Source organism: Miscanthus floridulus, chromosome 6 (genome assembly GCF_019320115.1).
Source record: "Miscanthus floridulus cultivar M001 chromosome 6, ASM1932011v1, whole genome shotgun sequence".
Lineage (NCBI taxonomy): Eukaryota > Viridiplantae > Streptophyta > Magnoliopsida > Poales > Poaceae > Miscanthus > Miscanthus floridulus.
Window position 1 is genome coordinate 13,631,515 of NC_089585.1, and position 72,089 is coordinate 13,703,603.

The following is a 72,089-nucleotide window of genomic DNA, read 5'->3' on the forward strand; positions in this document are numbered from 1 at the left end:
GTCTAAATGGGCAAAACTATTCAAAGGTTCTGTGTCTTCTTCATTGTCTTTGCCTAAATGGAATCGCTCAAGCATTTGAATGTCCTTCGGATTTAGCACTACATCTCCAGGGTCCTCGTCATCAACCATTTCATTGTCTACTTCCATGGTGGTCGTCACACCGGGTAAGACTATCTCAAAGCTCCCTTGTAGCTCATCTGCTTGATAGAACTCTCCATCATATGTGTTTGTGTTGAAGGTGTAATCTTCATCGTTTGGAACAGGTAGTTTACCGTGCGAAGATACCTGGTGCACAATAGACCAACCCTTAAGATGGTCTTTGTCTTGGCACGCGTATGGCGTATGATACACCTGCACGGCCTGTTGAGCCATAATATAGACATCTTTTCCTTTATAGACGGAATCATGCCTAATCTCGACTAGCCCAAGATGAGGGGTCCGTCTCGTTCGTGCAGGATCAAACCAGTGGCACTTGAATATGACAGGAGTAAGAGGTACCCGACCCTCATATTCAAGTTCATAGATCTCCTTAATTATTCTGTAGTATTCGACGTCATTAGTGCCCGGCGTAAAAACTTGGCTGTTGGTGGTTTTCCGACCGGGCCGAGTCTGCTCGTGTCTTGACGTGTGGAAGCGATATCTATTCACATCATAACCGGTATATGACTTCACCCTTAACTTGAAGCCGTTTGCAACCTATCTCAACTCATCACTCATGGACGCATTGGTTTGCGCCTGCAAGCTCAAGCATGATACATCGTTATACTATTGGAACGTACAAGCTAGTAAGGAATATCGACGAACGTACGACCTTTTGTTTGAACCAAGAAATAAAATCAGGCCTCCCAGCTCCCGCACCCTCTGAAAGAAGGGTATCATGTTCGTGCGAGGTAGGATCCCTTGATTGATGCCACTCTTGACGAACAAATTCCCTGTACCAAAGAGAATCAATGGGGTTCGATACAGAACAGTGACGTCGTATTAAAACAAGTTCGTTGAGAACTTACTTAATGAATGGCGCAACCTCGACAAGGTTGGTGAACACATATAGCGTGATTCTGCGCCACTCTTCTGGATCCAATCTCTTGGGGGTCGATCCACTTGCGCTGCCTAGTTGGCATTTGAAAAGGCTGAGGGTCGATTCAACTTCGCCAGCATTATAACGAGGGGGTGGATTATGCTTGCTAGGAAGGTTCGGCTTGTAGTAGGATGTCGTGAAGTTTGCAACCTCCTCCCGAATGCTTGCCTCTGCAATGGAAGCCTCAATTCTGGCTTTATTTATACATTTCTTGTGAAGAGTCTTTAGATATCGCTCGATTGGATAGCACCAACGGGCCTGCACGGGCCCCCCCAACCATGCCTCGGTTGGGAGGTGCACAATTAGATGCTGCATCGGTAAGAAGAAGCCGGGTGGAAAGATCTTCTCAAGCTCACAGACCAACTCAGGTGCCATAGTTTCCAATTCTATAATGATGGTCGAAGATAGCTCCTTGGCACAAAGCTGGCGAAAGAAGTAGCTCAACTTTGCCAGCACTAGCCAGACATGCTCAGGGACATAGCCTCAAACCATCGACGGAAGTATGCGCTCAATCCATATGTGGTAGTCATGACTCTTCATCCCGTTGACTCGCAGAGTCTCTAAGTTCACTCCCCTGCTCAGATTCGCTGCATACCCATCAGGGTACATTAAATTCTTGATCCATCGAAGTACTTCCCTCCTTTGATCGATTTTCAAGACATAGGGGGCCCTAGGCTTTCTCCACTGCTTTCCTGTTGCAGGAGGCCGCATCTCTAGGTTTGGCCTATCGCACAACGTCGCCAGGTCCACTCTAGCCTTATGGTTGTCCTTAGACTTGTCAGTGTCCATGAGCGTTGCCCAAAGTGCCTCGGCGATATTCTTTTCAGTGTGCATGACATCAATGTTATGGGGCAGTAGGAGGTCATCGAAATAGGGGAGCCTCGTCAAGCCGGACTTATGAGTCCACATATGTTGCTCACCATATCCCACGAAACCACCATCTTCATTGGGCATGAGAGCATCTATCTAAGCACGAACCTCCACCCTAGTCCTCAAGTGCGGTCTAGGGTCCATCGCTTTGACACCTTTCGTAAAGCTCTTGACGTCTTCTCTGAATGGATGGTCAAGAGGGAGGAATTGACGATGTTTGTCGAACAACGAATACTTGCCACCCTTCTTCAACCATATGAACCTCACAGCTTCCTTGCATATTGGGCATGGGAACTTCCCCTGAACACACCAGGCGCACATTAACCCGTACGCCAGGAAGTCGTGCAGGGAGTAGTGGTACCAGACGTGCATTTTGAAGCTAGTCTTCGTAGCTCGGTCGTATGTCCACACCCCTTTGACCCAAGCATCGATCAACTCATCTATCACAGGCTCTATGAAGACACCCATATTACTCCCCGGGTGTCTAGGGATTATCAATGACAGGAACACGGTATGTCGTTGAAAGGAGACACCGGGGGGGAGATTCAGGGGGATGACGAACACGGGCCAACATGTGTATGGTGCAGCCATCATGCCATATGGATTGAACCCATCTGTTGCCAGCGCGACACGTACATTACGAGCCTCCTCTGCTTTGAGAGGATGCCGAGAATTGAAGTACTTCCATGCATCAGCATCGGATGGATGTACCATCTTCTCAAGATTGTATCGTGTGCCGTTTTTGTGCCATGTCATCTGTTTCGCGGATTCCTCGGTCATGAATAGCCGTTGGAGCCTCGGCAGGAACGGAAGGTGTTGTAGGACTCTCATGGGGATCTTAAGCTGCCTCTTCTGGCCATCGCCTGAGTCTACCTCCACGTACTTGGAGGATTTACACTTTGGGCAGTACTTTGCATCCGCGTGTTCTTTCCTAAATAGGACGCACCCCTTCGGACACACATGTATCTTGTCATATGGCATCTTAAGTGCAAGAAGAAGCTTCTCTGACTCGTACAAGTTCTTCAGCATAATGTGTGTCTTCGGTAGCATATCGCTCCACATGGCCACCATATTGTCGAAGCCTTCTCGACTTAGGTTTAACTCGGCCTTCAACCCCATTACGCGACCAATGGCGTCCAGCTGAGAAATATTAGTATGATCATGAAGGGGTCTCTGTGCCGAGTCCAACATCAGGTAGAAGGCATCTGCGGTAGCCTCCATCTCCTCCTTGTCACGTCCTTTAGCGAACTGAGCTTGGTGCGTGTCATCCAGCATGTCTACTACCCCGGCATCATCATCGAAAGCCTCGAGTCGTGGTCTCACCACCTCCTCCCTGATACGATCGGCTTCACCATGGTGGATCCACCGGTGGTAGCCCGGAGTAAATCCAAACTTCACAATATGTTTACCCATGGTTAACCTATCTTTCCTTCTTCTGTTGTCACAACTGCTGCACGGACAAACCACTAGAGAATGGCCTCCGACACTCTCACCAAATGCATGCTGTAAGAATTCTTCGACCTTGACTATAAACAGCAAGTCGTAATCGTGCTCGTCTCTCCGGAGCGTGTACATCCACTCACGGTCCTCCATCCTTTAATAGACGTATCAGCACATATGAGTCACCATCAATTGCATCTACGCGGTGTCCCTACTCTCTAATAGGTGAGGATAGGTCCTAATCCCACCCGTGGATCCGTAGATGAGGTTAGTTTCCATGCTCCGCTCCTATCTGAGACGGAATTTCGGCAGCACCTCCCTGCTGTTCTCTCGATACACGTCCTGCAAGGGAGAGTGTGTATCCGGAGAACAACAGGGGGTGATGCCGAAACACCGTCTTGGACCGGAGCAGACCATGGAAACTAACCCATCTATGCATCCATGGGTTGTCCAAAAAACGTGGACAATCCGAAACAGAAATGCTCGCAGATATGCAAAGATCTGCATACCTCCAAAGATATCTCTTTTGGACGGGAGACGCCTAACTAGGCTACACCGATCTACGACGACAGACAAGCGGAAAAAGAGATGATTTATACCTAGGGTGTCGGTGAAGTCAGGCTAGCGAGGCAGTGGCGAGGCGACGCAGTGCAGGCAGACCTGCGACGCCGACAAAAATGATCGGGGACCTCCGGGTCACCTCCGACAGGTCCTGCTCTGCAAAAGAAGAAACACGACACTATAAGTTTAAAATTTCGGCAGCACCTCCCTTGCACGGGGAGGTTTCCAAAACCTGCAAAAAAACAACGGCACGAAGGCCGACAATCACAAACGGCACGAAGGCCGATAAGAACAGCGGCACGAAGGCCGACATCACAACGGCACGAAGGCCGACAAACGGAGAAAGGGTGGATATACCTTGCCCACGCTCGTAGGCAGTTCGGTGACGGTAGGGGCGTCGGCGGGACGGGCACACGGAGAAGACGGCCGAGGCACCTCCTCCTCCCCTCTACCTCGGCTTCCTCCCCCTCTCCCCTTCTCCTCCTCCTTCCTCTCCTCCTCCTTCTTCCTTTTTCTTCTCTTTTTTCCTTCTCATTTTCTTCCTTTTCCTTTTCTTTCTTTCTCTTCTTTTTTCTTCCTTCTTCTTCCTTCTTCTCCTTACTGCTGCTTCCTCCTCCTTCTTCCAAGCCGGTGGCAAGAGCAGGGGTGCACGGGGCCGGTGCGTGCAGGGGAGGACAGCCGCGCGTGCCGGCGGTGGCAGCACGCGCGGACGGCGGTGGCGGGCAGAGCTGATGGCGGCGGCGCTGCCAGGCTGGGGGGTACTCGGGGTGGGGGCGCGCGGTGGCGAGGGCTCGCCGGCGTGGGCGCGCCGGGGAGCCGCGCGGCTGGGCTGGGGGTGCTCGGGGGCGGGGGCGCGCTCTGGCGGGGGCTCGCCGGCGTGGGCGCGCCGGGGAGGCCGCGCGGCTGGGCGGCGCGGCGGTGGCTGGGGGGTCCTCGGGGGTGGGGGCGCGTGTGGCGAGATCTCGCCGGCGTGGGCGCGCCGGGGAGCCGCGCGGCGGGGCTAGGGGTGCTCGGGGGCGGGGTCTCGCCAGCGTGGGCGCGCCGGGGAGCCACGCGGCCGGGCTGGGGGGTGCTCGGGGGAGGGGGCACGCGGTAGCGGGGGCTCGCCGGTGGCGGCGGCGGAGCGGCGGGCGTCGGGGTGCCCGGGGGCGCGGTCTCGCCGGCGTGGGCGCGCTGGGGAGCCGCGCGGCCGGGCTGGGGGCTCCTCGGGGGTGGGGGCGCGCGGTGGCCGGGGCTCGCCGGCGTGGGCGCGCCGGCGCGGGCGGCGCTGGCCGGCAGGGGAGGCGCGGTGGGCGTCGGGACAGAGCAGGCGGCTAGGGTACTGGGGGTGGGGGGGTTTTGGGCCGGCAGTTTTATTTAAAAAAAATTGCCGAGTGTAAGCCCCTTGATCACTTGGCAAATTTTTTTTAATTTTTTAAAACTTATTTTGCCGAGTGCCAGTGTCAGGCACTCGACAAAAAAAAATTATTTTTGAAAATCAGCTTTGCCGAGTGCCTTCTGGGCCGGCACTCGGCAAAGCCCACTTTGCCGAGTGCCCCCCATGGCACTCGGCAATTTTTTTTTTGATTTTGGGCCCAAATTTTTTTCTGTGGCCTTGTGACAGTATTTAAAACTCTATTTTAAAATTTGGGGCAATTTTGACTTTTTTTGATATATTTCATTAGTTTATTTCGTTTCGTCTAATTGTTTGGGATATTTCAAATTTAAACTGCAGGTACATGGAATAATGGACTTTGGTCATCCAAAAATTGATACTCATGATATTTAGGGTATGTTTAGGCCGTATCCAGAAAGTCACATGAAATCTCGAGTATCTCGTTGACGTAATATGTCGAGGTACTTGCCAGAAATGTGATTTTAAATTATATAAAATGCAAACGAAGTCCGAAAATCATGAAACGAAGTCCGGAAATGTGATTTTAAATTATAACACGACGCCTCGACAAGTTTCATGATTTTCGGACTTCGTTTGCATTTTATATAATTTAAAATCACATTTCCGGCAAGTACCTCGACATGTTACGTCAACGAGATACTCGAGATTTCATGTGACTTTCTGGATACGGCCTAAACATACCCTAAATATCATGAGTATCAATTTTTGGATGACCAAAGTCCATTATTCTATGTACCTGCAGTTTAAATTTGAAATATCCCAAACAATTAGACGAAACGAAATAAACTAATAAAATATATCAAAAAAAGTCAAAATTGCCCCAAATTTTAAAATAGAGTTTTAAATACTGTCACAAGGCCACAGAAAAATTTTTTGGCCCAAAATAAAAAAAAAAATTTGCTGAGTGCCATGGGGGGCACTCGGCAAAGTGGGCTTTGCCGAGTGCCGGCCCAGAAGGCACTCGGCAAAGCTGATTTTCAAAAATAAATTTTTTTTTGCCGAGTGCCTGACGCTGGCACTCGGCAAAATAAGTTTTAAAAAATTAAAAAAAATTTTTGCCGAGTGCCCAAGGTTTACACTCGGCAAAATAAGTTTTTAAAAATAATAAAATTTTTTTTGCCGAGTGCCATCCGTTAGACACTCGGCAAAGTCTGACGGCAGATGCCCGCCGTCACGGGCCGGCCACCTTTTGCCGAGTGGGACTTTTGCCGAGTGCCGCGGCACTCGGCAAAGCCTAGATTTGCCGAGAGCCAGGCTTTGCCAAGTGCATGGCGCTCGGCAAAGCCACCTTTGCCGAGTGCTTTATTTTGCCGAGTGCGGCACTTGGCAAAATTTTTCTTTGCCGAATGTTCCGATAAAAAACACTTGGCAAAGTCTCAGGCACTCGGCAAAGTACAGTTTTCCAGTAGTGCGTCTAACAAACGCTACCTGTTTACACTGTCAATGGTTGACAGGCTCAAATCGTTGAACCAAACAACCTCCTAGGTCCAATAAATACCCGTGTGCGACCTAGCGTGGATGGCTGACGGCCAGTGGTTTGGGTCCGGCTGGATTGGAGCCATGCATGCACGATGAGCAAGGTGATGCGGATAACATGCATGACGTGTGATTTTCTTTTCCGTAATGAGATCGCACCGAAGAGTTCGAGATTGTTTGGTTCACAGCGTGGCCTAGGGGTGCTTGCCCAGGCAGGTCTATCCGACCACCAGGCGCTCAAAATCGACAGCGTGACGAGCTGCCTGGCCTAGGCACCTACGCCAAGGTCAGAACCAAACAGCCCCTTATTATACCTAGGGTCCACCAAATGTATTTCCAAATTTAAGCATGCATGCGCCACACACATGTGCCGACGCGCGGATACATGTCAAGGTGCGATTCCTTGCGAGTTGCGACCCAATTTTTATTTCCCACGTGCCTCGTCTGCATCGGCTCTGGCTCAGGTAGTCAGGTTAAGGTTAAGGCAACCAGTAGTCGGCTCTGGCTCAGGTAGTGGGCGGCGTGACCGACGAGTCGACGACTACTGGTTGCCTGGTTGGGGTGGTGGAAGAGGCCTCCAATATCCTGGGGGCTAGAAAGAGAGGCCCGGTGCAGACGGTTGGGCCAGCGGTTTGGTGGTTTGAGGGGGCCGGTTGGGCCAGCGGTTTGGGTGTGACGAGCGAGACGATGAGAGACACTGCTGACTAGGTTTGATTTTACCTGCTAACAAACAGGTTTGGATAACATAAACTTGCTGACTAGGTTTGATTTTACACTGCTGACTAGGTTTGGGCCATGTAATGATTCTAGATTCGATAACATAAACTTTCCGGACAAATTCGCTGATAGAGGTGACAATGAATTAGCATTCAAATCCACATAGATAAATTCTCTTAAAATCTAATGAAAAAAAAATCTAAGTATAAACCTATCCTAATACAAAGTAATTATTGTCTAGTCCAATCTAATCTAATTTCTCTTAAGTCTAAATCCATTCAATATGATACAATAATAACAAACAATTACAACTAGTTGTTAATTCTATTTTAAAAGTTGGACCCATAATTTAAAAGTTTGGATTCATACCTTCAAATTTTAGCGAAATTGATTTGTTTGAAATAAGTCAAATCATTGATTGCCCACTACTTTGTTTAGACCAGTGTGATTAGATAGATATATGTGGACTTCAGGTCGAAAGTTGGATCCTAGAATTAAAAACATCACGCTTAAACTTTAAAATTTTAGCAAAATTAACTAAAATTTATTGGAGATAACTCATTATAACTGCTAACTACTATGTGCAAATCAGTGTGACTAGATATATACGTGAGTCCCACATCATAAATTAAAAATATACACTTAAGGTTGGTCTACCTCTCAAGTAACCAACATCCAATGGACACTATTTTTAAGTTAATGCACTAGTACAGAAACGGTTTTTATGGACACTAGCTTCTTTTCAATAAAAACATATGCCTACAGAAATAGAACTATGGGCTCATGGCTATGAACCATTGGTGGGATACATCTCTACTGTCAGTTTTCTTAAGGCTACTGTCGTTACAAATCTTCTATTTACATTGGTGGCAGGCTTAAGAAAACCGACAATGTGAATCCGATTTACACTACCGAGGATTTGTATTAGCAGTAACCTTAAGAAAACCACCAGTAGTAGAGATGTATTTACACTAGCGGTTTTCTTAACCTGCTGCCACTACAAATGATTTGAAATCATTTTTTTTGTATTTCTCAAATGACCTTAGACGGAGAAATGACCTCAACTAAAGTTGTAATACTAGTAGAGATCTAAAACTTTCCGGTTCAAACTTTTTTCATAAAATTTGTTTAGGGTCTCATATATGCATTATAATATTCATTAGAGTGAATACAAAAGTTACGTATTAGCCACCTAATCATAAGTTAGGGAGCAACGCACAGGGTCTAAGGTTGTGAGCTCGATGCTCAGTGACTGCACATGCCTGTATTTGAAGCGAAAAATCGTGTGACTTGTGATAGACGGTTCTCAAGTGACACTAGTGAAACATCTCAATTTTTATTGTTCTTTCACACTAGCAGTTCATGAAACAGCTAGAAAAAATCTAAAAAGTGCCGGTTGTACATTCAAATGATTTCTCTACTATAGTGATGTCTAAACTAATGGATACTGGACTTCTTTTAAGTTAATGTCTAGTGGGTAATGAATTTTGTTGGGTTAAATGATTATGGACATTACACAAAACCACTAAAGTCCAATTGAAATTTGAAAATTTGGATTATCCAAATCCACCTCCACTCGCACAGATGCAAATCAACCCGTGCACATGACACTCCTCACGACCTCACCCCAATCTACTAAACACGCTTCTTCGTGTCTGTCCCATGCAACTATGCAAGTGTTAGATTGGATGGTTGCCTTCCAGTAGGCCATGGAACCAACGGAAGCTGCTTATACACGCCTTGCTCCTGGGAGCCAAGCAAGCACAGCTCCCTCAAATGCAAAACGTGATTTTTCTTTACAGAAAATGACTGTGTATGTCAGTGTCGGATCTAGGGTTTAGTTGTGGGATCAAGTGACCCCGCAACTTTTGTCAAAATAGATTTATATCCCTTATAAATTTTACAATTATATATATTGCTGATGTTAATTGATCTAAATTCATCAAGCTTTACTTCACAAGTTTTCAATCCTGAATCCGTCACTGGTGTACCTAGTAGTGTAACTGCCAAAGTCCAAAATCACCGGGACATAGTACCCATAGTATTGGTTCTTGTGTCCAAAATCACCTGATTTTTTTATGTTAGGATTGGACAAAAAAAACTCGTTGAGCTAGCTTGGTGTCTCCTTTAAAAAAATACTCTAATTAAACTCATTTTAAATACAAATAAGATAATTTTGTGTGACTTTTGACTTTGGTTCGGCTCGTTAAAGCTCGGTTCGAAGTTGTTTTTCAAACAATTCGTGAGATCACAATAAATAAAATTGTCAATCTTAAAAAAAAACTCAAAAAAGGTGTTATCCGCTCGTTATCCACCAGATTCAACACTCTGTCATCAAGTCATCGTCAAGATACTACAAGGTACATAGTAACAGAGAGATGATGCCAACAAAGCTGCGGATAGAGTCACCAAGCAGTCTATTCTAGACAAGACTACTCCAAGGCCAAACGTTCAATTAGGGAATCTTTTGCACAATTTCTTTATATAATGGAATAAATTTAATTAATTCAAGAAAAAAAAATCGCATCATTTTGAAAAAAACTTAAATATATCAAAGTACATAAGCATGCTAGTTATGCGAGAGTAAAAAAATAATAAGAGAAACTCTTAAAGGACTTAAAAAATATTATTCACTAGCGATGAAACTTTTCTACGATAATTTCACATTAATTGAAAGAGCTCTGGCTCTGCGGGAGGACGGGCACCAGGCACCAGCCAAAATGGCACGCGCGAGAGAGCAGGTATGTCCTGAGTTGGTCTAACGAGCTCACGAGTGCCTTGCTTGAGATCAAAGATGTGGAGATCGTTGTTGTCGTCAGCAAGGTAGACACACCCGCTCTTTAGGCCATGCTCCGCCGCAGAGCACGAGGCCGCGAAGCATCCGGGACCGGGACCAAGAAGAAACGCGGCGTCGCCAATGTCGGTCACCTTGCACCATTCCTTCTTCGAGAAATCCATCACGTAGGCGCCGACCTCTTCGATGCGCTCGATGCTGCTGCTGATGTAGAAGAGGCAGACGAGGAAGAGCTCTCTCGAGGATTCCAGCAGGTAGCTCTTCGTCGCTTTCAGCTGCGGCGCGTCCACGGCGAGAGTGGGCAGCGGAGCATCGAAGGTGACGAGCTCCAGACGCGGCTCCGGATCGTCGGCGAAGCTGAAGAGAGCGCCGATCACGTCTCTGGACTCGGAGTAGTAGAACGCCCCCTGCACGGCAGCCATGTCACTGATCACACCGCTCGGTGTGGGGCCTTTCTCGGTGGCGGGGACCTCGATGCCCATGTCGTAGGACTGCTTCACCCACCCGGCGCCGCCTCTGATTCGGCAGAACAGAAGCTCCGGGCGCGTGAGGTCGTAGACGAGCACGAGGGAGTCCGGAGGATCGACGTCGTCCGAGACCGAGTCTGGAGGAGAACTTGTGGTGTCAGAGATTAGGCACCGGCACTGGTACGGCAGCTCGCCGTTCATGGAGGGCAGCGCCGTCTTCTCCCCGGTCTGCGGGTTCCAGAGCCAGCAGGATCCTGAGGCGGTGTCCACCATGAGCATTAGGCCTTGCTGAGTCTCCAGACACGTGTAGTCGCACATCTCGGGAACTCGGATCGTGCGCATGGAGCCGTCGGCGACCGAGAGCACGGTCTGGGAAATCTCCGGCGGGTTGCCGTGCTCGTAGTCGTACACGAGCAGCGGGAAAGACGAGGCCGCCGCCGCTAGCGGGCCGACATCCTGGGTGAGCTTGGATTCCATCTCGCACGCACCGACGAGAAAACGAGAAACACCGCGCCGCGGATCTGCTCGGCTCGTAGGTTTTGCTGTCTGATTGCCGTTTGGAGTCTGTAACACCACGCCTCGCCCCTTCTCTCTTTTAAAGGATCAGATTAGGGAAGTTATCCGAGTCGGAGGGCAAATCTCAATCCATTTAATACGAGAGATTCTGTAACGGACCTGGACTCGAGTTCGCTCCTGATCCGTGCAGGTGCCCGAAACAGGGCGGATTACACGGTGATGATGAAGGCGGGGTCGGGGCGATCGGTCGACGGTGGCGGCGGCGATCTGCGATTCTTCCGGTCCGAACGGCCGGACGGAAGCCGTGCGCCGAACGGCTCCCGCGTGATCTTCCCGCGCGATGCGCTTGCACGGCAGCGAGGCCCACGCGCGGCCCACATGCATATGCACGAGCGAGCGTGCGCTGCCCGCTGTGACGGGATTTGAGGTAGGTACGTATGTTTTCTTCTTTTTTTTTTTCTTTCCTTTTTCTTTTTCTTTTCTTTTCTTTTCTTTCTTTTCCCTTTTTATTTTTCTTTTCATGATTCATTTTTATTTATATTCCTTTTTTGTTTTATGTAATTTTTTATTATTCTTTTCATTTTTCATTTTTATGTTTCTTTTATTTCTTTTCTTTGCTTTCATGTTCTTATTAATTTTTTATTTTCTTTCTTCAATTTATTTTTATTTTTGTTTTTCGTTTCATGTGATTTTTCTTTTCTTTTTTAATTATATATTTTTCTATTTATCTTATTTAATTATTTTTATGTTTAATTTTTTATTTTCTATATTCATGTAGTATAGATGATATGTTCATATAGTATAGATGTGATGTTCTAAGATGTTTTTTGTGATGTTCACGTGGTATATAATATCTGTTCTGTGATGTTTTTTTGTGTTCATGTAGTATACATGTGATGTTCTATGATATTTTTTGTGATGTTAACGTGTTATAAATGCGATGTTCTATGATGTTTTTTATATGTTCACGTGGTATAGATGTGATGTTCTATGATGCATTTTATGATGTTCGTGTAGTATACATGTGATATTTACGTAGTATATAATGATGTTCTATGATGTATTCTGCGATGTTCATGTAGTTTACATGTGTTGTTCTATTATGTTTTTTATGATGTTTTATGGTGTATTTAGTGATGTTCACTTAGTATACATGTGATATTCTATAATTATTTTTAGAATATTTTGAAAAGTACCCATTTGATATTCTTTTAAATTTTTCTCTATTACGCATTTTTTTCTTATGCTTTGCTCTAGATTTTATTATTTTTTATTTATGTTATGTATTTATTTTATTTTATTTTTATGTAATTATAATACCAATTTCATGAACCTAAATTGAGAATATTCTTGTTATAAAGACGAAACATTATTCTTTGACCCTAAAACATCGTCTCTGCTCAATAATAGAAAATATTCTATCTTCATAAGACAAATGTTCATTAAATTTTTTTATCTAAATATATTCATGTGAGATCTTGTTTCGAAGGATTTATTGTCAAAAACCTGATGGTGTAATCGAAATTTAATTTAGATATTTGGTTTAGCAGTTATGAATTTTTTTAGTTTATAAAGATGTACGACGTCAATGCACGCAAATCAAGTGGATATAAAAAAATCACCGGCACAGTATGCATGCAGTGGGCTTGTTCGTTCCGAACGCGAGCCATCTGGCATAATCCTGGTGGCCTGGTGGGCGGGAAGCAGCAAGGGCGGGAAAATATATTCTACGCGTGGTACCCTCCGGCCGCACGGACCGTAGCATGCCCCGCGGCGATGTAGAGTGCCGATGCGCTCATGGTATTCTCGACCGCGGTTCAATCCAGGCAGTTTTTAATTATAAAAAAATCCAAGCAGTTTTTATTTTTTCATAAAACAAATCGTGTCGTGCTCATATGATAAAACTGACCCAAGTATATCAATTGAAGCGCCATTTGAAGCAGCTCGGCCCACGGAGCGTGGAAACCAGACGGATTCCGGGCACAACGAGGCACCGCTGCCGACTGACCATGTGTAGAGTAAGTATCAAAAGGTGCTGGTCCTTTTGTTGCATGAAAAATGGAAACCTTAGACACGAATCTAATCACAGCTTAGCGCGCTCATCGTCTGATAACTCCCGGCCGCTACTAGATGCTGCATATATATTTGTACAGACGATGATCATAGGTTATTACTAGATAAAAGGATCATCTAACAATGTCTAAGAACTAAATTTATATCTATATATTTAATATTGAAGAATCATAATTTCATTTTGTTACCTCTCTTTAACACTTAGACAGTGGAGTTGGTGGTCGCTTGCCAAGGTGCCTTGGCGGCAACTATGGAGGTGGTGGAGAGAGGCGGCGGCATAAGGAGAACGATAGCTATGCAGCGACTAGTCTAGGTGCGAACTTTTCATTTTACAAGGGAGACTGGATCGCCGGTTTCAAGTCCTAATGTGGAGATGTGAGTGGGAGGTGCAGGAGGTGAAGCGAAGGGACGCAACCATTAATGACGCCTGAGTTCTCCATGTGAATGGGGAGGAGGCTGCTGAGTTAATAGTCGATGATGTGGTTTCATGAAATTGCTGGAAAATTTGCTAGTGGGGTTGTCCAAAGTGCTTAGTATTTCACTCGGTGATTAGCATAGGTGCTTTGCGAAGTGCTTAGGTTAGTTAGACCACCACTTATGCACTTGCTCTAGGTTTAGGCCTAGTGTTTAGTGAGATTTGCATACCTATTATCACTGGGTGTTTGCGCGCACCATTGTTGTACACGGAGGGCTTGTAGTCTTGCGAGACCACACCGACCGCGATTGTGGTGTGGCCGCCACCATGTATCGGAGGGAACAAGACCCGTGGCTTTTTGGCTAGAAGCTCGATAGTTAAGACGGCGGGGAGCGGCCCAGGAGAGGCCTTCTCAGAGACCCACTTGCGCGTGGCGAATGTTCGGGAGCTATTCATAGAGTTACCCAACTGGGAGCTTGGTCCTTGCGAGGGCTTCCTTGTGAAAATTAGAGGCCATAGTTTTAGAAGTAGTTTTTAAGTTATCAAATTCACCCCTCCTCTTAAGCGTCACGGTCCCTTCACAGCGCACCATGGACCTTTGCCTTGCAGCCATGGAAGGAGGGGGTGAAGAAAGTAGCTCTCCCGCCATGGAGTGAGGGGGCGAAGAAAGTAGCTCTCTCGCCATGGAGGGGGGGGGGCAAAGGAGGAAGAAAGAGAAAGTGGGAGAGAGCGAAGGGAAATAAAGAGATATAAGAAGACTATGAGATTATTTTGGTCTATACAAAACTCCATCTCCTTGCAGCTAGGCTCAAGCCATATCAGGCGTAGAATTAATATGGTGTATTTCAGGAAATAGTGATGACATTTCAAATTATATAAGATGCTTTGGGTTTTTTATACATCACTCTTACTATGTGGCAGAATCGCCTAATCTAATGCCTTCCAGGGGTGCTCGTCTTTCATTAGACACTAAGCACTCAGGGGAGAACACCAAATTACTCGGTTTCATCGGGCACACCCCAGGGGGAGAACTCGAAAATCCACATTTTCCATGAGGATCACAAATGAGAGAATAAAGTTTACATCATTCTTAACCATTTCTTACATCACTTTTAATACAACATCAGAGGGTAATATTTATTATTATAACAGCGGAATGTAATCATATTATCAGAGTTATAAACAGTTTAATTGAACAACGGAATATAAACATGTGATCAGAATTACAGCGGAAATAAATATCTAATCATGACATGATGAAGTATTGATATATAAACTATGACAACATATTATGAAATTTTTATTTATAAAAACATTTGGTGAGACTTATAAATAACAACTACGATCGCAGCGTAAAGGAATCCTCGCTGAGCCCACCAGGAGGTATCCACACATAAGGGTCAGCTCTAGCATCCACCTGTCACCTGCAACAGGGGAAATAAAACCCTAAGTACTCAATTGTACTCAGCAAGACTTACCCGATAGGAGGAAAGAAAATACTCCAAGGATATGCAAGGCTATCTGGCTTGTGGGTTTATTGCATCTGTAGAAAGCATTACTAAGCGTGCATCCTTATATTCGATTTTTATTAATAGCCGCATTGGTTCATTAACTAACCATTCTATGTAAGCATATGTGCTACTTTTAAGCAGGTGGTAAGCAATCAAATTTCCTTTTCCTTCCATCTTTTATCTTCCCGTTCTTACTACGGTGCTAGGCTCAAAACAAGTCATACCGGATCGTTTGGCGATTCGTGAATCAATGCCCCCAGCTGGGTACCCCGAAAACACACGCCCCGCTTATACCCAAGGCATAAGCAGGACCAACCCATCACCCTCTTGTCTTGGTTTCCTAGGTCCCTATCCAAACTAGGACTCCAAGCCCCCGCCCCTGAGTCCCGGACTCAGTACGGTGCAAGGACCTCCTCCACCAAAAAGAAACTCTAACAGTCGGTCCGGAAAGAGCTAGAACCCACGACAAGAGAGCAACAAGTCTTCCAAACGCCCATACCCAAGTATGTGCTCGGGATAATAAGTCCGTGACTTGCCTCAAGTCTTATGCAACGACCGGTCCTTAACCAACATAGACAGGGAAAGCAGTGTAACCAAGCCATGCCCCGCGTCCACGGCGACACAACCTCTTACACCCACCAATACCTAAACCATATTCCTGCCCGGTCACCATTTTTTCTTTCCACCATTTATATTTTCCAAGTGATAATCATACAGTAATATATTTCTTATTTCTCGTGAGTGACAGACAATCACTCGACTTCTACCGGAGTCCTATAGCATAGCATTCTACACGATCCTGTCATACTAGTAAGACTCATAGGATATATATATATATATATATATATATATATATATATATATATATATATATATATATATATATATATATATATATATATATATATATATATATATATGCAAGTGAGTTTCATTCAACTCCTTAAAACTTAATGCACAAATATAATTTAAACTGCAGAAAAGTAGGGGTTATGCACCGGGGCTTGCCTGGGTAAGATATATATTAAAAAGTTAGTATCTGCATCTTCAGATCATCCACCATTAGCTGAATAGAAATCCCATTGCATCATCTCCTGGAGAGAATACCATTACACCATCTTTGGATCCCCAATCATCCTTCAATTGATCCGTTGATCCATCATCATACCTATATGATATGCAATATGATGCAATATAAAGGCATAATTAATCGACTGCAACCGTGACTCATAAAAATACGATTTACGCCTCTTAAGTTAACGAGCTAGTTCTAATGCCTATCGTACTTAGGCTACATATCCATGTTGCTGAATAAAACATTATTTCCAAACAATTATTTTAGTTATATAAACTCAAGTTGTTTCTTCATTTTCTTCTATCAATTTAATCTCTATTCGAAATAGGCATCATTATCTATCTAGCAACTAATTATTTCGGAGCTACAAAACTACAGTGAGCAGCTAATAATGTTAGTAATTTACTGTAAAATTTTTAGAGTCAATACCATCACCGATTATCACGGAAATTCCTACAAGTTCTCATTTTAACAATATTAAGCATATTAAAATAATTAGAGAAATTCTAAAAACATATCGAACCTATGCGAACAAAATATACTATTAGATAGATCATGATTTTAGGAACTCAACAAAACTAGTTTGGCATTTTTATGATTTTTCTATATTTTATTATCAATTTCGAAGTATTCAGACGCTTGCTGAAATTAACAAAACACCGAAAAGAAGGAAATAGGTCCTTGGGCTCAAAGCGCCCCAGCCAGCCAGCACGGCCTGGACCAACGGCCAAGACGGCCCAGGCGGATGGGCGCGTGGCGGCCTAGACAGCATCAGGCCGGCCCAGCACGCGGCAACACCAGACCTACCCAGCGCGACGCAGCAAAGGGGCGCGGCGGCCCAGCAAGGCACCAGGCCGGCAGACCGGCCCAACGATGCGCCCGGCTAGCAGCCCACCAAGGCGCACGCGGCAGCGGCCCAAGGCCGGCTGTGACCCAAGCGGCCAAGCAGCGTGGCCCAACCGAAGCAGGCCGGCCCACGCAGGACGCACGGTACCTGGCCCAGGCGGGGAAGCCCAGCAGCGGCGACCCAAATTACACCGAGGCCCCTGCACTTTTATCTAATCCACCCCCGAGACATAAATACTATTCAAGTGAGTCACAGAAATTTCAATGAGAACCCTGGAAAGATTTTATCCTCACCATCTCACCCTTATCTCCTTCCTCAAAACAGAGCAATGGTAGAGGAAAACTAGCCGGCGGTGGAATCGACCCTTACGCTCGTCGACGGCGGTGGGGAAGCGGCTCCACGGCTTGCCCAGTGCCAGGCACACCTGCTGGAGGACGCGGCTCGGCTAGATCAGAAGTAAGGTGCCCGGCCACATGCACCGACGCTTAGGATTGGGCGGCACCACGGTGAGGGCACGCCAGTGACGGAGATGGCGCGCAGGGGCAGCGAGGGCGGACACAGCGCACCGGCGGGTGGGTGTGGCATGGCAGCTGGTGAGGGCAGCCCTTCGGCACTGAGCGGACCAAGGCAAAGGGCGCCTAAGAGGGGTGACGTCCAGTCGGGGTGGGTCATGGAGCTCACGTGCGCGGTGGCCGGCGATGGAAGCGTGGCCACGGCGGGCGCTGCGGCGGAGCGACATGGGTCCTAGGTGAGGCACGGCAGTCCTGAGCGACCGTGGGGACTCACGTGGGGGAGGGACGACACCGGCGCGGGCGAGAAGGGCTAGCAGGACAAGGGCGCGGGTGGCCGGATGCGGCACGACAGCCCGGCGGCGGTGGTGCGGCACATAGCTACTGCCACAGTGGGACCAAGGAGCGCGGGCCAGCGCAGACCAGGGCGGGCGTGGTGACCGCATGCGACCATGGCAGCAAAGGAAAAGGAGGGGGGCGCCGGTGCTCGGGCACGGCAGAAAGGCAGCGTTCCAGAGCAGGCCGGGCCACGGACGACGTGGACGGCGGCGGTGCTCGCGGTCGGGCCGGTGCCAGCAGCTCGCGTGCACGGGTGTGGTGCGGGAGAGGAAGCAACAGAGGCAGGCAGGAAAAGAGGAGCGGCCAGAGGCAAAGAAAAAGCAGAGCTTGGTGCGCTTGCGCTGTGGCCGGGCGATGGTGGCCGAAAGGCAGGCGAAAAAGGGAGGGAGAGTGGGATAGGTCTGTCATGGCTTGGCCTCATCACAGGCACGATGTGACTGCGGAAAGGACCGCACAGCACAGGCACCGATAGACAGCAGAGAGAGGCAAGGCAAGGACGAGCAGAGGATGTGATGGTGCTGCAGGGATAAAGCGATCGAACTGGCAGAGATAGAGAAAGACAGTGGCGTAGACAACCGACGCGTCGGGGTTTGGCCAACTTTCATTAACACAGGGACAACACAGACTGGCACAACGTGGTCGGTAGGGCAACCCGATTAACCTCCACCAATAATTATTTCACGCCAAAAGTTCATGCTTCGCACTAACCTATAGAGACAAAATATTTAAGCACTATATAATTACTTTGATCAATATAGTTCGCCACAAATGGCATTTTAAACCTAAGCTCCAATATTTTAAATTTTAAAATTCGAGAAAATCGTTGTGGTAACTCCTCTTAGGTCTAATCCTTGGTGCTAAACGAGCTCGTAACACCAGAGGTGTTACATACTACGCACTTAGATATACACTAAATCTAAAATATAGTAAAAGTAATGTATTTAGAAATGCCAAAACATCTATAAGTTGAAATGGATGGAGTAATATTTTATCCATTGAGTCATAAAACTCCAGGAAAAAACATATGCGGTTGTGGTCTCACTCCTCAGTGTTGCAAGACACAACTGTGTCCAGAAGGTTCAATACCGCACCACCCCAAATCCACATACAAGCGTGCCTACAAGGGTGCCTCCTATATATTGCCGCGGATAGGCGGACGTTGCCAAACGCCAAAGCACCTTGTAAGATGAACACCATCTATCCCAAGGCTTCCTCCTTCTACGCCTGGCCCGACCACCACAACCGCCACCACCGCGCGACGATGCCATGTATCGATCAACCCTTCCTACCCCCAAGTGGGTCAAGAAAGGGGTGTCGATGTACTGTGCCATTTGCAAGGACGGTGGGTACTACCGGTTAGAGGATATCATGCACGGCGACAATTCCATGTATCGACGAACCCTCGCTACCCCACGCGGGTCAAGAAACGGGTGTCAATGTACTGTGCCATTTGCAAGGACGGTGGGTACTACTGGTTAGAGGATATCATGCGCCACCCATGGTGGTGCTCGGGCCGGCCGCCTATGGCCACAGCCATAGGTGGAGCGGGGGAAGCGGAGGTGACGGAGACAGAGGTGAGGTGTGGAGCAGTGGAGCTGGATCAGCCGCGCTAGGTCGACGACCATGCGCCACTCCGAGCCACGAAGTGGGCCAGGTGCACCGTCAAGATGGAGTAGGCTCTGCGCAGCCTAGGAGAGCTTTCGACGGAGCAATAGAGAAGAATCATCCCTATTGCTATCCGTGAGCTGCACACCAGATCCGCATCCGGGACAACTACCTCACCTGCGATGACGTCGACCTCGTCCACATCGCCCTTAGCACCAGCTTTATGGTCGACTTTGGACTCATTACAGACGTGTTGGGCTGGCACACATGATTGGCGCCATCCGCTTCTCAGCTTCTTCCACACCTCCCTCTTTAGTATCTGAAAATTGTTTATTTTCTCATATTGTTTCGGGACTTGTATTCTGTTTAGCTTCTTAGAATAATTACCCTGATGATATTTAAAGGTAAGGTACATTTCCTAGGTAGTTTACAATCTATTATTGGTTTACAAAGTAACCTATACTTACATTTTATCATTTCTTTTTAGGTCCCGATATGGACATTGCAAAGGATGGGAAGGATCTTCTGCTAGTAAATGACGTAAGAGCATCTCCAAGAGCCTTTCTAAATCTCACTATCTAAATCATCATTTGGAGAGTAATTTGCATAAAAAATGCTTTCTACATCTTTTTACTCTACAACAGCTTTTTTGTATCTCATGCGCACTCTAGAGAACCATTCTCATCTTTTATTTTTGGCTAGCAAAAAATCCAGAATAGAAGAGGGCTATATTTGAATAACCATTTAGAGAAGTTGTTGGAGGATAGTTTTTCACCAAAATCTCTATTTCTAGCATTTAGGAAGGATATAAAGAGTCTCTTAAAGTTGCACTAAGGTGCTAAAAAACCATCTTGTCCTCCCTATAGGTGGTTATTTTCATATATTCCCTTTGTGGGGTTTGTAGTCACAAAATGAGCCCCTGTGATTTACAAATAGGCCTTAAATGCTCACAATTATGCCATTAATGAAAGGATCTAGCAAGGCCTAGAGGGGATCAATAGGCCTGTAAAAACTTAAACTCGATACAGCCAATTGTTGACGATGAAAATGTCATACTTTTACATACTCAAAACACCATCAACATTCTCGAAATAAAAGAAAGATAAGCATATCATGAGCATATTTTAGCAATTAACAAGTTCCACATGTCCATGAGTATTTTTATGCAGTTTCAAGCTGAATGGAGCAAGATGAGCATGTGGGCCCACCATAGAGGGATGGGCGACCACCCCTGTGGGCCCACAAGCCTCCTAAGCTTGCCATGATCCATGTGAAAGCACTCTCAAATCACTCTCCACCCTTGGATGAAGCTTGTGTTTCTCTCAATGGTGGAAGATTGCAACCCATGGATGGAATGGCCCACTTGTAAGGTGAACCGACCTTGAAGTGGACCCACAAGGCTATGACCTAAGAACCGCCACTATAAATATTTACACTAGCGATTTTCTTAAGGAAGCCACAACTGTAAATTAATTTGCAATGGTGGTTTTCTTAAGATAGAGATAGAGATGTACCGGAACAAGAGAAACATGTATCGGGAAAAATAGAAAGGTGCATTAGAAAGTGAGAAGGTGAAATATCCTTTTTGAAAATTTGAATCCTATAAGATTATCTATTTTAGGACGAAGGAAGTAATGAAATTGGTGTGTAACAACAAGTTAGGAACATCCACTAGCCTATATGGGAGATCAAACCCACGACCTACAGCCTCACATATAGATCCTCTAACCACTCCACCCATAAGTCACCTGTGTCCATATGAGATATTTTTCTCCTCGTATTATCTTCATCTAATTTTGAAATGAGTATTTGGCACCCTAAATGAATTCAAATGAAAAAGTTTTCAATTGAAAAGTTGTAGACACATCGAGATCTACAACTTTGATCTTGGCAATTTCTACATTCGAGGTCGTTTGAAAATTTTGAATTTCAAATGTTAGAACTTCAAATGTCATTTTCCTTGGATATATGATTTCAAATGAAAATGTTGTCAACTACAAAGTTGTATAACTCTTTGAGTTCTGTAACTTTAATTTTGGTCATTTCTGCATTGGAGGTCATTTGAAAAATTCAAATTAGCTATGCTCCTTCTATTTTTAGAGACGGCTCTAGATCTAGCTGTCTCTATAAATTGATTTTTAGAGGCGGCTTTAGATCTAGCCACCTCAACAAATCATTTTTAGAGTTGACTGGAAATAGAGCCGCCTCTAAAGATAGGACATTTGTAGAGGCACCTCATAGATTTTTTGTAGGGATGGCTGTAGATTTTGAGCGCCTCTATTAAAAAAAGAAGTTGCTAAAAATCAAGGGCAGAAGTCCAGCTGCTCTGTTCTAACACTCTGCGTGCCAGGCTGTGTCGGCTTAGACTGGCCTCCCCCAGGGACTGATGAGCGGGCCCGGGAGCCCTCGAGCCCCTAGAGGCCGAAGGGAAGCTTGTCTTCTTGTGTCATGCCTCGTGCGTGACCATGCTGAGGGAGCGGCTGGCAAGGCTGTACCCAAAGTGCTACGTTGAGGAGCCATTGAGCCTTGATGGCTCGGGGTGTGTCGCCTTATGCTCGGCCCTTGGCTAGCGTCGTAGGCCGGGCAGGAGCCGAGGGTCGAGCTCAGGTTTTCTGTCGATTGGGAGCCTGAGGCTCGGGCAAGCCCCCCAAGCCCTGAGCAGAGGCCTTGGCGTGCTCAGGCTTCGGCAAGTTCCTTAGTCTGAGGGTGCGCATGATCGCACCTGATGGCTATAGCCCTCGAGCCCCTGGGTGCTCCTAGGGGAATCGACCAGGGGGGTCTCTTTGGTCAGGAACCATGGATCCTGAGGCTTAACATACCCATATATTAGGATCTCGTCAGGAGCCCCCGAGCCCTTCGAGGCCTTGTTTGTTCATGATGGCGATGAAGGGTTGAATTCGATCTTCTGATGACCAAACTAGCCATGGCGGGGATGACTTCCGCTAACAAGAGTGCGACGCCCTTCGTGGGGCCCTTTCCCCAGTGCGATGGGGGTGCCCAGCTGTCGAGGCCGGACGGTAGTGGTGCCGACCCCTGTTTTGATCCTATGTCGCGTGGGTCTGTGGCCCGAGCGAGGGTTTGGGGAACTCGTCTGGGAGTTACCAACTTTAGGCCCGGGGCACCCTCCTTTTTGGTCGAAGCCTGCCATGGGTCGGGTGATCGAGAATGTTTGGGCCTTGGCTCAGGGCCACCTGATCACCCCGTGCACCACGCCCTTTTGGGGGCTTTGGTAGCAGGCCTCGATCCTCTTAGGCCAGCTGTAACACCCCTGGTGTTACGAGTTTATTTAGCACCGTGATTTAGGCCTAAGAAAAATTTCCGAAACGAGTTTTTCGGGGTTTTAATTTAAAACATACTTGCTGCGACAAGTGAATCCTGTGTGACTTAGTTTCGTGGACTCAAATAAACGCTCAAGATAAATTACGCAGTGCGTAGAAATATTCAGGAATGTCCGACGACGATTCTAGAGAACGTTTTGTTCGGTTAGATTAAGCATGAAAATCAACTTTTATAAATAAAATAAAATCCATTAATAAATAGAACGATACATATAAACTCACGGGTTTATTTTGTTAAGCACGAACTGACGAGAAAGAGAGCACAGCAGCTTCGTTTATTTTTTTCGACGTGCACCATACTCGCCTAGAATCCAACATGGTTCACTGCGCCTTGCACGACACTGTATAAAGTCAGGCTGTGTTTAGAATTTGTACTCATCAAGCTTTCTGTGCTGAGACTTGAACCGAAGTGCTATTCTTAGATATGAACGTAGAAGAAGAACATAGATGCTACGATTCTCCAACTGGAGCTACAGACGCGCCTATACATGGACTGACCGGAAATTCTATCTGCAGTGGTTTGAAGATGTCAGCTGCGTCGTGGTAAAAATGGTAATCATCTCTGTTGCATGAAATATTTACACGCCTGATTACTTGCTAACCCTTTGCTGTAGCCATGATCGAGTTGGATAATCCTGTCAAGAAGCTAGCGCTTATCGTTGATCATTGCTTTAATAATGATAGAGTTAAGTTAAATCATGCACGAGGAGCGCTTTTAATAATGGCAGTGGAAACACTGTAGCAGCACGGCAACACTGTTCATCCAAAAGCATCAAGTCGTGCGCACCGTTTTATTGCCTTTAAGCAAGCTAGTTAGCCACTAACCTTACGACACGTCGCTATCGCGCCTTCATGTCGTCTGCCTTTAAAATGGTTACGCCGAGCCGTTCCGTTCCGCTCCGCTGCTCACTTGTTTCTCTCAAATCAAGTTTCTCTGTTCTTGCCCGTGAAAGTTGCATCTATTGATTTCTCCTGAGCTGCAATAATCAGCTGAGGTAGCTAATCTGCAATTGATCTTCTCATTCTCTAATGTTTCCTTGACCTGTGGTCTCCTCCCTCATTAATTCTTTGACCTGCATGAATGAATCAGCACCCCACCACCAAGCACGTTTAGCCCAAAGCACACTCTAGTCCTGATGTGCTCATCAAGTCCAAAGACCACTCAAAGTCCATCATTTGAATTAATGCACTCATGACCAAAGACCCACTCCAAGTTCATCACGTGAAATCCAATTCACATGACTAGCTAGCCAAATGCCAGCTCCACCTCCAGCCCCGCATCTCCTGCCTATAAAGGACGCGCCAAGCCTGCTGAGCCATCCCACTCCGCCGCTCACCATCTTACTCTCTAAATCGAGTTTCTCTGTTCTTGCCTGGGAAGGCTACGCTCTGTTGATCTCCTTCCTCGAGCTGCAATAGACCAAGGTAGATAGTCCCCATACATCCCCTACCTCCCTTCTACCTCCCCATGCCCTTAGATTTGGAAGTCATGGCCAGAATCGCCATCAGGCGAAAGTCCAGCAGCTGTCCATGGTGGACGAGCTGAGGAGCACAAACGCTCAGTGCTCTCTGTGTCTCTCTTAAAGAATCCTAGCCGTATACCCGCTCTGCTCTTTGTTTAAGTCCACAATAGCAGCTTGTCCTATGCCATGTGCTAGTAGCAAAGCCGAGAACCAACTCAGCTCCTATACACATAAAGTCAAGAGTCATGAGCCATTAATCCACTCCACCAATTTCTTTATTCCTTTTCCCTTTCTAATAACCAGCGGCAGCTCGTGGCCACTAATCACGTTTCATTTTCTCTCCTCGTGATTAATTAGCGGCCACCTTGCACAATTAATATCTCCACTATGCTAACTCCGATTCCATCACTTCTTCTTCCTAAATTCATCTAAAATCGAACCCCACCTATCCATAAAGTTTCATAATTTTTGGAACGCAGTTGAATTTATGGGAATATTTATTTGTGTCTATTTGCCGAGTACCGTGAGTTCGACGCCGACGGAGGGACGTCGATGGATCGTGGAGTCATCGGGGAGTTGCTGGAGAAATGGTACTTTTGGAAGCGTGATTGGATTTCTAAGAATTTCGGCTGTCATTGATTATTTACACCTATGCATTTGCATCAATACATATCATAATAGGAACGATGGTGGATCGATGGTATCAACTGGAGTAGTTGAAAGATGATGCTATGGTGATCATATCACGAAGATGGAATGCTAACTTTTGGTTATATTTTACCCAAGCAAGCCCCGGTGCATAACCCCTACTTTTCTGCAGTTTAAATTATATTTATGCATTAAGTTTTAAGGAGTTGAATGAAACCCACTTGCATATATATCTTTATCCTATGAGTCTTACTAGTATGATAGGATCGTGTAGATTGCTATGCTACAGGACTCCGGTAGAAGTCGAGTGATTGTTTGTCACTCGTGAGAGATAGGAAATATATTACCGAATTACTATCACTTGGAAAATATAAAATGGTGGAAAGGAAAAATGGTGACCGGGCAGGGATATGGTTTGTGTATTGGTGGGTGTAATAAGTTATGTCGCCGTGAAGGCGGGTCATAGCTTGGTTACACCGTTTTTCCCTGTCTGGTCGGTTAAGGACCGATCGTTGCATATGACTCTAGGCAGGTCACATACTTATTATCCCAAGCACATACTTGTGTATGGGCGCTTGGAAGACTTGTTGCTCTCTTGTCACGGATCCAGCTCTTTCCGGACCGACTGTTAGGGTTTTATTTTGGTGGAGGAGGTCCTTGCACCGCACTGAGTCTGGGACTCAGGGGCGGGGGCTTGGAGTCCCAGTTTGGATGGGGACCTGGACACCCGGGACAGGAGAGTGATGGGTTGGTCCTACTTGTGCCTTGGGTACAAGCGGGGCGTGTGCTTTTGGGGTACCCAGCTGGGGGCATTGATTCGCGAATCGCCGGGCTATCCGGTACGGCTTGTCTGCGGTTTAGCATCGTAGTAAGAACTGAAGATGAAAGATGAAAGATGGAAAAGGAAATCTGATTGCTTACCACCTGCTTGAAAGTAGCACAGGTGCTTATATAGAATGGTTAGTTAATGAACCAATGCGGCTATTAATAAAAATTAAATATAAGGACGCACGCTTAGTAATGCTTCCTGTAAATGCAACCCACAAGCCAGATAGCCTTGCATATCCTTGGAGTTTTTTCTTTCCTCCTGTTGGGTAAGTCTTGCTGGGTACAATTGAGTACTCAGGGTTTTATTTCTCCTGTTGCAGGTGACAGGTTGATGCTAGAGCTGACCCTTGTGTGTGGATTCCTCCTGGTGGGCTCAGCAAGGATTCCTTTACGTCGCGATCGTAGTTTTTATTTATAACTCTCACCAAATATTTTTATAAATGAAAGTTTCATAATCTGTTGTAGTAGTTTATATATCAATACTTCATCATATCATTAATAGATGTTTATTTCTGCTATAATTCTAGTCACATGTTTAAATTCCGCTGTACATTAAATTATTTATAACTCTGATAATATTATTACATTCCGCTGTTATACAATAACTATTATACTCTGATGTTGTACTAAAAGGGATGTATGAAATGGTTAAGAATGATGTAAGCTTTGTTCTCTCATTTGTGATCCTGATGGCAAAAATGTGGATTTTCGGGTTCTCCCCTGGGGTGTGCCCAACGGAACTGAGTAATTTAGTGTTCTCCCTCGAGTCCTTAGTGTCTAATGGAAGACAAGCACTCCTATGAGGCATTAGATTAGGCGGTTCTACCACACCAGCCTTCTGGGGCCAACCTTCTGTGGCCACAGGTTGGGGCGCAGGGAGCGCACCGAGCTTAGGTGAGGGGCCCTCATTGGGCCTAGTGCTCAGTAGCTCCTGACCCAACTCTAGAGAGTTGGCTAATTTTTGGGGCATGCCGCGCAAGTGCCCATCGATTGAGGGGTTGGGTCGCTTGGTTTGGGGAGCCGGCGTAGCCCCCAAGGCCATTGTGGGGCCTTCTTATTAGCGAACATGGTGTCTTCTGGGCATGTCCCATCGGCTAATGCTCTATGTAGGTGGTTGATGGTGCGTGGGATTCTGTGCCCGGTGGAGGAGTTATGGCATGCATACTGCATCATTTCACTTCATCTAGGAGATGGGACATCGGGCCACGTGGAGCGAATTTGGCGAAGGAGATGCCACGGCACTTGGTGTGCATGGATCTGGGCCATTGATGGTGGTCGGTGGGCTCGAGGGGAGTTGGATCCCCTTAAGTCCTATGAAGAGGTGTATGTAGAGTGGGACAGCGCGTGTGGGTTGGCTCAGGAGGTTAGGCCATCAGGGAGGTGGCGGTTCACCTCCGCCTTACGTTCGGCAACCCCTACTGCATCATACGATCGCACATGGGATCATGGGTGCATGGCTACCACCGCACATGGAGTACTAAAGCAGAGTAAGGGAGGCAGGGATGGGGGTTTACCTTCCATCCCAATGAAGCCCTTCCCTTCCTAAAAGCCTCCGCTTTGCCTTGCCCTCATGCATCTACTACCGCCGCTGTTCTTCCCCTCGTCCCCATGGTGGAATGTGGGCCTTCTAGGGTCACCAAGGCAGAGATTAGGAAGATGGAAAAGGATAGGCTAGCACCGAAGGAGGTCCTAGCGGTCGGCTGGCATCCCCCCACCATTGAGGAATTAGCGTTGGCACCCGAGGGCCTAGAGGTCATCTCCTTCACCAATTTTCAACGCCTGGGGCTCAGCCTCCCCCTGCACCGCTTTGCATGCGACCTCCTATACTTCTACGGCCTATGCCTTCATGACCTAATGTTGGAGGGGATCCTCCATATTGCGACCTTCATCACGTTGTGTGAGGCCTTCCTAGGGATTGAGCCCCACTTCGTACTATGGAGGTGGCTATTCTAGGTGGTCCCATCTTTCCCTAGTGGGGCCTTTCCGGTGATGGGGGTGCCCAGATCTAGGTGTGACCACATGTTGCTAGCCGATACCTCGCCCTCACCCGTCTATCGGGCTTCGACGCTGAAAGGTGTTGGAGGAGGAGCTGGTTCTACCTCCCCAACATGGTCTCGGTGCTCCCATCCTTCTTGGAGGAGAGGCCAGGCAGTGCCACCCCAGCTTTGTGGTGGCTGTTCCCCTTGGCGGAGGAGGCCGCGGGGGTTCCTGCTCTCATGGAGGCCTTAAAAGAGCAGAGGCTGACCGGGCCGGTGGTGGTGTGCACATTCATTCATTGCCGGATCCTCCCATTGAGGGAGTGGGCGCATCCATTGTGGCAGCACCAAGGGATCACCTATAACAACTTGAATTCGCTACAACCACCCAGGCTCTCAAATTTGGATGGTTAGAGAAGTTTCTACACAAATCCCTATGGGCATTTGGATACCACAGAACTCACGAATATACTACTTTTCTACTTCACCAGACGACCTGCAAGTCAGAAGCGCATAAAGTTGACAATAGTCAACACAACCACTGAGGAGCATGTCATCTCAACCCAGGATGTCACCGGTTAGGTTATTAACCCTTGGAACAAGTGAGTTGGCCCCACTACCAAATCTCAAGTGTTTGGATCAATTCCATGAGTTCAGAGACCACCGGATAATCCAATGTGATACCGGATCATCCGCTAGTAACTAAACTGCATGCAGTGAGTGGGGAATGAGCTGTCCTCCACTCAACCCTTGGCCCCACTTGTCATATGCATGAAATGGATACACCAAACCTAAGCTGAAGCAGCACCAACCTATTTCACTCTCCCATTTCTCACCCTCTCCCTCTCTCTCTCTAAATTAACAAGAGTGAGGAAGAACTAGAGAGAAGATGAAGGTTGGAAATGGAGATGAAGGTGGAAGATGAAGTGAAGGGATGCAATCCAAGACCACCATCTCATCAGGGTCAAGCCATCCACATCTCATGATCATGGTTACCTCATGAGCCCTCATCTCTTTAGTTGAAGATTTCTCTCAAACCCTGATCTCAGCCTCTCATGCATGCATGGAACATGGAGTGTGGTGACCTCTCATCAGTGTTCGCCTAAATGGCCTAAACAGCCAATTAAATAGCCACAAAATGGTAAACGGTGGTAAACTATTTTGTTTAGGAGGTAAACGAAAATTAAACGGTTGACCGTTTAAATGGTCAAAAAACAGGAAAAACGGTCTAAACGGAACGGAGATAAACTGTATTAAATGGACTAAACAGCTGTTTAAACGGTTGTTTAGGTGAACATGAGGTAAATCTAGTTCAGTTTTGTATGGATAAATTTGTATACTTAAATTTATTATATTTATAAATGTGTACACTTGATATGTTACATGCATAAATATCTATATTTGGTTCTTTTCACATGCATAAATATATATACATACCAAAATAATTGATTTTTACTTGGATAAATATGTATAAATGCTAGAATACTTGATTTTTTATATGCACATATATAATTATATGTATTTTTTTTAAAGTACAAAACTGTTTGGACCGTTTAACTTCGTTTAAACACCATGTAAATAGCCTAAACGCTAAACGAAGGACGACCGTGTAAAGACCATTTACCGTTTAAGAAAACATTGCCTCTCATTCATCACAAAGGCAAGGTATGTTCAATCTCTCATCATGAAGTCTAGCATCTCATGATCCCCAATCTTGGAGTTGATCCCTCTTGCTCAATATCATGTATTTATCACAAGTACTTCATGGGAAGAGACTTAGCCAAATCACTAGATGCACTAGATAGCCAAAGCCAAAGACTCAGCTAACCTTACCCTAGCATATCCCCAAGGTCATCCTAGAAGTCTAGTGCACATGCATGGATGTTCACCACTCCAAAGTAGCAACTAACCAACCCCAAAACATAGAGCATAGGTTCTGTCGTTCGATTGGCGGAGTATCCGCTGATGCGGCGGAGTGTCCGATAAACCTCCCTAATTTAGTAAACCTCCTAGCAGAGGCACCTAGACCATTATTAGTGTGAACAATGGAGTGTCCGACTATCGATCGGAGCATCCGCTGAATTATAAAGACTCACCGCCAGAAGAACCCGAGAGCACTTAGTTCCTACTGGATCATCCGTCACTCACTTCATAGCATCCGATAAATAATATATAGAGTAACCCAGTAACCTGAGAGTGCCCAAAACCTATTGGAGCATCTGTGAATACCGCAGAGCATCCACCAGAGCCTAAATAGGGCCAACCAGAAATGACTCACCTCGACACCTGGCACAGCGGAGTGTCCGTCAGTCAGAACGGAGTATTCGACACTCATAGAGAGTGTGAGTTTAATTAACAAGCTTACCTAGACAAGTCAATAATACTAGTTAGTATCCCAAGCCAGCAACACAATAGTAGACCCACCATTAGATGTCACTTCCTAGGAACCAATGGCGATCTATCCATATTCCTTATCATCATTCCGAATCATCGGTGAATCTCTCCAATCAGATCTCTCTCACTCTTTTTAAGAATCATCTCGAAGAGAAGCGTGCAAAGGATGTCATCGTCAGCTTCTAGATGTCTAAATGGCAACACCATCAAGCAGGCACCCCACTATTATGAACCCTACTTTGGATACTTATCAAGTTGCATTATGAGTTATGCATTGCATGTAGAGTTGGATAATGAACTCTTTCACATAACACTTAGAGTTACTCTTTAATCTGTTAGAAGCCTCTCATCTTAATAATGGAAATGAGAACGCTTAATGCTTATCGCTTAGTTGCTTGGGCAATGGTAGAAGTCGAGCATGAGAAGGAAACTCATACTCGCATGTGTAGGATGCTATACCTGGATAATTAGTTACTAAAACCAATGAGGGTACAACTTGACTTACCTAACTAATCTAGCTAAGGAATAATATCATGTTCCTAATATGATAATCTTGATGACAACTTGGACATCTTGCTCATGCGAGGGGGAGGTCGTCATGAGTGTGGGATCTTAGATGACATAGCTCGTGGAGCAGTAAGGACTATGTATTGGGATACGTAAGTCTGAGTACCACCCATACAGACCACATGTCGCGGATGGGGTTGACAAGCCAAGTAACTAGTTGCAACCTATTTATCCATGAAACTGGCAAGGTGGTGGCGTCGGTCGAGAATGTCTAGGACATTGACTAGGAACCCAGTCGAACCTTTCATGTGACACTCGGGCCGGATTAGGGAAAGGTTGGAGAATGTGAGGCAACCCTTACTACCAGACCCGGTGTATGGTGGTTAGTTCCATTTTTGTGTGGGTACAGTTGTACACCTCCTCTATAGAGTCTTGAAAGCCTAGAGTCCTTCAGGATGAAACTATTCGGTTGTTCTTTCATTCTATACCCATGGTAGAATGAATGATGGACTATGAGCACTTTTGCTATAATGATAAATACTGTAATTCTAATGTTGAGCATAGCATGTCATACTCTTAACGAATATCATTGCTTTTCGCAACCATATAAATGCCTGATAATTACTCTGTGCATCCACCAAATCTTATATGCTAAAATTAAGTCCTGTGAGTCCGCAATGTACTCATGGTGTAGCCGTTAAGTTGTTTTGTAGGTAATCAGGGCATCTCCCCGAGACTAGCTCTGGTGAATGCAAATGTTAGCAGACCTTGGAACAGGTGTTCTCCAAGATGAGCTATGTGTAACTTAACAAGTGGATGAGTGACAAGTGTGGCAACCCAGTGCAAGGATAGAGTTGATCGGAGCATTAGACTTAGTAGTAACCCTATTCTCTTAAATCCTATTTTGTTATCAACAATGTTTTAGGAACAAGCGTGAGACTAGAGCGTGTATGTGATTGAGTTGCCTGGTATGCATTGTATTGGGTATGTGTGTGTAACTCAACACAAAGATCCTGAAGAGGAGTTGCTACATGCGCTCCTGGGGACCTTACGATGTTGATTTACTTAAATTGAGGGGTCAAGTGGTCGACACTCGATTTAGGTGAATTAACGCGATGGGAACCCCATAGGACAGGTATCAGAGCAGTTGACTGACTTACACCTACAGTCCTCATACAAGGCATCATTCAACTCACTCGATATGTACTTTGGCCTTTGACTTTAAAATTTTACTCTATGCTATAGGCGAACCCTAAGTTGTTTTAACTCTCTTCTCTAGCTAATTCTAGCCTCTTTCCCTTAACACTATAAGTTGCAAAGATGTCCAAATGAGTTGTTTTGGAAAGAAATGGTAGAAAGTTAGTTAGTGTTGTTATAGGCTTAAGGTTGATAGTTATGGTTTACCTAAGCGAGGCTTAGTAGGAACCCGCTAAAACGCCCCTAGATCGAACGTGTCGTATCGCTAGCGCCGTTAGATTAGTTCCGACACCCTTATCTAGACCTTTGGAGTTCCCTATCAGGTTCCCATCATTTGTCATGAGAGCTTGGCAAAAGATTTTGGCAGTATCTCCCCTATATCTTGGCCTTATCTCTCAATCATAGTTAAGCAAGATAGACAAGTAGATATACATATGCAAGAGAATGACGCACCAAGCAAGCCCAAAGGTTCAACCGAGGGAGTTTAAATAGAGTATCAAACTTGTCACCTAGAAGGATGACGCACAAGATAAGCAAGTAGTATTAGGTACAGCACAACACGAGTATGCCCAACACCCTAGGCAATGTAGCAAATCAAGTTTAGAGTATCAAATAAATGCCCCCTCAAAGGACCAGAGTGGAACCAACTCTGGAGTACGATGAGGAGGAGGCACGACGATGATTACTGGTTGGATGAAGTCTGGTGAGGCTACTGCGGTGGCGGCGTCTGTAGGTACAGCGGAGGACAGAAGGCTCCTAGAGGAATCACCCTAGTTTGTCCACCTACAAAAGGGACCAAACATAAGTCGCCAGTAGGAGTTTGGATAGCAACGTAGAAGACAAATATAAATAACGATACCCTGAATACTTCTAGGTGAAATGCTACAATGATAGATCCATACGCTTGCGGATATTGTCTATAATCTTTAAGGACTATCGTAGTTGGTGTTTCTTGGCGGCGTTGCTATGATTAACTCAATCTTAGTAATGGTGTTAAGAAATACCAACAGGCATTTCTAGCGTTGTTACCAGTGATGGACTTAAAACCTCCTCACTTGGTGATTGCGCTAAGAAATGCCAACAAGCATTTCTAGCGCCATTGCTAGGGAGGGCATAGGCTGAAAAGAATCTAGCATTACTTGAACAATGATCACATGCATGTAATGGTAGCCATAGTTTATGCAAGCTAATTCTGCTTGTTTTCTTCCTGTTGTGGAATAAAAATAGGATAGTGTATGAGTGATTTTGATCTACCGAATAACTACATTGATAATACGGAGGCACTCCTAAGGAAGAACAGGTCTCGTGCTGCTTCTTTTTCTACTATTCCACCGGCAGTTGAACCAGTCACCCCCATACCATCCGTTACTACTGACATGGCCAAGTCACTCCATGACTACACCCCCAATGCTGCCAATGTGCCCGTTAGGCCCGCTATCAACACAGGCATCGGAAACTTTGAGCTCCAGACTGGCCTGATTACGATGGTGTAGGCAAGCTAGTTCTATGGCTTGCTAAGCGAGGACGCAAGTGCACACTTGCAACACTTCCTTGAGATGTGCGACACCATCGTCATCAAAGTCATCGCACCAGCTAGCATCAGGCTCCGTCTGTTTCCCTTCTCCCTTTAGGGGAAGGCAAAATAATGGTTTTACCAGAACAAGGGAGCTATCGACACGTGGGACATATGTTCCACGATGTTCCTCATAAAGTTTTTCCCCATGGGCAAAACCAATGCCCTGAGGGGGAAAATTTGAAACTTTAAGCAATTTGCGCTCGAATCCATCCCTGAGGCATGGGAAAGGCTCTAGGATTACATCCAAGCCTACCCGCACCATGGAATGGAGGACTGGCTCATGCTCTAGAACTTTTATGAGGGGCTTACGCCCATGTCAAAGGGGCACATTGATGCCGCTACTGGAGGAGCATTCCTCTCCCTGACCGTCGATGCAGCCAAGGCCCTCATCAAAAAGATGGTGGCCAACCAAAGCTAGGGGAGGAGCGCAAATAATAAAAAGGCATGCATACCATGAAGGAGATGGATATGCTTGCCGCAAAAATAGACTTATTGTTATCAAGACTGAACGAGAGGGCCCATGAGAAGGAAGCAATGAAGGCCACCGTTCAGGCCATAGAATCACAAATGACTTGCGAAGTCTATGGGGAGGTCAGACATTCGGGGAACAACTACCATGAAACTCATGAAGATGCTACGTACATCAACTTTAAGTTCTGATAAGGTAACAATAACAGGTGGAATAATCAACCCCGCCCGTAAGGAGGTAATTCAAATTTCAATTCAAATTACAATTCGAATCAACCATCCTTGAGAGACCTTGTTTTAGGTCAAGCTAAAATAAATAAAATCTTACTAAAAAGCTTTCTTATAATGATAAAATGATAGAAAATATTAATTCTAAACTTGAAGGTTTATCCTCCTCCGTAAAGAATCAATTAAGTTTTAATAAAATGATCGAAACACAAATTGCTCAAATTGCTGTCGCTATTCCTGTCAACCATTCGAGGAAAATCCCGGGGCAACCCAAGAATTCCCCTGAATTTGTTCATGCAACTGCACAACAATAAAAGAGGAAAAGTCTTGCCGACAGACTATAAATGTCGAGCCCTCGCCGAAGGTAAATCTGTAGTTATCTTTTAAAAATTCAAAATTTTAAAATTTTAAAAAATTCAAAATTTAAAATTGGCTTCAAAATAATCTTCTTAGAAAAATAAAATAAAATAAAATTCATTTTATCATTTCTTATTTTTAAAATATTTATAAAAATTCCAAATATAATAAAAGTTTTGTGAAAAATCAAATTCGGGAGCAAAATTTTTGAATCCAAGGGAAGCACCAACGACTTCATTTTGAAAATGATCGTTGGGAGCTACCGACCAAAGGAGGGCAGAAACGGACCCACGTCTGGTGTGGCCACACCCACCAAGCATCGTCGCCGCTGCTTCTCCAACAGCTCCTAGCCGTTACACCCTACCCCTCTCGGCCGGTATTCTACGCTATAAAAACCGAGAGCCCGGGGTTGAGGCTCTCCTCACCCTCACACTCCATTTTTACTCCCTCTCACTCTCACTTGCTCCACCACTTGCAAAAATATTTTTCACAAAGCTTGAGTGCAAGGAAACTCTACAGAAAAATCCTACACTCATCACCACCAAGCCAAGCTCACGGGTTGTTCAATTTATTTTCACTAACGTAACCCCGTTTGTGAGTTTTGTTGTTGTCATTTTCGCCATGGGCAAGGTCAGGAGGAAGCTCGCCGGTGCTCTCAAGAAGGTCATGGGAGCGAGCTCGAGTCACTTCCATGGAAGTTCAAGTGCGCGCTACACCAAGCCCGAAGAGAGCCCGATGCATGAAGAAGAAGAAACCAAGCCAACGGAAGAGCAAGAACAACCGATGAAGGAAGGCGACGATGATCCACACCTTGATTTGGAGAGAGACCAGGAGACATAGGCATACAACCTCATCAAGAATCACAAGTTCATCCACACGCTAGCATATGACCCCGACCTCCTGCAAAAGATAGGTATGGACACCGAATTCACCACCATTTGGAAAGCTGTTGGATGGGAGAATGTTGTTCCCATCAACGAGCTTGGTTCTTACCTTTTAACAATTCAATTCTTATGCTCTTTGCAAGAAGTTGAGGGTAGGATCACTTTCCATCTTTTTGAGAAAGAATACTATCTTACATGGAGAAATCTCAGCTCTCACTTAGGCATTAATACAAAATGCTCAATTGACTTGGTGAAAGTGCATCTAGCCCTTTAGTGGGTTTTGGATGATTGAATGACAACGTGATTAAAGGACTAACCCATTTGCTAAGTGTGGACAGGTAATAGGTTATCTCACAGGTACTTAATGAAAGCCAAAATGATGTGTTGTTGTGTAAACAATCTAGTTCAAGCACAAGACAACAATGCAAATAGAATTCATGCAAAGGCTTATTTATTGTGGGATTTCCATGTTCTATGTGAAAACAAGCTTGTAAGAATTAATTAATGAGACATAAGAGATTGCATATGGATTGGTCTCATATTTGAAGCTTGCTAAATTGAAATGAAAAAGATAGCAATACATGAATGGATGATTCAACACAAGATGTGACTTGATGGCTTGAGATGGTGAAGATAGCAAGGAAAGGCTTTGAGGTACTAAGCAAGGGTGAAGGGCAAGCGATGGCTTGGCGGCCAAAGAACCTAGCTAGGGTAAAGAAGGAAGTACTTGCATTTAGTTGAGGTACTAATCAAGCTATGATGTTCATATTTATGTGGAGGATCAAATCACTATTGGAGTGTTTGATGGAAGTGACTTGATACATTTGGGATTATTCAAATTTGATGAATGGAATCAAGTCACATGCTCAAGATGGCTATGCTCAAGTGAAAAGATCAATATCAACATGTTAGCACCCTTACTTGATGAAGATTGAAAGGGACGGCGTCAATTCAAAAGAGATCAACTCAAGTGGTATAAATTCATTTTTCCTTTGATCTTGAGTTTGATAGGTATGACGTACTATTAAGAGGGATGCATCATGTTGATAGATAATGTTTCATAAGTGCTCAAGCCAACCCATGTGAGTTTCAAGTATTTGAGCGACAAAAGAGCTAACTTTATTTTTGCTGGTCTGGCAATACCGGACGTGTCCGGTATTTGCCCAGCAGCTGTAAAATTATTGTTCTTGGGTTGGTTCGTCAGGAGTTCCGACGTAGGTTGGGAGTTCCGACGGTCAGGAGTTCTGGCAGGGGTCGGGGGTTCCGACGTCTTGCACTTTAACTATCTTGGAGAGTTCACTGTCCTGGTCATACTGGATGTGTCCAGTATTCATACCGAACGTGTCTGGTATGCATGACCAGAGGCCAACGGCTAGTTTTTAAAAGTCTTAAGGGTCAGGAGTTCCGACGTAAGTCGGGAGTTCCGACGATCGGGAGTTCAGCATGCGTCGGGAGTTCCGACACCTCACTAACTTTAACTTAGTTACATGGTTTTCAAATTTGCTGAGGGTCGGGAGTTCCGACGGTCAGAAGTCCTGGCATTCATCAGGAGTTCCGACGCCTCACAACATCACTATAACTTAGTTACTGTTGGCGCAGTGTAAGTAATACCAAATATGTCCGGTATTGCAACAGCTATAAAACGACTAGTTTTTCAAGGGGGCTATAAATACCCCAAGCCTCCACCTTTGGAGGCTGCTGATTCTGCTGACATACACACATGTTTTTTAGCCTTGCCAACTCTCCTAAACCCTCTCTTAGTGAGTGTGTGATACAAATTGCAAAATCCATTTGTGGGTTAAGAGAGAATTTGAAAAAGAGAGCAAGCCACCACTTAAGCACTTGTGCATATTGTCAATCTCATGATTCGCATTTGTTACTCTTGGACTCTTCGGTCCTAGATGGTTAGGCGTCGTCGGGGAGCACCCGAGAGATTGTGGTGTGGCACGGAAAGTTTGTAACGGTCTATTCTGCCGCCTCGGAATCATCTAGTGGAAGGAGGAAAAGGAGTTGGAAAAGACTCCAGCTAGAGTGACCTTCGTGGTACCCTCTAGGGATGACCTTCACTGGGTCACCCACAGCCCCCTCAATGGAGAGTAGGACTCGAACGAGTCCAAACTTCGGTAAAACAAATATCGTGTCTCAATTCGCATTTCATTTGATATTTGTGTTGCTCTAGCTCTTGTGTTGGTTCTCTATGTATATTGATATCTCTAGTAGGTACCTGTAGTTTGGTTTGAAGATAGAAATCAAAAGGAGCAAGTTCAGGGCTGTTCTGCCAAAACCGTGCATACCGAACATGTCCGGTATTAGAGCTCTTAGTGAAAAGCTCGAGTGACCTTTGTGGTTGCATTGAGAGAGGCAAGGAGGTGGAAGAGACTCCGACCTTTGTGGTCACCTCAACAATGAGGATGTAGGAGCTCCTTTATGGGGTTGTCAAACCTCGGGATAAATCCTTGTGTCCTGCGTGCTTGTTGTTGAGATTTGTGCTAACATATTTGTTCTTGTTGGTTTGTCTTCCTTCCCAACATTCCTCTTAGGGTTTGGACTCGATCTACGGAGTGGTGTCGTTCCAGCGTTAAAGGAGTAGTTCCAACACTTTATCTTATCACTAGGAAGTGGGGTTGTAAGATATCTTGCACTCAAAGTTCATTTTAGCACTTGTAGTGAAATTCTCGTAGATGCTGGAACTCCCAGATGTTTGCGTCGGAACTTCTGGCTGCCAGAAGTTCCAGCCTAAACTATCAGGACTTCCAACTGTCACTGACATTTGACTCTAAGATTATGTAGAAATTTTTAGATACGCATATTCACCCCCCCCCCTCTAGGAATTGTTTAGATCCTTTCAGGTATCAGCCGGGCTAGGGACACACCCCGCAACCACATGAGACTGGTGGATTGGGATGGCACAAGGACGATGACGCGGCATGGGCGCCTCACTTGTCCGACTCCGAGGGGCTACCACCACCCATCCATCCACAACAGTCTACTTCGGACCGTCAGGAGTTGGACGGCATCAACACCCGCCTTGGAGGGTTGGAAACTCGCACAGGTGAGATTCAAAATACACTTAACACTCATGTGCAGGATGCGACCCAGTGGTACCAATAACAGCAGCAACAGTTCGCGAACATCAACATGCTGCTGAGGCAACAATAAGAAGCGCAGGTGGCCTACTGGCGGTCCATGGGATACAATCCTGGACCTTGGACCTCGAGCTAGCTTGGGGGAGGACCCCCGCAGAGGTACTTGTATCTTTTATTTTCACAATTTATTTTCTGCATTTATTTATTTATTAGCATTTAAAAAATCTGAAAATTTTAAAATACCAAAAAAATAAAATATGACAAAAATACCCAAAAATATTTATTCCACTCTCATATGTGTTTAAGAAATGTTTAGTTTCTCCTATGTTGAAATGATGAATAGTTGCTCTATCTATAATTCATCTGTACCTAGGTTATAACTTAGTATTCCTCAATATTTAAGTTTGTTGGCTAAAAATGTCACATCCTAAAGCTTGAAAACATGTGGGTTTGCAAATGCATGCTCCTTTTCTAAGTTATTGCGAGTTATGATATGGTATAAATAGAATATGCCATGATTTTGTTCTAAGAGAGACTTGACATTAGGAGATTTTATTTTCAAAAATGCTAAATTCAAAGTTCCTCAATGATTATGAATACCTACCAAGGCCATATGACATGATATTCAAATTCAAACCTTAGTCATATGCTACTTGTTTGATCATTGAGCTTTATCAAATTATTGTGACCCTTGTTGAGATTCTCGTCATGCACCCATGATCAAGACACACGTGCATCCATAAATAAATTGCTGACTCTTACACAGAGAGTTACGCAAAAACATGTTTTTTTCCATCCACCAAATAATTACTCCATTCATTTATCATGTGTCTCCCTCTCAAAAATTTCATGTGCCAAAAAGAATAGTATGGGCTATGCTAAAAAAAGAAAAATAACCATGCCAAAGGGCATGAGAGAAAAAATGCATGCCAAAGAGCATGAAGAAAAGAAAAGAAAAAGAGATGAAAGAAATAAAGATAGCCCATACTTTTAAAGAAGTGGCACTCATCCAAAAAGAGAGATTCGTGATCCAAAGGAGTATAAAAATATACTTAGAATTAGGACTTTATGAAAATTCCACACACTTGCACGTCTTGATCAAAGTGTATGACTTGCATCTCCTCGAGGTCTGGTTTTTGACTTAGCAAAATATGTGATGCAAGTATGCCCACTTTTCACACCTACCCAAAACTGCACTCAAAAGCCCTTAGTGGTAGGATATGAAAAGAAGGCAAAATTCAAATGCCTTTGGTTAGGTTTCATACACATTGAGCGATCGAGAGAATTATTTGAGAAACTTATATTTATTTTACAAAACTTATAAAACCTCCGGATAGATGGTTAATCGAGGAATGAATGATTGGTAATTCTGTTATAACCGTTCTATCTTGCAACCGCCCAAGAACTTGGAAAAGCTATATGCTCCACAGGGATCAAGGTAAAGGGTGGCTAAAATGCCAACTTATTTAAATTACAACAGAATGCTTTGTTATAGGCATGGCACTTATGAAATTGTATCAGCATAGTAGCAACTCCTGATCAACAACCAAGTACTTAGCTATTTGCTCAGGATGAGCAAAGGTTAAGCTTGGGGGATTTGTTGGAGGTCACTAACGACCATTTCTAACCGCCAATTATAGTCCAAAATAGGAGAAATAAACATACTTTTGACACATATGCCTTTACTATTGACCTAGTTCCACTTGTATTGGAGAAACCATGCTTTGCAGGACACATATTCTAATACAAGTGGAAAACATAACAAAAGGCGCAAACAAAAGGCATAAAGCTGAAATATGTGAAGGAAATAAGAAGAGAAGCCCACCTACACAACTTACTTGGGCAGAATACCATCGAGGACGCGACCCAGGCCCATCCAAGAACCGACCAGGCAAACGCGGTCTGGGGCGGTGTCACTTGCTCCAGCGGTGAGATAGGTGGCTCCGGCCACCGTAGAGCCCGAGTCACACTTGACGCTGCCCCCTACCTGGCGTGCTAGTTGTCGCGGGGTCAGAAACGCAGCAAGCATTATTGTTCGAGTTGGTGTCAGAGTACGTGTCTGTGGTGGCTCAGGTGGACTCAAGAATACAAGAATCACAGAGAGGATGCAATAGGTTATCCTGGTTCAGGCTGATTGGTGCCCTACATCCAATAGCTGATGATCCTTATACTCAAGAGCACCGAGAATCAGGGGGTTACAACAGAGTGTATAGGAGAAAGAGAGAGATTTGGTAGGGGGTTAGTTCGGTGCTATTCCTAAGGTTGGCTCACCGCTAGTAGAGCCTTCCCCTCGTCGGAGAGGAGGAAGACGATGGATGCGGTGGAGGAGCTCTCGGTGCCCCTCTCTAGGTTGCTTTGCTCTCGGTGCTAAGCAGGAGAGGATGGATGATGAGGAATGGAATGATGTCTAGGATCATCCTTCCCCATCTAGGATCCAACCTTACCCCTTACATATCGAGATGTCGTGGAGCCAAAGAAGCCCTGGGCATCGTCTGGCTGCTATGTTCTGACACTCTTCGTGTCAGGCTGTGTCAGCTTGGAGCGCTCTCCCCAGGTGGACCTTCTAGAGTCTTCTTGGTGGCGAAGGAGGTCGGCTCTAGGAGCTAACGAGCGGGCCCGGGAGCCCTTGAGCCCCAGGAGGCCGAAGGGAAGCTTGTCTTCTTGTGTCACGCCCTGTGCGTGACCCTACCAGGGTAGCGGCCAGCAAGGCCGTGCCCAAAGTGCTACATCGAGGAGCCCCTGAGCCTTGGTGGCTCAGGGCATGTCGCCTTGTGGCTGGGCCTTATGAAGGGTCGAGATGGCGGACTAGACGGGGGTGAATAGTCTTTTCTAAAATTAATCGCGTCGGCTAACCGAAATAAGTGTGGAATTATAACTATCGGTCTAGCCAAGACTATACCCCTCTATCTATGTTCTCTAGCACCATTCAAATGTACTACTCAAGCAACAAAGGTGCTGGGCTAGCTAGAGCTCACCTAACCAATTCTAGGAGCAAGGTCACACAAACCTATGCCACTAGTACTTTAATCAACAAGGGAGCTCCTACACAAGCTAGTAAGCAAAAGCACAAAGCCACCTAAGCTTACTAGCAATGCTCAATAACAGGACAGCTAATGTCAAATTAGAGAGCGCAATTACTTAGCTACACAAACTAAGTAATGTGACTAACAAGGTTACACAAACCAAATTAGCCATGCAAGGGAGCTACTTCTAGGCTACACAAGCAAGAAGGTAATTAGCAAGCTACACAAGCTATCTAATTACAAGAGCAACTACACAAGCTAAATATGTATAAAAGTAATTGCAAGCTTGTGTAATAGGGATGCAAACCAATGGGAAGAACAAGGTTGACATGATGATTTTTCTCCTGAGGTTCACGTGTTTCCCAACACGCTAGTCCCCGTTGTGTCGACCGCTCACTTAGTGGTTCGGTGGCTAATTAGCATCACCCGCTAAGCCCGCACGTCGAGCACCGCAAGAACCTAACCCTTGAGTGAGGGTAGCTCAATGACATGCTTTACTAAAGTTGCTCTTCATGGCTCCCGCGGGGCGAGCACAAGTACCCCTCACAAGCACTTCTCTGGAGCACCGCACAAGCTTCTTGCGGGCTTCAACGGAGACCACCACCAAGCCATCTAGGAGGTGGCAACCTCCAAGAGTAACAAGCACCACCGGCTTGCAACTCGGTCACCTAGTGCCACTCGATGCAACCTCATGATTCAATCACACTAGAATCGCTCACTCACACAATCAGATGATCACTATCAAGTATGTGTGAGATGGAGGGCTCCTAAGCACTCTAAAGCATGGACACAAAGTCCCCCAAGGTGCTCAGCAATAGCCATGGCTGAGGGCCACTTATATTTATAGTCCCAAGGGCTAAACTAGCCATTACCCCTTCACTAGGTGTTTTTTGGGCTGACCAGACGCAGCACCGAACGCAGCACCGGACGCACTGGACGTGCATAACAGACGTGTCCAGTCGCAATACCGGACGTGTTCGGTAGCGCCTGATCGCCATGTGTCCCATTTAAAAAAGCCATTGCCACAATGGCTCTTTGACATGTTCGACCGGACGCTCACACCGGATACTGAGGCGCTACGTCCGGTCGAGTCCAGTAAGCACCCAGGTCCCACCAGACGCGTCTAGTTGACCGTTCACAGAACACCGACCATGTAGATTCACACCGGACACGTCCGGTGTGGCGACCGGACGCGTCCAATCGCTGAGTTTGCCGGTTAATACCGGACATGTCCGGTCACCATACCGAACACGTCCGGTCACTCTCTGACCAGCGTGACTTACTCCTTTTCTTCACCAAGTTGATCCACATCAACTCTAACTTCATCTTCTTTGTAAATATGCCAACACCACCAAGTGTACACCACCATGTGTATGTGTGTTAGCTTTTCACAATCATTTCCCAAAGGATGTTAGCCACTCAACTTGCCACGCCACTCGATCCTAGCGACGATGCAAAGTTAGATCACTCGAGTGGCACTAGATGACCGATATGCAAACAAGTTTGCTCCTCTTGATAGTACGGCCATCTATCCTAAACCCAGTCATAAACTTCTCTACACACCTATGACTGGTGAAATGAAATGCCCTAGGTTATACCTTTGCCTTGTGCATTCTATTCCATCCCCTCTAATGTTGATGAAACACATGCACCAACATGATCAACAATGATATGATCCACTTCATATCATCACATGATCATATTGGTTCATCGATCTTAACTTTACTTGCTCTTCACCATTGCCATCGTCCATCGGCACCAAGTCTTGCTCAAGCTTCACCGCCACGCGGTCCATTGCTCCAAAGCCTCCAACTTGCCCTTCACGCTTGCAACCAGTCCATAAAGCCAAGTCTTGTCTTGATCTTCTCCACCTTGATCACATGACTCAATGTCATGTCTCATGTGCAATAAACTCCTTCATCATCACATGTGTGAGCTTTGCAACATCTCCAAGCCATTTTCACCTTCATGGCATATGTTGCTCACACACATGTACCTGTGGACTAATCACCTATGTATCTCACACAAACACAATTAGTCCATCTAAGTTGTCACTCAATTACCAAAACCAAACAAGGACCTTTCAATCTCCCCCTTTTTGGTAATTGATGACAACTCTACAAAGATATGGAAATTAAGCTCTTTTGGATTCATATTGCTTGCCCAAGCAATTTTACCATGTGAAAATGATTTTGGACAAGTACCACAAACCCGAAATGGTAGTATTAGCTCCCCCTACATATGTGCTAGAATGTTTTGATTTGAAGCTCGCACATATGCATAGATTAAAAATGTGGGAGAGTAATTACTACAAAATAATGCTAAGGTGTATAGAATAAACCTTTGAAGCGTGTATCAATCGGAGTTGCACCTTGAAGTTCATCCTTAGCACCATGGTTAGCTAGATATCATTTGGCAATAAAAACACTAGATACCTTGTGAGATCAACATTAAAAACAAGGTACTAGCATTACTTGAAAAGCATACCAAGTGTCTAGCTATCATCCTATGCATGCTAGTTATCAAATCATCATTCAAGTTCTACAACTAGCATACATCACACAAGCATGCATATTGAATTTGAAAACTTATGCAATGCAATCAAGTACATGAATATGCACATATCAAATGCAATCAATCAAAGTTCATGAGCTTGCTCCCCCTACTTGTGTGCTTCTCTTGTCCAAGAATTTTGATCCATCTCTTTTTTCCAATGTTGCTCCCTCTTTGTCCATGTTCATGTCCAACCTCTATTTTATATCTCATCTCTCCCATTGTCTCTCCCATTGTACAATCTCTCCCCCATTCAATCAAGCTTTCATGTCTTTGTACAATCTCTCCCCCTTTGTCATCAATTTCCATAAAAGGTAAGCTTTTTATTAAATCAAAGGTATGCATTTGGGGTAGATGGTTGAGGCTTGAATCTTGCATTTTTGATGGACATCTTCATGATTGTCGGAATGACATCACTTGTAAATACCACTTGTAGCTTGTACCACTTGTATCTTGTGTAGGGCTTCTTGAGATACCACACATGAGATCTTTGATAATTTGTGGGATATCTCCCCCTATGTGATAGCATGGGTCATCCATTTTATACATTTGAGCTCTTGTAGGTGAGGGGTGCATTCTTCATTTGATGATCACTTAAAGTTGAGGATCACTTGTGGAACCATGTTCTTGCATGATTGATATTATGTATAGATACCACTTGTAGGAAGTGAATACCATTTGAAAGAATCTTCTAGTATAGAACCACTTGTTGGATTTATCAATAAAGACCATTTCTTGAACATTTGCTATTTTTATGAGTACCACTTATAGGATATCACTTGTGAGTTGATCTAGACATCACTTACAAAATCTTGATGAAATACTTAAGTCTAGATACCACTTGAAACATACAAACTAGATATCCATTTGCAGTGTTGTCTTGTACTTGTACTCTTATCACTATCATGAGCTTCTATAGTTGACTTAAACTAAATTGATTTGCCTAAGCTTTCAAGTCCGATTTAAACCAATGACAAGCTTCTTCGCACCTCTTGCAAGGGTTATCTTGCCAATGTTGTACTTGTCACTTGTTAGCAATCCAAATTAAGTCAAGTACTTGGGTTCGCTAGCTCATGAACAAATTCATGTACTAACCACTAGATCAAGTAATCATTCAAACAATAGTGGTAGGCTATGAATTTAAACAGTTCATTTGTTATGCATGATCCTATGAAGCATGTACTATATGCACTAACCACATACTAGTAAGGTATGAAATGATTATGCACATTACAATGATACCTTTGCTATGTTGGAGTAGAGGATAGTCACATAGATTCCAATTCATTACTCCAATAGCAATGCAAAGTCCAATTATAAGCTTGGTGAAGACCAATAGATACCATATTGAATTTTATTCTTCACCCATATGAAATGAATACCACTTATGATCAAGTGCACTTTCTTGTTATGGTTGACTTGCTTTATCTTTTGATCTTTACTTGCATGAGAGTATCAATTTGAGAATACCACTTGAAATATCATGATTAGCTCTCTTTTGGGTGTGTTGCTTGCTTTTCTTGATCAACCCTATTGATTTGCTTCAACTAAGCATCTCAAATGTTCCTCGGATCACCACTTCCATGTTAGCCTTCCAAGTACCACACTTGGTTTACCTACACATAGACGGCAAGCCCCTACACTAGGGAGAAGTGACCTCTCTCCAAGAATCATTCTTGATACTCACTTGAAATGACTTGATTGATTGATCCAAGTGATGGACTTAACTTGGTGAGTAACCTTGATTCCTTCTTTAAGTCATTTTCTTTCTTCTTGTTTAAGTTCTTTTCTTTCTACCAAATGATTTCCAATAGTCACTAGAACTTAACCTTCAACTTTATCTTGAGTTTGATCTTGATCTTCCAATTTGAGTACCAAATATGTGCAAAATACACTCCACAATTAAATGGCCTTGTACTCTTTTCTTGTCATGCTTCTAGATCCTCTCAAAAACAAACTTAGGTACCTCAAACACTTGTAAACATGTTTCTAACTTGAGGACCTTTCAATCAAAGTGACTCTAGATCAATCCAACATTTGTCACTTTTCTGACAGATTTTGTACCTTTCAAAGAAATAAGCATATCCACCAAAGTACAAATTCAAATACCACGAAATTTGGTGGAGATGTTATTTACTAAGTTATCTAGCAGCTGTAAAAATTTGAGCTTCATTTGACTTCTAGATTGGTACCATATATCAATTCTTCCACCACTGCTATATGCTGAAAACTGCTGCACTATAGCTGACAAGATCTACTCCAAAACCGAAGCATTTCTTATCCAGTTCTCATGAAATTTCTACAGCATCTTATACCATAAGTCTAGAGCATGTATACCAATTTTCATGCCAATCCAATAAGTTTTGATCACTCAAACATGGCTAAGATCACAGTTAGCTCAGATTTTGCAATATAGGACAGATTTCACCACTTGAGCTATACTTCATCACATATGAATCAAACTTGAAACTAACTTGTTTGAATACTTCCATAAGACATATATCCATTCAAACCACTTACTAAATGTAATCTTATGAACTTATCCAACACAAATCAATCCAAACTTGACTACTAATCAATTATCCATTCAATCATCTCAAAGCAAGCAACATTGCATATTTATCTAATTTAATCAACTCATATGCACCCAAATAAAATGATCAATAAGAGATATACCTTGGTTAGCTTATGATCATCCAACTAGCAAGCTTCAACTCAATTATTTGCAAGTTATCAAATATATCCAATGAATCACCAACAACTTGAAATTTACACTTGTATGTTGTAGCACATTTAGACTTCATTCAATTTGTCATGGCATTGGGATAATGATCATTACTTAGCAATACTTGGCTCAACTACATGATCAACAAGATGAATATCATTTGAACCAAGCCTCCAATGCCGATGGTACCTACAATCAATCATCCACTTTTTGATGATACCCAAACAACTTTGGGTCCTCTCAAGTTAGGAGCAACATACTTAGGCGATGCCTTAGTATGAGTAACGAGATGTTTTGCAATAGCAACCATAGAGGTACCATCACCATCCTTTCTAAGCATATAATTATCATCAATTGAAATAGGCTTTAGAAATTTTACCTAGGGGACATGAATGTGCCATGTGTTCCCTTTCCCGGCATGAGTAGCACTTTCTCTTTGCTTGAGCCCTTTCCTCCTTGCTCATGTGGTGCTTCTCATTGCCTTGCCTCTCATGGATTGCTTGAGCCTTCTTCTCAAGCTTGGTAGGACACTTAGAGGCAAAGTGTCCCATATTTTCACACTTGAAGCACTTGATGTGAGCATAGACTTTCTTCTCATCTTCATTCTTGCTCATCATCTTGGCATCTTGAGTTTGCATTGGATGCCTTGCCTTTCCACCCCTTCTTGTTTTCTTCTTCATTATCATCAAGTCACCACCATCTTCATGGTTGATCTTGATTTGAACTTAGGGTGTCTTCTCTTGCTCAACTTGTGGCTTTGGTTGAGGCTTCACTTGTTGCTTCACCAATTGCTTGGTTGGGCACATTGAGGTAAGATGACCCCAAGTGCGGCACTTGAAGCATTTCACATGCCTTAGCCTCTCTTCTTCTTTCTTCAACTTGAGCCTTTCATCATTAGGGCAACCATTCGCAAGATGTCCCATTTCATGGCACTTGAAGCACATGAAATGAGAGAGCCTTTCTTGTTCTTGCTTCTTCATTTCTCTTTCATATCTTCTCTTGCCCCATCTCTTGCCTTTGATCTTGCTCTTGTTGAAGCCAATGCCACTTGTGTCATTGCGGCTTTCTTGATGATTGACTTTGCTAGTCTTGAAACCGACTCCACTCTTGTCACTAAAGTTTCTTTGAGTCTTCAACATATGCTCAAAGGTGACTTGAGAGTTGTAGCACCTCTCTAACTTGTCGCTCAATTTCTTCACTTGTTCATTGAGCTCATTGTTCTCCTTCAAAAGGTTAGTCTCACAAGACATAGAAGTAGAACAAGCATCTATATGTGAAGAGCATGGCATATCTAATAAATCATCACAAGAGGTGGATACATACTTCTTGCCTACATCACAAGGGTTAGCAACAATTTGTGATTTATCATTTGACCCATGTGATGAGCTCTCATTATTTTTAAGTTTCTTTGTAAACACTTTAATGAGAGAAGCATGTTGTTCTAATAATTCATCATGAGATACAAGTAGTGTCTCATAATTCAATTTAAGCTCATCAAGTGAAGATTTATAAGTATCAAGTAAGTCTTTATGTTCTTCACAAGAGTTCTTTAGAAATGAGTTCTCATTTTCTAATTTTAATGTTTTAGCTTTCTCATTTTCTAAAGATATGGTCATGCTAGCAAGTCTACTAACAAGCTCATCATATGAATCAACATGATCAACCACATTATCATTTGATACCTTGGTGTCACCTTGTGACATGAAGCAATGCGGTGATGTAGTTGGAGAGCTTGTAGTAGCATCTTCATCATAGCTTGAGCATGAACCATCATCACCATCAAGTGTGCATGGGGTAGCATCATCACTTGCAACACTTGTGGCATCATCATCAACCTTGTCAAGTGAACTTATAGTGGATCGATCATCATCATCATCACTTGACCATGAGGTGGAGCAATCTTTCACAATCACCAAATTGTGATCATGCTCAACACACTCATGCACCTCCTTCTTGGGCTCATCCTCTTTCTTAAATTTGCCATCATCCCATGTGGAGGAATCATCGAAGGTTTCCTTGATGGACTCCCATATCTCATGAGCGGTTCCCTTGATGTTTACTTGTTTCATTAAATCAAAGCTTAAAGCATCTATTAGAAAACAACAAGCATGTGCATCAAATTCATAGAGAACTCTTTGAGCTTTGGTGAGATTTCTATGGTCCAAGACATGGGTGAGACCACTTGTGACAACCCACCAAAATTTAGGTCCCTTTGCACGAAAATGATCAAGCATGTGATTTTTCCAAAGTGCAAAGTTTGTGCCATCAAAAATGTGTGCCTCACAAACATCTAGCCCATTAGACATCATCCTCTCGGGTCAGTGAAGACCACAAATGAGAGACCGGGCTCTGATACCACTTGAAGGGTCGAGATGGCGGACTAGAGGGGGGTGAATAGTCTTTTCTAAAATTAATCGCGTCGGCTAACCGAAATAAGTGCGGAATTATAACTATCAGTCTAGCCAAGACTATACCCCTCTATCTATGTTCTCTAGCACCTTTCAAATGTACTAATCAAGCAACAAAGGTGCCGGGCTAGCTAGAGCTCACCTAACCAATTCTAGGAGCAAGGTCACACAAACCTATGCCACTAGTACTTTAAGCAACAAGGGAGCTCCTACACAAGCTAGTAAGCAAAAGCACAAAGCCACCTAAGCTTACTAGCAATGCTCAATAACAGGACAACTAATGTCAAATTAGAGAGCGCAATTACTTAGCTACACAAACTAAGTAATGTGATTAACAAGGTTACACAAACCAAATTAGCCACGCAAGGGAGCTACTTCTATGCTACACAAGCAAGAAGGTAATTAGCAAGCTACACAAGCTATCTAATTACAAGAGCAACTACACAAGCTAAATATGTATAAAAGTAATTGCAAGCTTGTGTAATAGGGATGCAAACCAACGGGAAGAACAAGGTTGACACGATGATTTTTCTCCCGAGGTTCACGTGTTTGCCAACACACTAGTCCCCGTTGTGTCGACCGCTCACTTGGTGGTTTGGCGGCTAATTAGCATCACCCGCTAAGCCCGCATGTCAGACACCGCAAGAACCTACCCCTTGAGTGAGGATAGCTCAATAACACGCTTTACTAAAGTTGCTCTTCGTGGCTCCCGTGGAGTGAGCACAAGTACCCGTCACAAGCACTTCTCCAGAGCACCGCACAAGCTTCTTGTGGGCTTCGATGGAGATCACCACCAAGCCATCTAGGAGGTGGCAACCTCCAAGAGTAACAAGCACCACCGGCTTGCAACTCGGTCACCTAGTGCCACTCGATGCAACCTCATGATGCAATCGCACTAGAATCGCTCACTCACACAATCGGATGATCACTATCAAGTATGTGTGAGATGGAGGGCTCCTAAGCACTCTCATGCATGGACACAAAGTCCCCCAAGGTGCTCAGCAACAGCCATGGCTGAGGGCCACTTCTATTTATAGCCCCAAGGGCTAAACTAGCCATTACCCCTTCACTGGGTGTTTTTCGAGCTAATCGGACGCAGCACCGGATGCAGCACCAGACGTGCATACTGGACATGTCCGGTCGTAATACCGGACATGTTCGGTAGCACCTGATCGCCACATGTCCCATTTAAACTAGTCATTGCCACAATGGCTCTCTAACATGTCCGACCGGATGCTCACATCGGACACAGAAGCAGACATGACCGAACGCTGAGGCGCTGCGTTTGGTCGAGTCCAGTAAGCACCCAGGTCCAACCGGACGTGTCTGGTCGACCGTTCACAGAACGCCGACCATGCAGATTCACACCAGACACGTCTGGTGTGGCGACCGAACATGTCCGGTCACTGAGTTTGCCGGTTAATACCGGACGTGTCCGATCACCATACCAGACGCGTTCGGTCACTCTCTGACCAACGCGACTCTCTCCTTTTCTTCACCAAGTTGATCCACATCAACTCTAACTTCATCTCCTTTGTAAATGTGCCAACACCACCAAGTGTACACCACCATGTGTATGTGTGTTAGCTTTTCATAGTTATTTCCCAAAGGATGTTAGCCACTCAACTTGCCACGCCACTCGATCCTAGCGATGATGCAAAGTTAGATCACTCAAGTGGCACTAGATGACTGATATGCAAACAAGTTTGCTCCTCTTGATAGTATGGCCATTTATCCTAAACCCGGTCATAAACTTCTCTACACACCTATGACCGATGAAATGAAATGCCCTAGGTTATACCTTAGCCTTGCGCATTCCATTCCATCTCCTCCAATGTCAATGCAACACATGCACCAACATGATCAACAATGATATGATCCACTTCATATCATCACATGATCATATTGGTTCATCAATCTTGACTTTACTTGCTCTTCACCGTTGCCATCGTCCATCGGCACCAAGCCTTGCTCAAGCTTCACCACCACGTGGTCCATCGCTCCAAAGCCTCTAACTTGCCCTTCACGCTTGCAACTGGTCCATCAAGCCAAGTCTTGTCTTGATCTTCTCCACCTTGATCACATGACTCAATGTCATGTCTCATGTGCAATAAGCTCCTTCATCATCACATGTGTGAGCTTTGCAACATCTCCAAGCCATTTTCACCTTCATGGCATATGTTGCTCACATGCATGTACTTGTGGACTAATCACCTGTGTATCTCACATAAACACAATTAGTCTACCTAAGTTGTCACTCAATTACCAAAACCAAACAAGGACCTTTCACCTTGGCTGGCATTGTAGGTTGGGTAGGAGCTGAGGGTCAGGCTTAGGTTTTCCATTGATCGGGAGCCTAAGGCTCGAGCAAGCCCCTGAGCCCTGAGCAGAGGCCTTGGCGTGCTTAGGATTGGGCAAGTTCCTTAGTCGGAGGGTTAGCATGAGCATACCCGATGGGTATAGCCCCCGAGCCCTGGGCGTTCCTAGGGGAATCGGTCGGGGGGTCTCTTTGGTCGGGAACCATAGATCCCAAGGCTTAACATACCTATATGTTAGGATCTCATCAGGCAACCTCCACCAACCACCTAGCTAGATCCTCGCTGGTCTACCACAACCCCGCCACCTTGGCTTATGCAGCAGCTAGTTGCTCCCGAACACCTGAGAACAAGAAGGGAAAAACTCAGTGTTACCCTCATCAAGATGCAAATCGAACAAAAAAAAAGTGGAGTTTAACTCACTAGCAAGCTCCACCTGAGTCACCGCCACTGCAGCCTTCGCCTCGGTGACCTCCCCATCTGCGGCATGAAGCACCGCCTATGCGACCAAGATGTACTCCCTCAGTCGCCTTCCCTCCCGAGTAACATCATGAAGGGCTTCACACGTCATGTCGGCCTCCTGCACCACGACAAGAACACCTTCTCCATCACTGCCTCGTCGCGACAGAAGCTACGATGATGACGGAGCACCCCTGTCAATGGGGGGCCTTGGAGCAGGGCGCGCCATTGAGATCGCCCTACGATAGATGATTCGTTCAAACCGCCCCTCATCCCAACACGGCTGAGGGTTGGATTCACACTTACCCGAGTCGCGCCAGCTCAACATAGAGACAAATAGGGCCCTAGAACACGCACTTCCTGGTGGCCCCCTCCTCCATCTCCACCCTCACACGCTTGTCGCCAGCCATGGATGATGAACAAAAGCTCAGGGGAAAGCACGATAGACGATGGAAGGTAAGAGTATAAAAACTATGGCACAGATTTACTAACTCTCTTCTATTTCCCCTATTTTTATAGGTAGGGGACATGCACGACCAATGGAATTCCAAATATCTCTCCGAGCGGTGTCATCAGTTAAAGCTAGGCCATGTCCCCACGGAAATGAGCCAGCGAAACTAATGCCTCAACTTCACCGAGAAGGGATCCATCCGCGCAACCATAGGAACCATGGGGCCCACTGGGCCAAAACCTGACATACCATCACCCGAGCCGGTGCAGGCAAGTGACCTAACACTCAGGTCGAGTACTCGGCCCGGCTCACCCTCGCAGCAGGTGTAAGCGGTAGTGACTCATTCACTATCGACCCTGCCCCTACTAAGAGTCAGAGGGTATTCGGGAGGGGCACTAGTCTAACCCTAAAACCTCTGACACTCAGTGTCATGTAAATCTCCCAATGCCCAGATGAGTTCGAAGTACCTTGTTTCAGTGGATGTGTGCCCCTTAGTGGGAAACCAGAAAACTAGTTGGCCCATGGCTATAACCAAAGTACGAGCTCCTGGAATCTAGAAAATGAGTTTCATGATGTGCCCCGCTGGTCAGGCTTTGTCCTGCCGCCCCTATTCATTAAGACGCGAACATTCACTCGTTCTACCCCATTACCAGCTCAAAGAGTAATATGCGCAACTGCCCATAGCTGCTCACGAGTTCGTTACTTACCCATAGTAGTTCCCCACCCGAGATGCTGTTATATTGGCCTCAGGGCTCCGAGACAATGACCTCACTTTTTCCACTAATAAGGCCCATGAAAATTCGAGATTTGTTATTTAACAGGTCTCGAAGAAAAACATGACGCCCTTAGTGTTTGTTAACAAACGACATGAATCGAGTCACCCAAAAACCAACTGGCATAGTGACACGCAGACAATGGCTGTGCGACTACCCCATCCTCATTATTCTTCTACGACTAGGACTTAATGATACGCAATCACTAGTTACAAGCCCGAATACCTCAAGAACCGACTTCTCGAGTACAGAGGTGCTATGACCCTACCACGGAGCCTACGGGCATCCTAGAAGCTACGCTTCCGGTTATCGAGTGCCACCACCCGAACGAGGCATTGACAACGTCCCGAGGGCTACGCCCAGGAAACTATGTTTCCTGATGTTGGGTGTATCACCCGAGCTAGGCGCTTACATCTACTAGGGAACTACATTCCCTTATGTACGGTGTACCGCCGTCCCACTCGATGCTTGAAGAAGATTCTCGCTACCCAAGAAATGCTCTTGGTACTCGAACGACAACATACTGGCTCTCCAATACTTGAGAATATCAAGCTACGCTGCTCTAATCCTCGGTACCCAATGAAAATGCTCGCTGGTACTTATAGTACACAGAACTTGTAGGGGAACTTGCGACGTCCCGAGGGCTAAAGCTAAAGCTATGTGCTAGCTTATCATTAAGTCCTACGGGGGCTACTGTCAGATATATGGGCCAGGGGTACCTACACTGCCTGTATATGTGACCATCACCAGGCTATCGGTCCAGCAGCTATCAAGGAGGAGACCCGCAAGGGCTGATGCCATCGACCAACGTGGAGATCAAGGCAAACCAGGGCGAGTGTATCTGGACGATAGCTAGGATCAATCTGTTGCGCATATCATGTAACAAACTAGGAACATAATCTGTTAGTCGATCACCCTCTTTTAACTCTACCTCTCCTGCGTATATAAAGGAGGATAGGGACCTCGGGCTCGGGATTCATCTTCCACATTTTCCATCTACCTTGTAGCTAGGAGCAACAACCCCTGTAATTGAGCATACGAATACAAGAGCAGCCGCACCACTGGAGTAGGGTTTAACGCGCACCATGCCCCGAACCAGTATTTATCTATGTGTCTCGTGTGCTACCGTCTACATTATCACGTTTATAGGATATTGCCTGAGCCAAATAATCCGATAATAGCCGTGCCAAAATGGGGCCTTAGAGTTTCCACTGCACCTCTGTCTGTACAAGTCCGCCCGCATCTGGTGCCCACCCCACTTTGCCTGCCCACCACGCCGCACCCACTCCTCCAAAACCTCGTCGACGCCGGCATGGTCGACGATTCGAACGTCTTCGACGGCACGGGGGACAACAACGACGACCTCCTCTGGGCGCTCATCAACGTGGACCTCCCTAGCAGAGACCTCGACCTCGGTGTGTGGAAGCTCTTAGCCATCGCAGCGCTCTCCTTCACGGCGTGCCTGCACTGCTCGAGTGCCTCGTTCAAGCGGCAAGGTTGACATTTGCGCAGCGCATGTTGCAAGCTTATGTTTCACTCAAGTATTTCAGATGTTTCATCTGGATGTTGCAAGTGTTTCATCTTGATGTTCAAAAATAGATCGTGATGTTGCACATGTTGCAATGGCTATACACGTATGTTTCAAGTGTATGTTCCAAATATTTCATCTGTTTTTTCAGACGTTCATTGCAAGTGTTTTATTCGAATGTTGCATATATTTCACATGTATATTGCAAGTGTTTTATCAGAATGTTGCGTATGTTTGCAATGGTTTTCAAGTGTTTTGTAAGCGTTTTAGATGCATGTTGCAAGTGTTTCTGCTGTTTTCATATGTATGTTGCAAATATTTCATCTAGATGTTTCCAAAGTAGATCGGAGTGTTGCACATGTTGCAATGTGACTCACCTTGCCACAACCTGCTTGGGCGCCATGCATGCGCGTGGGGGAGTGGAGGGATGGAGCGCTGCTTGGCAGTGGGTGTGGAAGAGGAGGGCGATGGCGGCAGGGCGTAGGCGGTCCCTGTGCAGCATGCAGGTGCGACAAGCGAAGGGGGCGCGGGGCGTTCGAACACAGGTGCGAAGTGGGGGCGCATTTCCTAAGAGCAGCAGACGCTGTCATCAGGCGCTGAAACGGACTGCAGCCACAGGCGTCCGGGCACTAGTAGTGGCGTTTTTTCCATATACAACAAACTAGTGTCGTGCCCAGATGATAAAAGTGACCAAAGTATACCAATTGAAGTGCCATTTGAAATAGCTCGGGCCTAGGGGGTCCTATTTCGTTGCGCATTAGCGGACGAAGCCAAAGCCCAAGCCTGTGCTGGGGGACTTAGGCAGGCCTCCCAATGGTGTCCGGACCGATGATTGTGAAATTAGATAGCACCAAGATTTTTTTATATTAAAACATACCTGTATTGAAGTTAAGGATACAGTACAAAAACTCGTACAAATACAGATACGGTGAGGTAGGATACAGAGGACAGCTGTTCCACCTTAATTGCATAGAGGCCCTTGACAAACAAAGAAATTACAAACAGGTCCCTAAGACCTCCACACACTGAAGCTTCCTGAATCCTCTGCCTCCGGCCGCTGCCAGAGGCCACCAGAAGCCATAGCCACCAATCCCAGGTTGGAAGGAGCTCCATTGCCACATGGCTTTAAGAAGAACCACAATAGACACTCGCCATCTTGAACGAGATGAAGCCAACGTTGAAAATCCATCGGTCGGGGAGACACCGCAAGCTCCGACAACCTTGGAACCAAACTCGCCAGCGACGATTGAAACTATCGCGGGAAGACCGAGTCTGCTCCACTCTCCAAGCTTCCACAAGATCCAAAGCCGTCTCTGCATCTACAGAGCAAAAGGTCGGCGGACATACCTCCCACATGGGACGACAAGTCGTCGGTGGACTCCTGTACAGAGGCTCCACATAGGAAGCCCCTCCTCCACGGGCTCGTTGACGGCGCCGGAGTGAAGCACCATCAAGACGCAGAAAAAGCACGAGAGGACCTTATTCCTTGACGCCGCCGCTGCCGTCTCGACGACGTCGCCGGAAACCTAACCCTAGATACCCTAGGACCTAATCTACACCGCCGGACAGAGAGCCACTGTTCCCACACACATCCGAGGGCCAGAAGGCCGCCGGAGGCGGAGGGGAACTGCGACCTCACCGGCGGGATCACGAATCACCTCCCTTTCTCCTCTCTCAACTGTAGCGGGGTCGGGGTCATTCGAGAGCGAGGTTAACTGAGGAAGGCGGAGCGATGAAATCAAATAGCCTGGAGCGGTCTGAACTCCGGTACATCATCGTTGAAGCGAAGGAATATTTGTACTATTTGCGGTGTTGGTGGATTGGAAATTCCAAAAGGTAAGGAGAGAGTGCAATTTGGTGGCTCACGAGCCGGGTCAATTAGCTAGGCGAAACACCCATACGGTAATTTGGTTGAGACAAGCACCTGCGTGTGTCTTAGATCTTTTGAACAATGATTGTAATGTTTTGCTTGGTTAAATAAAGCTCTCTTTATGCTGAAAAAAAGAAGAAGAAGCGTCATTTGAAGCAGCTGGGGCCTCAGAGCAGGAAGCCTTTTGGCCCATTACAACAAGCTCGTGCTCAGCGGCACAGATGGCAAAACTGGCCCTCTCAAAAAAGGAAAGATGACAAAACTGGCCCAAGTGATAATTGAAGCGGCTGAAAACGAAGCAGCCTCTCTCTCTCTCTCTCTAGGAATGCATCTATTCTTTTTTTAAAATCTGCTAAAAACTATTTTAAAAAAAAAGAAAAGAAAAGAAAACGAATACTGAAGAATGGTTTCAGTCTTACAGAGATTACGGCACAACTGACGGAGATGCTGCTATATCCCTGTCTCTGACTCGTCCACGCTTTTCCTCCATGATTTGCTCTCTCGACTCGGTCAGTGTTTTTGCGTCTCAAGGAAAACTACGTACGTATTTGTGTTCGCAACTAAGCACGAGGTAATGCAATAATGCTCATTCCATGACCATGACACGGGGGCACATGGTGCAGGTTCAGAGCAAAGCACAAGCAGGCAGACAGCACATCTGCTAAATTACAAGGAGATCTGTGCCGGGTCTGGAGTCCTCTAACTATTATATTATATATAATCACCGGGATTCACCGGCCGTATCAGATGACCGATCGGTTTTTAGATCACTACTACTAACACCAGCCTGAATCCATTCAAAATCCCCTCAATCCCTTTGAATCTCCTCGGTTTATGAATTAACCGAACAATCCCTCACGATTAGTGTCCGGTTCGTTTGTGCTGGTTTGTTTTATAAACCATGACTGAAAGTATTGTTGACGTGTGAAAAAAAGATACTGTTCGTTGACTAATAAGTCATGACTTATAAATCAAATACAATCGATCCAGAGGTTCCGTATGTTTCCTGCGCTGCAACTCTTACCGTTACTCGGTTATTACAGTTTCGGGCTTCAGTTTCTTGCCCATTCACTTGTCCAACTCCCATTGAAATTCGCAACAGGCTTACGTTTCTGGCATCAGTTTTTTTTAAAGCTAGTATCAGTTTGGAGGAGCGCTTTTATAAGAGTCACGCCATGTCCATCCTTCTTGCAGAGCATCTGCACCCTGTTCGTTTATGCTGAACTCTTTTTTTTTCATTTAGCAACTCCGAGCCCAGAAACTCCAAGAACAGCAGTTTTTTGAACAAGGTACCGTATGTAGAAGCAAAGATTCAGCCGGTTCGACCGGAGCTGAAACGATCGTATACGATCGTGGATTATTATTGCTGGCTAGTTTGGTATAAGAGAAAAATACTACTCTGGCTGAAAATTTACGATCGTTTACGACCCAGCAAACAGGCTGATTATCGCGTTTTACCGATTCATTCGTACGAATTCCACATTTTGCATTCCACGGGAACAATCCAATTCAACTCAACGCAAGCTGTTCACAGACACCCTCCGGTAGTCCGCCTGCCATCTTGCAGCAACTTTCTTTATCATTTCCCCCTTTTTTTCCCCCTTTTTTCTAGTAGAAAAAATGCAATCTTGACCACAACAATCTCACACCACATGGCTGGCGAGCGGCGACAGGTCACCATGTGCGAATATTTATTCCCTGTCTTCTGTCTATTTCTGCCCCATATCCCTCTCCGCCTCCGCCGGGGCCCTGCCCATCTCTTCCTCCTCTGGCCGTCTGGCGGTCTGGCCTACCACCAAGAACTCCTGGCGCTGCGGTCACACTCCTCGTACTGTCTTCAACAGGAACCATAGCCACCCAAACCTAAAATAAAATAGACAGGAAGAAATTTAAAATTAATCTCCAACAAATTAACTATACAAAAGATCTATTTTAGATTATCTAAGAGATATAACTTAAATATGGACATCATCTCTCTTAAAAATTCATTTATAAAAATAATTCTCTTTTAAATTTTATCGTTGAAGAATATGTATTAAACTTTTTACCGGTAGGGTTATCCAAAGGAAGAATGGATTTTATTTGGAGGTGTCGTTGGAGATAGCCATTGTGAACAAAAAAAAAAAAGGTCCATGCTGCCTCCCCCTTTCGCTTCCTTTTTCTCCCAGCCATGTGAAAGCAACAGTAGTAAGTACTCCTAGATCTTGGATTCGTATCATCACTCCACCAGGAGTAACGCACGTAGCAGCAGGAGTCGGTGGGCAGCAGCCGCTTCTCCTCGTGGTGCCCTGCATGTTTCACAGCTCTCCCACGCGTTTGCTTCAAGCATTGACCGGGGACCGAATCCAGTCCACCTGCCTTTTCGGCTGTTCCTGACCCCTTCCCGTCATCTTCCCCACCTGTCTCTGCAGGAGCTTGCGGTTTGAGCGCGCGGATGTGGCGGTGGCGGTCGTGACCGGCGCCGGAGATCTTGGGTGCGTGAGAGATCCTGGGCTGGGCTCTATCTCTGAAGGCGCCGCCCGCCACCCTGTTGTTTATCCTAAGGTGAGTTTGGGCTGCTGGTGCTGCTTCCTTCCTTGTTGCATAATCTGCTCTGTTTCTTTCTAGTTCGTAATATGTTTCAGTTTATTGATTGATGGATTCAGTTAAAGTTTGGAGATGAGGTTTCCTTCCTAGCTAATCCTGCTGCATTATGAGGCCATGGTTGATTGGTTCTCCTTTGATCTGGCCTTGCTTGCTTTAGTAGCGACCTCCATTTCTTTCTGAATGCATTCCTTGGGATGAAACATCCAGTTTTCTATGTCTTTGCCAAAAAAAAAAGAGATATTGGTAATACAAGCAGAAATCATCTTGGAAAGACGGACACCTGTGACTGGTTTATTTTTATTTTTACTGCACATGTTACTGAGTCCATTGCTCTAATGAACTGAACAACTGATCTCCTGTACCATCGTACCTTTGTTTGAATTGGAACTCATTATATCATATTCCACCTAACAGGACTAGCTACCTTCCAAGGATTTGTACACTAATCTCTTGATTCGGACTACCTTCAATAGTAGGCTGCTGGCATTATTGTCTATTACATGCTGATGCCGCACTATTCTAACCTTGATTACTTAATGCTGAGTTCACCTCAAATGTTGCCATATTCATTTTTTCTGTATTATAAACAAATCAGCTCTCATATTTGTGACTGCTATAATTACTGTTACTGGTGCTGCACATTCTCAATTTTCAGAGAGTTTCTTCAATCCGATACCACTTCTAGCTTCCCTCAAAGATTTGTGAACTATGAAGCCACCTTTGGAGAGGAACCCTACAAAAAAGCGCCACTCTTGGTGGTGGGACAGTCACATTAGCCCTAAGAACTCGAAATGGCTTGCAGAAAATCTCGAAGGTAAGCGAAACAACAGCCAACAAATTTGCTACGTGCTATTTTTAGATTTAGATTTGCTATATGTGCTATTCCTGGTACTTGGTACTAGTCATATTATGTCAATGCATGCATAGGTACAGTACCATTTCTGATTGTCTATTTCACAGAGATGAGCATAAATGGATAATAAACCAAAGGAAGTGCAATATTTATACTTTCCATAGTACTCTGTCTCCGTATGTACATACAAAATATCTTAGTTACAGTAGCATCTTCTGATCTGAACCCGTTGGCAAGATTAGGATGTCATGTAAAAGATGTAGTACATACTTTCCATTGGTAGTTGCTGTTCGGTTTGTATTTGTACATGTGTATAGCCTTTTGTGAGTGTTCCTGGTAACATAATAAAAGGCAAACAGGAGTACACGTTTAAATTTAGCAGAAACTGGCAGTGGAGCGAAAGTAATGCTGCTTTTGAGTACGCGCATATAAGAAATTGTGTATGTCCCACTGTGTGATACTGGTTTTTTTATGTTTTTATCAATTCTTCCCTGAACTGAAACATGCAGAAATGGACAAGCAAGTGAAGGAAATGCTCCAGCTGATCGAGGAGGATGGCGACTCCTTCGCTAAGAAAGCTCAAATGTATTACCAGAGGCGTCCAATGCTCATCACCCATGTCGAGAATTTCTATCGTATGTATCGTGCTCTAGCTGAGCGCTATGACAATGTAACCGGTGAATTGCGCAAGAACATCCCTACTAGGCTGCAGTTGACGGGATCTTTAACCAGTTCAGAGTATGGTTCTGAGCTGCAGAGGTCACCCTCACCATCTCCTGAGCCATTACAGAGGTCATGGACAAGGGAGCAGAGTCCTAGAGCTGCTGGCTTCGACTTCTTCCTGAGCAACAGGAACAATGACTCACCTGCCTCCAGGAAGGAACCTGAGGACTTGGCCTCACAGTCAGAGTCTGATGCGAAGTCTGAAGATGGTGACGATAATGGCATTGCCTACACGCTGCATCAGAGAGTTCTCGAACTAGAGGACGAACTCAATACGACAAACCAGAAACTACAAGATGCGAATGAAAAGCTTGAGGTTTTGGAGGAGAAGAGCTTGAGGTGCCATTGTGATTATAAAGAGAATGGAAATGGTGCTGAGCAAACTACAGAAGTTTCAGACAAAGAGAGGGAGCTGGAAGCTGAAATTGTCAATCTCCAGGAGCAAGTGGATTCAGCAAGAAGGCAATTTGAAGAGGCATTGTCTGAAAGAGATGGAGAAATCAGCAAGTTAAAGCAAGAGCTTGCTGATGCTTCTGAAAAAGTTGCTGCAAGAGAAGCACGCTAATGGCCTGCAGTTATCTGAGCTGCAACAATCAGTTGAATACATCAGGTCCAAACTAGAGAAAGTTTCTGAGAGAAACTACTGGTTGAGAACAAGGTTAGGAGTTGGAGGCAACAAATGCTGAAGCTGATAAGTACGGTCACGAACTAACCAAGCTGCTGAGAAGCTTTCAGAGGAGAAGTTCAGGCATGAAGCTGAGATTCTCACGATGCGGCAGAACATTGAAGATCTGAAATCCGGAATCGAGAGCCTTGCTCGAGAGAAAAACCTGCTTAAATCATGGTTTGATGACTTGGAGCAAGTTGTGGGGCGAGGAAGGAGCATTTTCGCGGAGTAGTAACCAAGTTTTTATCCAAAAGCATCAGTAGCTAGACTTTAGCAAGTTAGCAACATTTTATTCTATTTTCTCATACGCGTACCATCTTGCGAAATTAAGATATGTCGGTGTACTTCTCTTTCCTTTGCTGGATCTTTACTTAGACGTGATGGATATTGGATGGTAGTGATGTACTGGCAATATATGAGATATTATACTGAACCGTACTCCACGGCAATAAAATTCCCATGGTGTGTCTAAAAGTTCTGTCTCAATGCACGTTCAGTCCAATTACTGCTACTGTTCGTATTGTTTGAAAACCTGTTATGACGGGCCTCCAGTACAACCGACGATAGCCAGCTAGTGGCTAAGAAGGCACCCGCATGGGCTGACCTAGGACCCGGATTAGTTTCTATTTTTTAGAGATCAGTTTCTATTTTTAGGAGAAAAGAGATTATATATATATATAGGCTGTAAGACACTTTGGAAAATTAAGCAAGAGCAAACCTAATTGCTCGGCTTCCTTTAGGGAGCCGGGAGATTCCAGAAACCCGCATAGCCGCCATACTCTTCCCCTCGCGCGTCCCTGTCTCTCTCGCACGAGGAATCACGGCGCCTCGCCGCCGTTCGTCGTCGTTCAAACCTCGCCCCTCATCTCCCACTCGTACAACTTGCGATCGATCCAGGGTAGGAGTCGAGTTCCTATCAACCTGGTATCAGCAGTCTCAGGTTCGATGTCGACTGCCCATCCCTCGCCAGCGGTCTCCGCGTCCTCGACCACCATCGCTGCAACCACCGCGCCCCTGCCCTCGTCGTCCTCGGCCCTCGTCACGGCGTCGGGCCCGATCGCGCCCTCTGCCGCGGCTACGGCGCCCGTCATGTCCGCCGAACAGATGACGGCGGCCATACTTGACCTGGGGCGGGCTGTGGCGGGCATTCATGCCTTCCTCGCTGGTCCGCACGGGCCGCAGCCGCCGGACCCAGCCCCTGTTTCCGCAGCAACCGGCGCTCCCGCTGCCCTACAGCCAGCAGGTCCTGCCGGCGCCGCCGACTGCCGTCCGTCCAGCACGCTTCGTTGGCGCCAACCCTGACCGGCGCCGCCGTCCGCGGTCGCGCCTGCTGCGGCTGGGTACATCTACGGCATGCCCCACGACGGCGCGACCTCTTCCGCAGCACTGATCGCGCCGCCGCCTCCGCCCCACGGCGTGCCGATCACCCAGATTCCGTTTCCCCGATCGCCATCGCGCATTCCGGGCTGGACTTCGGAGCCGGCACCCGTCTACACCACGGCGAGTGCACATCCCTACGTGCCGCCGCTGCCTTCGTCGGGGCCAGTGGTTGCCCACGGTGGGGTGCCCGCGTCAGGCGTCCTGTACGGGGGCGTAGACGGACCACTATTCCATGGGGGCTCGCTGCAGCCTTCTTCATCGTCGTCCCCGGCACGCGACGACACTGCCGGGGGCGCTGTTTCGGTCATCGGCCCAGGAGCCTCCACCGCCGAAGTTTTACAAGCTCGAGTTCCAGACATACGACGGCTCGGCCGACCCCCTGAACTGGCTCAACCACTGCGAGCAGTTCTTCCGGGGCCAGCGGACGTTGGCGTCCGATCGGACGTGGCTTGCCTCCTACCACCTCCGGGGCGACGCGCAGACCTGGTACTATGCCCTGGAGCAGGATGAGGGCATGCCGCCGTGGGAGCGTTTCCGCGACCTCTGCCGTCTGCGTTTCGGTCCACCGCTGCAAGGTAGTCGCCTGGCTGAGCTCGGCCGGTTACCCTTTACGTCCACTGTGCAGGAATATGCGGGCCATTTCCAGGCAGTGGCGTGCCACACCGGGGACCTCTCTACCCGTCAGCGCGCCGAGCTATTCGTAGGCGGCCTCCTAGACCATATCCGGGTGGACGTGGAGTTGCGCGCTCCGCTGGATCTTCAGACGGCCATGTACTACGCCTGAGCGTTCGAGCGGCGCACGGCAGCCCTGCAGGCACTGCCGGCCGTGCGCGGCGCTCGCCCTCCGCCGTGTCCCGCGCTGCCTCCACCAGGCCGTGCTCCTGCCGTTCCCCACGTACCGGCTGGTCCAGGGCCGCGGCGGACGCCGCAGCCCCGGGCGCGTGGCCTTTCCACCGCCTTACTCCAGCCGAGCAGTTGGAGCGCCGTCGTCAGGGCCTCTGCTTCAACTGCGACGAGCCGTACGTGCCGGGCCACGTGTGTCAGCGCCTCTTCTATTAGAGGGCGCCGACTACGTCGACGACGACGCGGCGCCCGACGCCGGCGCCGCAGGCGCGCCCGCGGCCGTGGAGGCGGTGCCAGCGGCCCCGGACGCGGACGCCAACGCGTTCGCCATTTCTCTCCATGCCTTGGCCGGTATCCGCACGGAGAACTCCATGCTCCTCCCTGTGATGGTGAAGGGGGAGCGCTTGCTCGCACTGCTCGACACCGGCTCGACGCACAGCTTCATGCAGGGCGCGACCATGCGACGCCTCGGCCTCATTCCGTCAGGGGGTGACCAACTGCGCGTCACCGTCGCCAACGGCGATCGCCTCCGCTGCGAGGGTGTCGCCCGCAACGTACCCATCAGCATCGAGGGCGAGTACTTCTCCATCACCTGTGTCGGTCTTGACCTCGGCTGCTTCGTCTTCATCCTCGGCATCGACTACCTGCGGACGCTAGGCCCCATCGTGTGGGACCTAGGAAGCCATGACGATAGCCTTCACGCGCCAGGGACGCCGCATCCTCTGGCGGGGTGTGGGTGGTGCCGATGGGGCCGCCCGTGCAGCGGCGGTGTCCGCCGACACCCAGCAGCCCCTGCTGGACCGTCTACTTCAGCAGCACATCGCCATCTTCGACGAGCCGCAGGGCCTTCCGCCGGCTCGCCCCTACGACCACCGCATCCACCTGCTGCCGGACACGGCGCCCGTCGCCGTACGACCGTACCGCTACCCCCAGCTCCAGAAGGACGAGCTGGAACGCCAGTGCGAGGCCATGCTCGCCCAGGGAATTATTCGGCCCAGCACTTCGCCATTCTCGGCGCCCGTCCTCCTCGTCCGCAAGGCGGACAAGTCCTGGCGTTTCTGCATCGACTACAGGGCCCTAAACGCCAGGACCTCGAAGGACAAGTTCCCTATTCCAGTAGTGGATGAGCTCCTTGACGAGCTCCATGGGGCCCGCTTCTTCACCAAGCTCGACTTGCGTTCGGGCTACCACCAGGTGCGGATGCACCCCGACGACGTGGCTAAGACGGCGTTCCGCACTCACCACGGCCACTACGAGTTCCTGGTGATGCCGTTCGGCCTCTCCAACGCACCGGCGACGTTCCAGGCATTGATGAACGACGTCCTTCGCCCATACCTACGGAGGTTTGTGCTGGTATTTTTTGATGACATCCTGATCTACAGTTCCTCGTGGGCGGAGCACCTCCAGCACGTCGCCATCGTCCTCAGCGAGCTTCGAGCGCATCATCTCCACCTTAAGCGCTCGAAGTGCTCGTTCGGGGCGTCGTCCGTGGCCTATCTGGGTCACGTCATCTCCGGGGACGGCGTCGCCATGGACGCCGACAAGGTGGCCACGGTCGCGGCTTGGCCACAGCCGCGGTCGGCTCGCGGGCTGCGGGGATTCCTCGGACTCGCGGGCTATTACCGCAAGTTCATCCGGGAGTTCGGTGTCATCGCCGCGCCCCTCACTCGCCTCCTGCGGCGCGACGCGTTCGCTTGGGACGCCGAGGCCGAGACGGCCTTCCAGGCGCTCAAGCGCGCCCTCACCACCGGGCCGGTGCTGCAGATGCGGATTTCGACAGGCCATTTGTGGTGGACTGTGACGCCTCCGGCGCGGGGTTCGGCGCCGTCCTTCACCAGGGCGCGGGACCCCTAGCTTTCTTCAGCCGACCGTTCGCGGCGCGTCACCTCAAGCTCGCGGCGTACGAGCGCGAGCTAATCGGCCTGGTGCAGGCCGTGCGTCACTGGCGTCCATACTTATGGGGACGACATTTTCTTATTCGCACTGACCATTACAGCTTGAAAGTTCCTTCTCGACCAGCGCCTGTCGATGGTTCCACAGCACCAGTGGATCAGCAAGCTGTTCGGGTTCGACTTCACTGTCGAGTACCGGCCAGGACGCCTCAACACTGTGGCGGATGCGCTGTCCCGCCGTGACGCAGAGGAGGCCTCGGTGGCCGACGCCGGAGCTGCTGTCCTGTGCGCCTGCTCCGGGCCCTCTTTCGCCTTCGTCGACGACGTACGCCGCGCCACAGCGACCGCAGCGGACGCCCAGAGCCTCCGGCAGCGCCTGGACGCCGGCGAACTCCAGGGCCCGTGGCGTTTCGACGACGGGCTTCCTTCTGCACGGGAGCCGCATCTTCGTCCCCGACCACGACGACCTGCGCCATCAGGCGCTGCTCCTGGCGCACTCGGCAGGACACTGAGGGCGTCCAGAAGACCCTCCACCGTCCTCCGCGCCGACTTCTACATACCCGGGGACCGCACTCTGGTACAGGACTGGGTGCGTGCTTGCGCGACGTGCCAGCGCAACAAGACGGAGACGTTACAGCCGGCGGGGCTGCTACAGCCACTGGAGGTGCCGTCCCAGGTGTGGGCGGATATCTCCATGGACTTCATCGAGGGCCTTCCCAAGGTGGGCGGCAAGTCCGTCATACTCACGGTGGTCGACCGCTTCTCCAAGTACGCGCACTTCATCGCGCTCGGCCACCCCTACACCGCGACGTCCGTCGCCCGCGCCTTCTTCGACTGGCATCGTGCGGCTTCCACGGGTTCCCGTCGTCTATCGTCAGCGACAGGGACCCCGTGTTCACGGGCCACGTTTGGCGCGACCTGTTCCAGATGGCGGGCGTCAAGCTACGCATGAGCACAGCTTTCCACCCGCAGACGGACGGGCAGTCCGAGGTGGTGAACAAGGTGATAGCTATGTATCTGCGGTGTGTAACAGGGGATCGTCCGCGTGCTTGGGTGGACTGGCTGTCGTGGGCGGAGTACTGCTACAACACCTCCTTCCACACCGCCCTCCGCACCACGCCCTTCGAGGTGGTCTACGGTCGTTCCCCGCCGCCCATCCTGCCGTACAAGCCGGGGACGGCCCGTACTGAGGCGGCTGCCGTCCTCCTGCGCAACCGCGACGAGATCCTCGCCGAGGTGCGCCAGCGCCTTCTACAGGCCCAGCAGCTCGCTAAGAAGACCTACGACGCCCATCACCGCGACGTGGAGTTCGCCGTGGGCGACTGGGTCTGGCTGCGCCTCTGCACAGGACGGCGCAGTCCCTGGACCCCCGTGCCAAGCGCAAGCTGGGTCCCCGCTTCGCCGGTCCGTTTCAGGTGCTGGAACGCATCGGCAACGTCGCCTATCGCCTCCAGCTACCCGAGGGCGCTCGCATCCACGACGTCTTCCACGTGGGCTTGCTGAAGCGCCACCGCGGCGACCCTCCGTCCGCCCCTGCGAACCTTCCGCCGGTGCTAGATGGCCGGATCCTTCCTCCACCGGACCGTGTCCTGCAGGCGCAGCAGCGGCGCGGTATCTGGCGCCTTCTCGTCCAAGTGGCAAGGCCTGCCGGAGGAGGATGCGACTTGGGAGCCGCTCCAGGCGTTCCGCACAGGAGTTTCCCACCTTCCAGCTCGAGGACGAGCTGTTTCAGCAGGCGGGGAGAGATGTTATGACGGGCCTCCAGTACAACCGGCGACAGCCAGCCAGTGGCTAAGAAGGCACCGCATGGGCTGGCCTAGGACCTGGATTAGTTTCTATTTTTTAGGAGATCAGTTTCTATTTTTAGGAGAAAGGAGATTATATATATATAGGCTGTAAGACACTTTGAAAAATTAAGCAAGAGCAAACCTAATTGCTCGGCTTTCTTTAGGGAGCTGGGAGATTCCAGAAACCCGCCATACTCTTCCCCTCGCGCGTCCCTGTCTCTCTCGCACGAGGAATCACGGCGCCTCGCCGCCGTTCGTCTTCGTTCAAATCTCGCCCCTCCATCTCCCACTCGTACAACTTGCGATCGATCCAGGGTAGGAGTCGAGTTCCTATCAAAACCACTGTTCATTCCTAAGGGCGCTTCAAATGTTCAAAGAAGCTCCGGTGGAGACCTGCTGAGGCGCACATCATTCGTGTGCAGGGGAGGATGAATGTTGGTGGGGGTGCTCACCGGCACTTCATCATGGTTCCTATCAACGACGACATGTCCTGGAGTAGCTATGTCAAGGCAGTTTTCAATGGGACTGAGTGGAATTGTCTGGAGATTTATGTTCAAGCAGAAAGGCGTTCCTCTGCAGAGGCCATTTCCTCAGAGCCGGCACTAGTGGCTACTGAACCAGCGGAGGATGTACAATACCAAAATGCCCAGCCTCAACATCAGGGTTCTTTTGCTGTTCCTTCGATGGAGACTGTCAGTCCCCCAAATGAGCGTTCTCAGTGTGCTCAGCTACAAAAGCCTAGAAGGAGCACAGGACCTATGCATACAATGTTGGTCAGTTTGCAGATGCAGAGGTTCAGTCTGGTCAAGGTCAGAATGGAGCTTCAGAGACCATTGACACAACTCCTTATCCTTTGATTGGGTTGTATGATGCGGATAATCGTGCTTGTGCTTTAGCATCAGGCCAGGTTGATAAAAGAGAATCTATAGCATTTGTGTTGTGCTGTATATTATTGTCAATTTGTCATCTCATAAATAATAACGAACCACTGATTTCTATCTTCAGTTGTTTGACACAGAATATAACTGAGCTCAATCCTCGTACTCGTGAGCCTCTTCGGTTTGACAAAAGGTATGAATGTTACCTTAGGCCAGCTGGGCTAATGGTGCTGGTGAACTTCTGAAAGGCTGGACTACCCTTGATCGTGCACTTCTCTCTGCACTATTTGATAGGTGGAGACTCGAGACTCACACCCTTCACATGCCCTGTGGTGAGGTCACAATCACACTACAGGATGTTGCAATGATTCTTGGACTTCCTATTGCTGGTTGTGTTGTTGCTGTAAACCCAATGAAGTCCCAGAATGAATTTGTTGAGTTATACCTTGGCAAGACACCGCCTCCACTGGATAGGCCCTGTCCTGGGTTGAGGGTTTCATGGGTCGTCAGGGCTGAGTTTAATAACTGTCCTGAAGATGCTGATGGAGAGACTGTCAAACAGCATGCCAGATGCTATGAGCACTTCACAAATGAGTTTGACTTGTTAACAAATGACCAGGTTGTGTGGTGCCCATACAGGGAGGAGGAGGATCGGGTGAAGGAAATGCAGCTTGCCCCTATATGTATCCAGGATTCTAATTTATGGTTAACCCAGGCACCTCTAATCTATATTTCTATATGGTGGAGTGGAGGTTTACACACCTGAGAGAGATGCGCCAATTTGGTCTCCATCAGGCCTGCCCACTGCCTTTACGTGACACTAGTGTGGAACTTCATTGGTATGTTCAAAAGATAATCATGTTAAAAATATTTTTCTCCTTTGTTTCTGTGTGTGGTTGTGTTACATGTAGTAAGTTAAAGATTTACCCGTAGGAAGTTACTGATCATCATTACCTTGCTGATCATGCACTTTTAGGCCTTGTTTGAATGTCCATATATCCACCTTAATCTATGTGTGTTTGGGTGGGTTGGGCGGAATTAATCCCTAAGGCCTTGTTTGGATGTAGTCGGATTCACATCAATCCACATGTGTTGGGGTGGATTGGACTGGAGAAGTAAATTTCACCCCAACACATGTCGGATTCAAGTTTGGATCCACCCCACCCACCTCAACACATGTGGATTGATGCGAATCCGACAAATATAGTATTTTCGTTTCTGCTTGGTGATGATCCCTAGTGATCCGCATCTTTTACCAAGACGAGAGTATATATAGAAATACAGATAGTTTTGTTTATATGGCGTTGCGTGGATAGGAATTGATTGTTATATATATGGCATTCTGGGGATAGCAAAGGTGATATTTTGGTCGAGAAGATTAATTTCCTTTGATCTACAGCATATACACGACAACATGCACGTACGGTGGACGACTAGCCGTGGCAGCAGCGGGCATCATCGATCGACGACCATGGTGCCATCGGTGGCGGCGTCAACGACGAACCGGGAAGAAGCGACGACGATGAAGCTGAAGCCGCAGGTCGACGAGGAGGAGAAGAGGAACAAGCAGATTGTTATTCCCCATGCGTTGCAGTGGATAATGGCGGCGTCCTCGTCGTCGCCGCAGACACTGACGATCGAGGAGGCGAACTGGGTTCTGGTTCTGTGCCGTCTACATGCTGCCTCTCTGCATCGGCGTCACCTCGTTCCTGGCCTACGAGTTCCACTGGAACGACCACGTCTTCCCCAGAAGCGCGCCGTGGCGGCCGCCGGCCGTCGTCGCGTGGGGCGTCTACATGGCGCTGGTGATGGAGTCGTTCTTTTTCATGTCCCTGTTCCTGCCCCGCGCGCCCGTCGCCCTGCGGGATGCTGTCGTCAATGTCGGCGTGGGGTGCGTGGTGGATCGTCATCCTGGCGGCATGCGTTGGCGGACACACCTGGATGGGCGTCGTCCTGGCTTTCGTCTTCGCTGTCCTCTTCACTGCTGTCCTTGCGCTCTGGGTCTGGCTTGTTCGCACCTACACCTAGCAGAGATCATCGATCGGCTTATTATTAGCTAGACTAGAAGAAGATAGATTTCATTACCATACATACAAAGTTATAAAGGGGAATTTTTGTCTTAGAGAAGGAATAATGTCCATGCGTTAGTTTGTAACAGGAGCCAAAAGTTAGAAAAAAAACAGAGATCGATAATTATCTAGTGGTCACTGCTTACTTGTGAAGTTGACTTGTTTGACTAGCAAAGTTAACAGTTCTGAAAATTTCATATTTGAAATTCTAAGAAGACTCATAGTCAAAGCCCATTTTGAATACCGTCCATCTTCAACAGTAACGTTGATGGATCGAAAGGCCCAAGAGGCGACAGCCTTATGGGCCGTGAAAGCGCCGATGCAAGAAGTGCCGCTGCACTACTGCTTCCGCCTCTCAGCCGCCGCCGGCTGCGACTCTCCGCCGACGCGATGCCCCCGCCGGCGTCGCCCACCACTAACCGCGTCGCGCTCTACCTCCGCCGCGCCCGCCTCATCGACTCCCTGCGCGTCCGGCTCCGCTCGTCTTCCCCTTCCTCACCTCCTCCGCTCCCACCCGACGACCATGTGGTCGCGCTCCACGCCATCCGCGCGGCGCCCACGCCGTCCTGCGCGCTCTCCCTCTTCCGCGCGCTCCCCTCCCAACCGCCGCCGCCGCTCCCGCTCTACCACGCCCTCGCCTCCCGCCTCGCCTCCCTCGCCGCGCTCCCCGACCTCCGCGCCCACCTCGCCTCTTTCCCGCTCCCTGCTCCGCCGCTCGCGCGCCTCCGCCTCCTCGCCACCGCGGGGGACCGCGCCTCCGCGCTCGAAGCCTTCGGTTCCCTCCCGGCCGCCCCGCGCCGGCCTGCGGAGGCGCACAACGTCGTCATCGAACTCCACGCGCGGGACGGCGAACATGACGCCGCCGTCGAGGCGTTCCGCCGCATGATCCGCGAGGGTGCGCTCCCGAATGCACGCACCTACACCGTCGTCATCGCCCACCTCGCCTCCGCGGGGTTCGTGGACCAGGCGCTCGAGGTGTTCCGCATCCTGCCGTCGCTGCGCGTGCGGCGGACCACCCGGCAGTACAACGTCCTCGCCGAGGCGCTTGCGTCGGCAGATAGGTTCGACCAGCTTCGGTGGCTCGTCCGTGAGATGGCAGCTGTGGACGGCGTCATGCCCGGGCCGCAGATGCGCGCTGCCATCGCCGCCATGCGGGAGGCTGGCCACATCGATGGCACGGAGGATTTCGTCGAGGAGCTTTCACCCAACGCAAGGATCGGGTACGCCGTGGACGACGTCGAGGGCGAGGGAGACAGCGAGGCGGAGGACGACGAGGAAGGCGAGGACAAGGACAGAAGCAACGGAGAAAAGCAGACACTGAAGCCATGGCTGGACCCACGCGAGCTCGCCAGGGCGTTGGATGGCTGGGACTCGCGGGAAGTGGCCGAGCTCGAGGACGCCGGGCTCGTCTGGACGCCGCGGCTGGTATGCAAACTCCTGCGCGCGTTCAAGAAGGCCGAGACGGCGTGGGAGTTCTTCTGCTGGGTGGCGTGCCGCCCCGGCGGGTTCGCGCATGACCGCGACACTGTGGCGAGGATGGCCACCATCCTCGCCCGCACTGGCCACGTCGAGCTGGTGGAGCGCCTGCTCGCCAAGGTGCGCGCTGACGGTATCCTCCTCCCGCTCTCCACCGTGCGGCTCGTCATCGACTTCTACGGCCTCTCCAA

General features: G+C 47.3%; 5 protein-coding genes, 1 non-coding gene and 1 pseudogene across 6 annotated transcripts in view; 3 read left to right on the top strand and 4 right to left on the bottom strand.

Moving 5' to 3' along the window:
• Positions 1-2,044: 2,044 nt before the first annotated feature.
• Positions 2,045-3,541, bottom strand: LOC136461450 (uncharacterized). The gene has a single exon (XM_066460735.1). The coding sequence runs from the start codon at positions 3,539-3,541 to the stop codon at positions 2,045-2,047; it is 1,497 nt and encodes a 498-aa protein (XP_066316832.1).
• A 1,005-nt stretch (positions 3,542-4,546) lies between these two features.
• On the bottom strand, positions 4,547-7,271 carry LOC136460228 (vegetative cell wall protein gp1-like). The gene is made up of 2 exons (XM_066460015.1): positions 7,261-7,271; positions 4,547-5,270 (listed from the first exon to the last, which is right to left on the bottom strand). The coding sequence occupies exons 1-2, from the start codon at positions 7,269-7,271 to the stop codon at positions 4,547-4,549; spliced, it is 735 nt and encodes a 244-aa protein (XP_066316112.1).
• A 2,910-nt stretch (positions 7,272-10,181) lies between these two features.
• LOC136457671 (uncharacterized) lies at positions 10,182-11,364 on the bottom strand. The gene has a single exon (XM_066457691.1). It carries the CDS (start codon positions 11,274-11,276, stop codon positions 10,200-10,202), a length of 1,077 nt encoding a protein of 358 aa, XP_066313788.1. The 5' UTR covers positions 11,277-11,364; the 3' UTR covers positions 10,182-10,199.
• A 22,412-nt stretch (positions 11,365-33,776) lies between these two features.
• On the bottom strand, positions 33,777-33,883 carry LOC136462061 (small nucleolar RNA R71). Its single transcript, XR_010760584.1, has one exon. It is a non-coding gene; the product is annotated as a small nucleolar RNA R71 (small nucleolar RNA).
• Positions 33,884-58,960: 25,077 nt separating this feature from the next.
• On the top strand, positions 58,961-61,805 carry LOC136457672 (protein NETWORKED 4A-like; annotated as a pseudogene).
• A 1,380-nt stretch (positions 61,806-63,185) lies between these two features.
• On the top strand, positions 63,186-63,737 carry LOC136460229 (uncharacterized). Its single transcript, XM_066460016.1, has one exon. It carries the CDS (start codon positions 63,186-63,188, stop codon positions 63,735-63,737), a length of 552 nt encoding a protein of 183 aa, XP_066316113.1.
• Positions 63,738-70,689: 6,952 nt separating this feature from the next.
• Positions 70,690-72,089, top strand: part of LOC136457673 (pentatricopeptide repeat-containing protein At5g66631-like) — a 2,140-nt gene continuing 740 nt past the window's right edge. Inside the window, exon 1 of the mRNA XM_066457692.1 lies at positions 70,690-72,089. This exon is cut by the window's right edge and continues 740 nt beyond it. Coding sequence (XP_066313789.1) covers positions 70,723-72,089 — 1,367 coding nt within the window. The 5' untranslated portion in view covers positions 70,690-70,722.

Excerpts from the sequence above, each read along its gene's own strand:
- LOC136461450 (XM_066460735.1), bottom strand. The coding sequence starts at position 3,541 with ATGGAGGACCGTGAGTGGATGTACACGCTCCGGAGAGACGAGCACGAT.
- LOC136457671 (XM_066457691.1), bottom strand. The coding sequence starts at position 11,276 with ATGGAATCCAAGCTCACCCAGGATGTCGGCCCGCTAGCGGCGGCGGCC.
- LOC136460229 (XM_066460016.1), top strand. The coding sequence starts at position 63,186 with ATGGGGGCTCGCTGCAGCCTTCTTCATCGTCGTCCCCGGCACGCGACG.